This window comes from Crotalus tigris, unplaced genomic scaffold, assembly GCF_016545835.1.
Source record: "Crotalus tigris isolate CLP2741 ecotype Arizona unplaced genomic scaffold, ASM1654583v1 scf7180000017571.3126492, whole genome shotgun sequence".
Classification (NCBI taxonomy): Eukaryota; Metazoa; Chordata; class Lepidosauria; order Squamata; family Viperidae; genus Crotalus; species Crotalus tigris.
The window spans coordinates 1890186-1962274 of NW_024096482.1; the positions used below are offsets into that span (position 1 = coordinate 1890186).

The window sequence follows — 72089 nt, forward strand, 5'->3', positions numbered from 1 at the left end:
CATATTCTTCTCCAATGAGAATGCAGTTTGCTGTTTATACCATGTAGGAACTTATCCTGGACTGAGCTTTATCTCTTTTCCTGATAATTTGGTATAATTAGGGTAGAACATCAGGAATTGACATGGGTCAGGGCAGCAAAGAGATGGAGAGACTGTATCTCAGACTATAACTTCAAGAATGCCTCATCAATTTCTCCTTTAAACTCAGTGGTGGGATTCAGCCGGTTCGCACCACTTCGGCAGACCTGGTAGCTAATTTTTTATTGCCCAGGCCCAGAATGGACTTCTGGAAGCAGCATCCACACAGAGAACTGGTTGTTCACATATTTGAATCCCACCACTGTTTAAACTCATTAACAAAATAGGTGAATATGCAGAGGACTCAGTATTAAGTTAACGTGTTCCAAAAAGGCCTGCTTTCTTAAACACTTTTTCTGGGTGAAGATATACTTTTCCTAGCTAGAATCAAGCTTTTATATAGAGTTTCCTCTGTATTTGTGCAGAGAACCTCAATGTCTTTTCAGAGTGTGCATTGCTCGTGGCTGATATGTGTGCATAGGTTTAGTATGGTCACAAATATTTCAGACATCCTAATGCACTGATTGGTGTCTTCCCTTCATGACCCGTGTGGTGGCCTTCTCAATGCATAACGTTTGCTTGGTTGGCAACAGCACTTTTAGAGTCACATGAAGGAATTTATTTGTGCAGCTATTGCTATGCTGTTGATTCGGATTTGGTTGACCAAAATATTCATCTGGCTGTGCCACTTCCAAAGAACATAGTTCTAGGTTGGTGCAGCAATGTTTACAACCAAAGCACTCCCAGAGGCTTTACTGCAGCTACTCCAACAATGTAATTTGAACTAATAATATTCTTTTTAAAAAATTGCTAGTTTATTTTTAAACCTTGACATAATATAGTATGGAATCCATTGCCCAGAATTTAAAGTATTTTGTTAGACACCCAACTATGTTCTCCAGTGTTGTGATTAATGGAATGTGCTGCTTTATTTTTCCCTTGGGAATCTGAAAGGCTAAAAGTAAGATCACAACTAAACAAAGGCATATCAATAACAGGAAGCTGTTGGTGAGAAATACCCTGATCTTCCTGTAAATTCACGTCACCGCTCTCCTCAGGGACAAAGGTGCACGAACAGCCCAGTAAATAATTATGATTTAACATGGGCCTTGCAATGCTGTTTACCGTACAACAACAAAAAAGAATTGTTTCTCAGGGTGCAAAAAAAAGCAAATAACAGAAACCCGTGTCAATCTAATCAGGAAATACTGATGTTATGTCTGGGTCAGCTGCTGAAAACAGGTTGTAACCCATCAGCGTATTGACTAGATAGCTGGACATGCACCCAAAGAGAAAGATCGATCGTACAAAGCCCAAACGTTTAGAAGAGAATAAACTGGAAATAAAAGCCAATCAACTACTTGTATGCATTTTTTTCCTCCTGCACAAAGCACAAACAGTTCAGAATGAGATTGCAACATTCTTCTCAAGATGTTTACTGTCTTTGTTTGGAATTTACACACATAAAAAAGAAGCATCTTGTACTTTTTCCTTGCTTGTGTTTTTTTGTGCGTTGCAATGTGGGAATCTTGTGGCTTGGCTGCCAGAGAAAATGGTATAGGAAGAGCAAATGCTTATAATGGCCTCTAGAATAAATAGCTCTCAAGTGGGTCTCCAAGCATTTCCTAACAGGAGAGCTCCTTTTGGGGGTTCTGGACAACCACTCTTCCAGCAAAGCATTCCATTCTGCCCCCATTCCATAGTCTCCTTTTCTTTTCCGACTGTGTCTTTATCTGGGGTTACTGAGTGATACCATTACATGCTGGCTTTTTGGTTTTCTCCTTAGTAATTTTGGGACTTCTGCAAATCTTGTGGTTCTATTCAACTGGTTGATGCCTCCCTCTGGTATGCAGATGGTGCCATTTTGTCTGCAATCAGATTGGCACTTACTATATGTTCATTGTTAGGAATGAGGCATTGACTGGCAAATTTTGAACTTGGAAACTCTGTGACCTGAACTCCTATTTGACCTCAGGAGCAGATTCATTGGAAGATTTCAAAACTGACAGCGGCAGATGTGTTTGTTCAACTACACTTGATTACACCCATCTGTTCAGTGACCATTTGAAGTCACAACAGTACTGGAAAAGTGACTTACCACTAGTCTTTGTACTTATGACCATCACAGTATCCCCAGAGTCACATGATCAAAATTTAGGCACTTGACAACTAGCATGTATTTATGATGGTTGCAGTGTCCCAGAGTCTTATGATTGCTTGTGACTTTCCCAGAGAGCTTCAGACAAAGCAAAGTTAATGGGAGAACTGGTTCACTTAACAACCATATGATTCATTTAACAACTACAATGATTCATTTAACAACCATGGCAAAAAGGTCATAAAATCAAGTGCAAAGCACTTAACTGCTATGCTTAGCAATGGAAATTCTGAACCCAGTGTTAGTCATAAGCTGAAGACTACCTACAGCTATGCTTTCTAATTGTATATCATACTGTGTATTTTTCAGTTGAAAGGGCTCCATGGCTGAAGATGCTAAACATTCCCCATCTTTCATGGATTATCTGTCAATATCACTCTTCAGCTCAATTGCGAAAGTATTAGTACAACTCTAGTGACGTTTATTTAATAAGATGACATGGCTCTTTATCTCCTCTGCATGACTCTGGGAAGTTAAATAGTTTTCTTCAAACAGCAGGGTTTTGTGTGTGTGTTTTTTTAAAAAAAATACAACCAGGCCTACTTTTTTGCACCACTAAAGTTTTTATGTTTGTGTTTTGGGTATGACATATGGCCATCCAATCTTGACTGACCTTGAAAGTTAGATATAATCATGCTTGATTGGCATTTGGATAGATTTCCAGGGAATACTAGACCCTAATTAAAATGAGAAATTGAAAAACATCAGGGAAGACAGAGATAAATCACACTAGGCTAGGAAACCCTAGATAAAATGATGGAGCTCTTCAACAAGGAAAACTTGTTTTAATCAATGTACTAATTAAAGACAAGTTCAAAGATTTTTTCTCTTTTATTTTGCTCCCATAAAGTTTGTGTACAAAAAAAAAGCATTAAAATATCTGCGGAATCTTGCATCACCACTTTATCCAGCTTCTCTCCCAAAATATTTTGGAGATAATCAGGCAAGCAGTTACATAAAAGCCATTTAGAACAATTCAGTCTTTGTAAAAGAAGTCTGGGAAAAACACAATTTGCAAAAGGAAAAAACCAGCATCCTCATTTTGGCTTATTAGATTTTAAAGCTAAGTTCAAGTCAGGGCAGTGGTTTAATGCAAAAGTTTAGTAAAAACAAATAATAAATAGTAATAAAATAACTAAGAAGTCCACAGTAAATTCTATCACTCAAGCTTCTAAATATGTACTGAAGCACTATTGAAAAAGATGCCAACTGTCATTTTTTTGAGAAACATACAACAAAGATTCTCTAAAGAAATTTCAAATTATTTTTCAAATCATATTTATATTTTCTTACCCATCTAAACTATGCTTCCAAAGAATCATTAAAATATTGCTGAGTGTCCTTTGAACTTTTCATCATACTTCCAGATGCCCTGTGAACATTGGCTACATATGAATATCTGGATTTAGTAGAACAAACACAGAAAGTTCAAGTTTCAGAGGAAATCTCAATGCGCCCTGTCAGAGGTGACAGGAAACTAAAAAGGCCCTTAGTATGGTCTTTAATACAAAACTTCCTTTAACATTAAGACTTTGAATAAATCCCCAGCTTGGTGACCTCAAATCATGTTCTAACTGGAAATTCTTGGAACTGTAGTTGTAAGACCTCTGGATGAGCAAGCTAATATAATGATCATGAAATTGATGTTCTAATACGATTTGTGGAAATTTATAATTGTTCATCAAGTCTGCCATTCAAATTTCCAATGTTCTTCATCATTACAGTATGTTCACATCCTTTGGACATCTGTGCAGCTCTATTTGCTTCACAATGCAGCTTTTGGACTAAAAGGTAAAGATGCTCTTAAATCAAGCTCAGATCCTGGGAATTGCATTTATGCAGTTTTCTCAGTAGTATTTTAGAAGTGGTTTGACAGCCTTCCTATATTTTTTTTTTTAATTTCCCTATCTAGAAAATAGCCCTAGGTTCCTCTCTCCAAATACAAGCCAGGACCAAGATGTTCTTAGCATCTAAGAACAGACAAATTATCTACTGTAGATATAGCCATTTGCTTAAGCAGAAGATACATATAGGAAAAAAATGGATATGCCATTTGCTGAGCACAAGATGAATGTGCACATGTAGTTGGGATGAAGCATGTATGCATGAGATATAGGGCAACAGTATCATGAAGGCTACTTTAATAGATTGGTCTCCTTTTCTCATCTAATACCATCAGAAGTATTGTCGTTCAGTAAACATCTGCAAATGAGCACTAAGGACTCCATGGAAGACCTATAATCTTCTCTTGAGTCAACAAGCTGTAAGCCTCAATCAATCACCTGAAGCAGACAAGGGAGACCATGGAGAAAATGAGCAGGATTGGTGAGGGACAACTAAGATAATAAGGAGATAAACTCTGGCTGGCCATCTACTCTAGGATAAGGTACTTATCTACTTGGAATAATCTTTAATTAAGCCATGCCCATAGCAGAAGCTACTCAGGAGCCACAAAGACCTCAATGACTTCAGGAAACAGTTCTATAAAATTGGGCATATATTTTGGTATTCTTGCTCTGCTTTGAGACTTGGATCTTGTTGACTCAAGAGGAGACTATAGTTTTTTCCTTGGTTGTTTGCTTGCAGATGTTTAATGAATAGCAACACCTCTGGTGGTGTTAGATTATTTTAGTGGTATTAGATTATCATTATTTCTTGGATGGTTGTGGAATTCTCTGGCATTTGAATTCTAGACCAACACAGACCACTCTTATCTACAGCTGCCTCACTCTCCTTTCTTATACCTGACATCTAACTCTGCTTCTTGCCCCTTACAGCTATGACTCTGGACTGAATTTTATGTACTTCTGTCTTGAGATCCTTGAATTCCCAGCTTCAACTCACACTGGAATTGCTGGCACTGCACCCTTGCTACTAGGTAATATCTGATCTTTCCTGACCATTTGAACTGCAGTCTTATCATTAAAACTGTTGCAACTTGCTAGGGTGATTATTCAGTCTGGAACATAACAGAAAAGGACAGAAGACCAGCCCATTTTTTTTTGTCTTAGCAAGACCATTAATACTTTCAATAATTTTCCCTCTTTTTTTAAGCAAGACTGCTGAGCCATTTTTGTCTCACCTCCAAAAAGCAATTTCAAATAGATGAAATTCTGATTCCATCTTCTGAAACCTAATGGTTTGATTTTTGGCTCAGTGTTTGCTTGTAACTCTTCTGTCTTTGGCTGCTGCCCATAATCTTGATCTCAGTCTGCTCTCAATGTGTACTTACATATTACTACTTTCAAGAGATTGCTACAACCACAAAAAAGTGATTGGGTTCCCTACAGAGAAACTTGATGTGTATAGATAAGCACCCTTTGTATCTTCATATATCTTTTACTTAGCCAAACACTCTTCTCAATTTTTGAATTGCTCACCAGTTATTTTCTCAAAGTCACCCAGAACCTTTGGGGGAACAATGGGCCTGAAAAACATCTGTGAGATGTTATGCAGTGTTTGCAGTGCATCTGGAAGATAAAATCACTTGGATTCTTTTAGGGTTAGATAGTTTGGGGCAAGTCCAGTAAAGAAGGCTTCATCTTGAGATGTTAACTGGGGTGACTCTGAGACTAGTAGATCAGGGGAAGTGAACAGGAGTTTTTGAGACATGCTAGAAGGCATAAACATAAAGAATCGCCAGGACAGTGGAAAGATCCAATACAAAAGCAATGATCAGATATGCATGGCTTAAATCTATTCCAAGAAACTAACTTGAGAAAGCATCTCAGGCTCCACCCAAAGAAAAAGCAAGGGAGGAAAAAACCACATCCAGACTTTCAAGATTGTATTACTATAGGCATTATAATAAAAGAAGTTTTAGACCTTTATGTTACTGGGGGTCTATTCTATAGTCCAGTGATCGTGAACCTTTTAGAGACCGAGTGCCCAAAAACCACCTCGCCCCAGCCCCGCCCCCACCTCTCCTGCCCGCAGGGCCACCCACCTCCACGGCCTGTCCCAACAGATTGCCCAGGCAGCCCAGCAGCGTCATGGTGGCCATGCCCTCTGTCTGCGCCCCGTAGCAGCATCTGTACATGATGGGGCGCAAGGGCGGAGTCTTGTCCCTGCTGCCTGGCTGCCATGTCCTTTGTTGCGCTGCTGTGCACAGGCTGTGCCTGGGGCAACTCTCCTGTGGGGGAGCTGCTGGTGAGGAAGGGGCCATGGGGGGTGGGGGCTGGGGCAATGGTGTGCATGCCCACAGAGAGGGCTCTGAGTGCTGCCTCTGGCACCTGTACCATAGGTTTGCCACCACTGCTATAGTCTATAGTCCATGGTCTATATGTAACCTACTCCATAGATCTACTCTACACACTATGGCTAGATTCCCTAGCTTTTCTGGTTGCAAAATCTCCCAGGGAAATAACAGTAGGTTGGGTTACAGCAGTGGTAAATATATTCTTGAGGAAAAGTTAGTATATCCTTAAATCCAAATTAGTTTATTTATTATTTGAGCAATTTTCTGATAAGTACAATTTATTTATTATAACAAAATCACCTTGAATAGGATGAAACACAAATCCCTATTTTAATTAAATAAAGGCTAAACACTTGTTATAATGAAATCTGTTCCAATCTGATTCAGGAAAAAACAGCTATTAGTTTTGATATTTCCCATTAGAGACAAGCACGAAACAAAAATAACAGTGACGTTTATGTGCAAAATAAACAGAGAACACAAAAGTGTTATAAGCGTTAAAAACCTCATATGAGTCTATCAGAAATGTCCCAGCAGAAAATACATGACTATTTGCCACACTGAACTTTGTATATGTTTGTAAAACGCCAGTATAGTGTTGAACCCGAGGCACTAATATTTCTAATCTAAGAACATGCTTCGTAAGGCCACTGTGATTTATTTGGAAGAGAAACAAATTTATATTTATTTCTGTATTAAGAAAGTATACTAAAATGAGCAGGCAAGAAAAATGGCAGAATCTACAGGCTTGGATAGGGCAAAAAAGTTAGACAGTGGTATCAGTGCAATTGAAGGCAACTCTTTTGTACTTGCATACAACACTGACACACATACAGATAACCCTTGACTTCTAACCATTCATATACCGTAGCAACTAAACAACACTGAAAAAAGTGACTTATGACCCATTCTTGCACTTATCACTGTTGCAGCATCCCCATGCAACCAGCATGTATTTTTTACAATGGCAGTGTCTCAGAGTCATGTGATTGCCATATGGAACCTTCCTAGCCAGCAGTGGGGATTCACTTAATGACATGGTTCACTTAACAGCTGGGCCTTGTATTATATTTATTTATTATATCACCTTTATTATTTTTTATAAATAACTCAAAGGGGAAAACATATTTAATACTCCCTCTTCCTCCTATTTTCCCCGCAGAAATAACCCTATGAGATGAGTTGGGCTAAGAGACTGAGCAACTGGCCCAAAATCAACCTGCTCACATTGATACCTAAGGTGGGACTAGAATTCACTGTCTCCTGGTTTCTAGTTTGGTGCCTTAACTACTAGACCAAACTGGTTCTCTATATTGGGTTTTAGAGGTAGTTTCTAGCATCTTGAACTGCACTCAGAAACCTAGTGATTGGAATATATAAGTGAAAGAGGGAAGGCCCAGAGATAAAGCTGTAGGATAAAACTGGAAAAGCACAAGACAATATTTCAGGTTTACTGTAGAAATGCTTATGTAGTTTTCTTGACATGGAACATGGAATATCTTGCTAATGCGCTTTCCTGAGATGTTTTCCCAACTTCCCAGTCTTGCCTACTACACTTTGAGATTTCCTACTAGCCTTTTTACCAGTTCTAATCAGGACTGACTTTGCTTTGCTTTAAGATCACCAGAGTAGGCCAGTTGCTTCCCCCTGCTGTGGACAGTTGGTAAAACCAAGACCTTAATGGCATAATAATAGTAATAAAATAAGGGTAAAAGGAAATTTAACATGAATGATATTAAAATATTTTATCTAAAAGAGAGGATAGGGAAATATTAGAAAATAAACTTAGAAATGTATCAATTTAAGAGGAAATATACAGACTGCATTTCTTTTTGGAAATTGTTTAATTGTATCATTGTAATTACATTGTAATTACATTGTATCTTTATCACTGTAATTACAGAGGAATATAGGTAGTCCTTGACTTATGACCACGATTGAGCCCAAAATTTCTGGTGCTAAATGAAACATTTGTTAAGTGATTTTTTATCCCATTTTCTGACTTTTCTTGCAGTTAAGTGAATCACTGCAGTTGTCAAGTTAGTAACACAATTATTAAATGAAACTGGCTTTCCCACTGACTTTATGAGATAGTTTCAAAAAGTGATCACATGATCCTAGAATGCTGCAACCGTCATCAATATGAGTCAGTTGCCAATGTACAAATTTTGATCACATAACCATGCTGCAATGGTTATAAGTGCGAAAAACAGTCATAAGTCACTTTTTCAGTGCTATTGTAACTTTGAATGGTCACTAAATGAACTATTGTAAGTCGAGGACTACCTATAGTGTGACATGGAGCTTCATGAACACAGGAGCATTCATATAAATGATGTAACATGGGATTGGATTAGTATATCTCATTGTTTCACAGCCTGGCCAACTTTAAGTTGTATGGACGTCAATTCCCAGAATTCCCCAGCCAGCATACACTGTTATGTATTATGTGATTAAGATTAAGGAGTTGAGATCAGTAACACATTCTTTATATTTAATACATTTATTATACTGCTTACATTTAATATATTTTAAGTAGACATTTGTGTTTTATTTTAATTGTTTGGTTTATTTGATCACTGTGAAAGTTACTTTTTTAAAAAAAGGCTTCCTCAATACACTTTCAACAAATTAGGAGGAACACAACTGCACATGCATTCATTGATGTTTGTGTGTTTATAAACAATGCTATATACTGAAATTTCATCATTGCTGTTAAAGATACATGCGGGTTTTAAAAGAGCACATTATTATCCTAATTTGGATTTTGGATTTGTTCTAATAAATAAAGCCAGTTTGAAATAATGGTTAATGTGCTTGGTTTCTAGGAGACTGTGTGTTCTGGTCCTGCCTTAGGCATAAAAACGAAGGGTGGGTGACCTTAGACCAATTACTTTCTCTCAACCCAACCCACCTAACAGGGTTGTTGTTAAGGGAAAAAGAGGAGGAGAAAAGACTATTACATATATTGGCTACCTCAGGTTATTTGTAAAAAATAATAAAGGAGAGGTAAAAATATTGAAAAGAAATTAACAGACACTATTTTTTGCTTTTTATAGTTGATGTCCTCTTTCTCCTCAGCCTTACATTGCCCTCCAGTGGCCATATTGCTCTCTTTTGTTGGGTGTATTTTATCTTTTGATCCATATAGACGTGTACTACATGCAAAGGTGAAAATATATATCATAGTGAAGTTTTTCTAAATATAAAGATTTTTGCAACTATTGATAAGGCCGATTTTTACACTTAGAAGAGTGTCAGAGATAGTAAGTGAGCTGTGAAAGTAATTACAGGTAGTTCTCGACTTACAACTGTTTGCCTAGTGACTGAAGTTACAACGGCACTAAAAAAATGACTTATGACAATTGCAGCATCCCCATGGTCACATGATTTATATTTGGATGCTTGACAATTGACTTATGATGGTTGCAATGTCCCAGGGTCATGTAATCATCTTTTGCAACCTTCTGACGAACAAAGTCAATGGGGAAATCAGATTCACTTAACAACTGTGTTACTAATTTAACAACTGCAGTGATTCACTTAACAAATGTAGCAAGAAAAGTCATAAAATGGGGTAAAACTCACTTAACAAATTTTTCACTTAGCAACATAAATTTTGGGCTCAATTGTGATTGTAAGTTGAGGACAATCTGCAATAATAATTTGCTATGGAGAAGGAAAATGTTAGTTGACCTCGACTTGCATTTTAAAAAAGCCTTTTCCAAAGAGCTTTCTTTGAGCCTGGCTGCTTTAACCTAAGCCCAATTTTATCATTGGGATTTCCAGTGGAAATATTTAATTAAATCTTAATTCAAGTATATTAAATTTCAGTTTTGAATAATCTCCAAATATTATAGTTTTTGCTTTGTTTCTGCTCTGAATGATTGGAAAAATCATCTGGAATAATAGAAGAGATAATTTCCAGATAATTAGAGACTGTATGAGTAAAACCTTTTTTAAAATGGGAGTATTTTAAGTGGAACTCTATTTGAAAATCTTCCTAACAATTGAATAAAAATGATAGCATACAATTCCTGTATTCTTGGGGGGAAAAGGTCTTTTTTCTTTCATGGAAAATTTACAATTTGGTAACCACCTTTTAAAAGGTGTGCCAGTGGGGAAGATGACATACTGCAATTCTGTCATTGTTATCAATAATATATCGCTGTGTTCGTGGATGCCGGATCAGACATCTGGGGGGGGGGGCAATTTTGCCACTGAAAAAGTGTCAGAATGAGCCCACAGCTTCTCCGGACAGGCAACTGCAGCATCTAGAAAGAGGACGACTATGAGCCAGGCCTGCTCTCCTCCTAGCTCTCCCCCTTCCTGCCAGCCTCTCCCCCTTTCTCGCCCCTCGGTGTAACCTGACCCGAACTGCAAGCGCGCCAGCAAGGGCACCAGTTGTTGGCGGGCGGAGCCCCGCCGTTCAGGCCCCGAAAGCGGCCTCTTGTTACCCTGGGCCGCCGGTGGCTCGCCCTCCGACCCCCGGAGAAGTCGGCATGGCCCCCGGCTGGTGTTCAAGAACCTTCTTGCTGCTCCTTCTGGTGCTCGCCAAGTGTCGTGAGACGCTCGCAGGTAGGGCTCGACTTCCGCCTGCGGGCGGGCGGGCAGGTGAGCGAGCGCGCGGCGAATGGAAGCGCAGCGGATCCCTGCAGACGGGCTCAAGAGCCCCCGGATACGTCCTCGAGTGGCTTCCCCTTCGAGCTCCTTCCTGCTGGGCCGGCTGCCTCTGCAAAGGATGGGCCAGGCTACCAGAGTGGGCGCCTGAGGCGCGGCTTTGAGTGGCTGGATTCCGCGGCCCCACGTGCGTGCCGGCAGCAGCGCTTGAAGCGGGAAGGCAGGCTGGGCGAGAGCGGAGGCAGAAACAAACTCGCCCAAGGGGCCGGAGGGGCGGGGGAGAGCTTCATTCCTCAGCCAAACAAAATCTAAAAAAAAAAAGGGGGGGGGAAACCCTACTGGTTCTTTTGGACAAATGTCAGCACAAATCATTAAATTATGCTGTCCAAATGAATACACATCTGTGTAGACTGAACTTCCATGTTGTGCTGAGCATGCATCCCTGAATATTGGATCCATCACCAGAGAGCATTTGGCGCCGCCTACTTAGCCAGAAAATAACTCCTTTTTACTCTAATGACCTATGCTGAATTCTTGGTTTATGGTTTGTGGGAATCCAGGAAATTGGACTGAGCAAGCCAGAGCAAGTTAACTGTGGGCAAATGTGTGTTGTGAAACAGCCTCCTACGCCTAAATCATGGTTTGGAGATCAGAATGGCAACACCCACACAACATGCTGAACCAAAACCAGACAAACACTGTGGCTTAGGTCAATATATCAATATATCAGCCTAGCTATATGTGTCATCTTCCAATTACCACAAATCTTTGTCTTTAATGCTTCAATGGCTTCAGTTAGCATAACCAGTTAGGAGGAATGGTGGCAATTATACTATTATTATCTTCTCAGTTGCGCTGTATTTCCTCACTTTGGCAACTCAAGATATGTGACATTTAAGATAGCTTATAGCAGTGATTGCGAACCTTTTAGAGACCGAGTGCCCAAACTGCAACCCAGAACCTACTTATGCATCATTGGGTGCCAGGTGGGTGTGACCCATTGGGTGGGTGTGGCCCATTGGGTGGGTGTGCCCATTGGGTGGGCGTGGCTGCAGTGGTAACAGCAGACTTGGTGGGACTAAAAAGTTCAATCAATTCCAACTTTGTAAGATCTTTTTTTTCCCTTGAGAAGTTGAAATTGACTGATTGATTGAACCTTTGTTTTTTGTACACAGCGGCGGAGGCCTAAAGTGAAAAGGTTTTATAAAACCCAGCTGAAGGCCTAAGACTGGGGCAACAGCGTGCGTGCCCACAGAGAGGGCTCTGAGTGCCACCTCTGCCGCCCGTGCCATAGGTTCCCCACCACTGTCTTATAGTCACTCATGCCTCAGTCACCTGTTCAGATTATTATAAAGTCCTTTACATAAGGCTGCCCTTGAAGACCATTTGAAAGCTACAATTGGTCCAGAATGCTGCAGTGCGGACAGTGTTGGATGCTCCTGGGTTTTTCCATGTTATACCTCTGTTGCACAAATTGTAGTGGTTCACAGATTTCTTCCACCTTCAAAGTGTTGGCTATTACCTTTAAAGCTTTATATAGGATGGGACTAGGTTATCTGCAGGACCATCTCACCCGGAGAGTATCTGCCTGTCCCAGCAGTTCAATCACACTCCAGGTCCCTTCTCTGAAATCTTGCCGTCTATTGGCACATTGGAAGTGTGTCTTTTCCATGGATGCCATTCACCTTATGGAACACTCATCTCCTAGTGATACAGTAAACCTTTACTCTTTTAGTCTTCTGAGAGGCTATTAAAACCTGGGTTTTAGCTCAAGTGTTGTTATTGCATCCCAAAGGGATGACTGAGGCACAGGGTTGTGTTTTATATTTTATGGCTTGGTTTTATAGTTGTGGGGGGCGGGAGGTAGATAAGTTTTTTTTAAGATGGATAGCCATACAAATGTTACAAATAAAATAAAAGCCCAGAATTCCCTAGCTGGAATCCCAATTTCTGAGAATTTTGGGAATTGCAAAGCAAGCTAACTCCAAATACATGCTTCATTTATAGGAAAGGCTAAAAGAGCATTAAAAAGAGAGCTCAACAAGGCAGCACTATACAGTATAACACTTTACAAACTGTGTAATTTTTTTGAGCCCCTCCAACTGTAATTTTTTTGAGCCCCTCCAACTGTGAACCCAGGGAAAGGCATGATTCCTTTAAGACCCAAAGAGAGTGTCAGTGCTGGCTTTGAAGAATTTTCCCTTCAGATCCAAATAACTTCATGACTCTAGTGGAGAAGTACAGTGAGTGATGTTAATATTATCTAGATTTAGCTATATTTTCTTTTCTGATAACATTAATTTCTTTGGCTTTTATTTCTTATTCCTTTTTTGCACTTCTTATAACAACCACACAATTGGTTAATTTTTCCATGGCTATCTGTTCTTCATCTGGTCTTTCAGATCTTCCAAAGGTTGCACCCATGGCTGCTTTGGCTTAGTCCAGGGGTGTCAAACTGCCGGCCTGTGGGCCAGATGCGTCATGCCGAAACTGCGCTCACCCCAGCTCCGGCAATGGGGAAAAAGTCGTAATACGTCACAACGCGTCATGTGATGTTGTGAATTTGATACCCCTGGCTTAGTCCATCCAATTTGGTGCTGGTAGTCTTATTCTTTCCTTTAACATTTCCCAGCATGAGAGCCTTCTCTAGGGAGCTATGACTTTGCATAATATGTCCAAAGTAGAATAATTTGAGCCTGGTCATTTATGCCTCTAGTGAGAACTCGGTTGATTTGTTTGATGATCATAACATTATTTACCTGCAAAAAGAATAATCTGATTGATATGTATGTAAGACTTGGGGGTGGGAGTTGTTGCTAGATCTGTGAAAAAGTTTGATATTTGTTTAATGCATGTGAACTGGTTTATAGGCCACTTTAGTTTTTCATTCAGGAAAAATTGCATTGTAAGGACAGATTTCTGAGTTAGAGTCTGAATTAAACCATTTTAAACTTTACAATATTAAAGTCATGACTCAAAACTGTTGGCCTGTAGAAGATAGAAAATTTATTGCCACTTTTGAAAATGAACCGTAGAATGTAAATTAGTGTTTATGTTATGCATGTGTGTTTTCAAATCATATTTCATCAGAAGGTTCTGGAAACAAACCAGAACCATGGAAATCAATAATTGGTTTTTTCACTTGACTCTAATAGGATTTGGATTATTCTCCTTGTGCCTGATTTATAACTACATGCCTGTAATATGCTGAAAATGTTTTCACAGTATATCTGTTGACAGCCTTTTGTCCCTCTCACCCCTAAACACATTCCAGATCTGCTTCTTAAAAATTCCTGAGTTCAAACAAGAGCAAAGCACTGTGGAGTTGCATATAGGAGCGGGTCCTAGGAAAACTAATCAACATGTAACTGCAAAGCCTATAGCAGTGTTTCTTAACATTGGCAAATTTAAGATGGGTGGACTTCAACTCCTAAAATAGCTGGCTGCAGAATTCTGGGAGTTTAAGTCCACCTATTTTAAAATTGCCAAGATTAAAAAACAGTGGGCTATAAATTGAATGGCTAGGCTAGGCCTGTTCGATCAGGCCTGTGTCTATCTTTATCCAGTATTTTGTTTCTTATCAGGTCCAACTGTTGCCTCTAGAGCACTTACAAAAAAGAAAGGATCTCTCTCCAACTGTCGTTTGGAGATATGCTGCCCTTAACTGGGCAGTAGCATTGTAGCTTAACATTAATAACCCTTGAGAAATGTGCTCTCCATGAATTTCTCCTCTTCTTTAAAACCTTCCAACTCAGTGACCATCACACATCTTGAAATGAATGCCACAGGATACTTAGGTCTGAAGAATAAATGTCTAAATTTCTTACAATTTGTTTCAGTGGATGATCTCTAGTTTTAATAGTTAAAAAAAGGAAACATTTTCTTTTGGTCCACTTTTTCCAGTCCATGTATGTGTATACAGATAGTCCTCAAATTATGATCACAATAGGAAATTTCTGTTGCTAAGCAAAGCAGTTGTTAAGTGAATTTTGACCCATTTTATGACTTTTCCTACAATGAATAAGCAAATCACTGCAGTTGTTAAGTGAATCCAGCTTCTCCCATTGACTTTGTTGTCTGAAGCCAGCTGGGAAAGTTGTAAATGACAATCATATGATCCCAGAAAAATTCATGCTGGTTGCCAGGTGCCTGGATTTTGATCACTTAACCGTGAGGATGCTACAATGATTTTAAGTGGGAGCATGTCATAAATCACTTTTTTCATTGTCATTGTAGCTTCAAATGGTCGCTAAACAAATGGTTATAAATCAAGAACTACTTATACATCTCAGTCATGCTTCCCTTCCATCAGTTTTTCCCAAGCCAACATGCTCCATTCTTTTTTCATAGAGAAGGTATTGAAGATTATTTGGTTGCCCTTTTCCTTGCTCTATAATATCCTTTTTCATATTTATTAACAGAAATGTGCCTGTAATCCAGGTGTGAATATGACCATTTATTTGGAAGGACATTGCAATGTTCCTGTTTTCAGTTTCATTCCCTAATGATCCCTAATATAGAGAATGCCTCATTTTCATAGCTGGTTCACATTAAGTTTCCTTCACCAAGCTATCTTCTATGAGCTCAAGGTTTTTTTCTGGTCTGTTATGAACAGCTGCATGTTATGTTGGTTGAATTAACATATCCACCAAGCCAATATGTGGTGTGTAAAACAAGCTTTACAACTTGGTGTGTTTATGGACCCAACTGATTGTGGTTTATTCAGCCAGCCACAGTTATACACATTGTGACTTTGGAGATCAAGAGCTGCAATTAGCAGCTTCGGAGGAGCTAAAAGCTGCAGTGGTAGTAAAAGAAAATAAGCAAATCATATGTCATAAAAATGGCTAGGGCTGGAATTTTCGCTCTTCTCCCTAGTTCAGGGGTAGGCAACCTTGGCTCCTTTATGACTGGCTCAGAAATTCTGGGAGTTGAAGTCCACAAGTCATAAAAAAGCCAAGGTTGTCTACCCCTGCCCTAGTTTTGGGGAAACAATTGTGTTTTTTCTTTTTCATCAAAATCCTGGCAAACTATCAAGAGTTTAGTGGTCACAAAAAGGCATCAGGAAGCCACAAGTGATCTCAGATCTGCAAGGTATTCTTTTTTAGTTTGATGAGACTTCAATCACTTCATCTGATTGTTTTCCAAGCATTTGAATTCTGCAGATCTTTATCTATATTCTTTTTGCATTTTTGGCATTATTGATAGTTTTGGTAATAGAGCATCATAGAGTTTCTATATTTAGCAAGGTTTAAGAGGCTGTTTCAGAAGCGTTCACTTGGTACAAAAAGGGTTATTGGCAATGTCTTCTGGATCAGAATAAACATTTAGAATTTTGAGAAAATGCCATCATCTAATATATATCATTCAGAACAGATAAAAAAATAGTGGACCAGAGGAATGCTGTGGATATAATTTACTTGGACTTCAGTAAAGCATTTGATAAAGTAGACCACAATCTACTACTTGATAAGATAGAAAAATGTGGGTTATACAGCATCACCACCAGATGGATTCGGCTGACCGGTCGTACTCAGTGTGTGGTCCTTAATGGAACTGCATCTACATGGAGGGAAGTGGGTAGTGGGGTGCCCCAGGGCTCTGTTCTGGTCCCAGTGCTCTTCAACATCTTCATCAATGATTTGGATGAGGGGATAGATGGGGAACTCATCAAATTTGAAGACGACACTAAGCTGGCAGGAATAGCCAACACTCCAGAAGATAGGCTTAAGATACAGAAGGATCTTGACAGACTTGAACATTGGGCGCTGTCTAATAAAATACATTTAGGCAAGAAAAACCGAATGCTCACGTGTAGTATAGGTGGTACCTTGCTTAATAGTAGCAACTGTGAGAGGGATCTTGGAGTCCTAGTAGACAATCACTTAAATATGAGTCAGCAGTGTGCTGCAGCTGCCAAAAAAGTCAACACAGTGCTAGGCTGCATTAATAGAGGGATAGACTCAAGATCACGTGAAGTGTTAATACCACTTTACAATGCCTTGGTAAGGTCACACTTGGAATACTGCATCCAGTTTTGCCTGGAGGGCCATGACCTACAAATAGGATGGCATGCCATATTATGGGATCATAAATATAAAGTACATAAATATTTTCGAAGACACTATATTAGGCAAGCTCTTATTGATGTATGGACAAAAATTTGGCAACCAAATTATACCCAAGTACCTAGTTGGATCTCACCGTTAGAAATATATGTACACCCCAAATTTACCCAATTAGACAAGACCATAACATATAAAAACATCTTAGATGAAAGAGGGGAATTGAAATCCAGGAAAACCCTCCAGGATGAAGGGATAGAATTAGAATGGTGGGCATACCTGTAACTGCAGGTGAGATATCGGAAAGACAAAAAAGAGTTAGGCATTAAATTAGAACCAATAGAATTGGATAAAATAATTTTGGGGTCGGAGGATAAAATGATTAAAAAATTATACTACTATTTGTTAGATCAGGCAATGTACGAGGAACAAGTAAAAGGGACTATGTTGAATTGGAGCAAGAACTTTGGTCTTAATTTTGATCTGCACATTTGGCAAGAACTATGGGCAAGAAACAAAAAGCTTACTTTGGCCACCTCTTACAAAGAGAACCTTTACAAAATGTTTTATAGATGGCATCTCCCACCCACAAGATTGGCTAAAATGTGTACCAATGTCTCCCCTAAATGTTGGAAATGTAATTTGACAAGTGGAACTTACTATCATATGTGGTGGGAATGCACGTGAGCTCGTGATTTTTGGAACAGGATTAAAGTATGGTTGGAAGAAATATTAGAGCAAGCGGTAGAACCAAAACCAGAACTCTTTCTATTAGGTTTAACTATGCAAAAGCATGACAAAGGCGTACTTTATTTAATGCTACACATTTTAACGGCTTCCAGACTGGTTTTTGCTCAAAATTGGAGGAATAAGGGAACCCCAACGGAAGAAGAGATCCTGCATAAAATTCTATCATGTGCTGAGATGGACAGGCTTACAATGATTATGAAAGACAAGACAGAACATGAATACTTCGAAATCTGGGGCAAATTTTACCATTGGTATGAATTAAGAACTGCTCGGACTTCAAGTTAATGGTAGAATTAAAAGATATACATAACTGTACATATAATTGTATATATAATTGTATTGTATAGAAGATGAGGCTTATATAGAGGTTAAGAACGATGGATTAAACTTTTGTACCATGATAGGAACTGATAGGAAAATTCATTCTGGAATGTCATGTTTGTCCACTGTTGTTTTAATTGTATTATGAATAAAAATTAATTAAAAAAAAATTGAAGACGACACTAAGCTGGCAGGAATAGCCAACACTCCAGAAGATAGGCTTAAGATACAGAAGGATCTTGACAGACTTGAACATTGGGCGCTGTCTAATAAAATACATTTAGGCAAGAAAAACCGAATGCACACGTGTAGTATAGGTGGTACCTTGCTTAATAGTAGCAACCGTGAGAGGGATCTTGGAGTCCTAGTAGACAATCACTTAAATATGGGTCAGCAGTGTGCTGCAGCTGCCAAAAAAGTCAACACAGTGCTAGGCTGCATTAACAGAGGGATAGACTCAAGATCACGTGAAGTGTTAATACCACTTTACAATGCCTTGGTAAGGTCACACTTGGAATACTGCATCCAGTTTTGATCACCATAATGTAAAAAAGATGTTGAGACTCTAGAAAGAGTACAGAGAAGAGCAACAAAGATGATAGGGGACTGGAGGCTAAAACATATAAGGAATGGTTGCTGGAATTGGGTATGTCTAGTTTAATGAAGAGAAGGACGAGGGGTGACATGATAGCAGTGTTCCAAGGGGTTGCCACAAAGAAGAGAGAGTCAAACTATTCTCCAAAGTGCCTGAAGGCAGAACAAGAAGTAACAGATAGAAACTAACCAAAGAGAGAAGCAACCTTCAGTAGTGGCCAAAATTGTGGAAACCTTTTGGGAAAAGTGTACAGTAGAAATGTCACCTTTGGTTAAGTTTCCACCATTTTTTTTCTAATTTCTTTATAACTGTAGCCCTGTTCACTTAATAATATTATTTTACATTGCTTTCTGGGCAACCAGTCAATTCTTTGCACCATTACTTTAATTTTATTATGTTTTACAAACTCACTAAATGTAAGGAAAACAAAAACCCAACCAACTTGATAGTGATCACATAATACGCTGACAAATGTCTTCTCAGCTTCAATACATGACATCAATAACTGAATCCTACTGTGATCTGATTGACTCATTGCCAAAACAAGATGACACCTGATTGGCTCTCTAAACACTCATACTCATTGGCTACAATCAGATGAAGGAAAGCTACCTGATATCAACCTAAGCAAGTTGTGCTTCCTTTTTCTGGTTATTTGGCTATAACTTTTCATAGAATACAGTACAGATAATTGAACAAACTTTGTTGCATCACATTCTTGATTAAATTATCTTTCCATTGATATATAATTTTATGGTACTACTCCAAATAAAAAGTGTTATTAGCTATCAAACCTCAAAAATACACTTTTCCCAAAAGGTTTCCACAATTTTGGCCACTACGGTAGAACTAAGGAGAAATTTTCTGACAATTAGAACAATTAACCAGTGGAACAACCTGCCTCCAGAAGTGGTGAATGCTCCAACACTGGAAGTTTTTAAGAAGACACTGGACAGCCATTTGTCTGAAATGGTATAGGATTTCCTGCCTGAGCAGGGGCTTGGACTAGATGACCTCCAAGGTCCCTTCCAACTTTTTATTATTATTATTATTATTATTATTATTATTATTATTATTATTATTATTTGCATAAAAACCATTACTTGTGCTGGAACTCAATGGAGGAATGGCAATATAAGGATTGTGAAATATTTAGTTTATGACCTCTATTTTATATGCATAGACAGATATACTTTACAAATCTCATAACAAGATCAATTTTTTTTAGCATATTTCTGTTCTCACTTCAAAGAGTTTTTTCATTCCTAAATCTTGTTTTGGTACATTCTCTTCCTTTTTCAAGATAAAGCATTGTCGTAGTTTTTTCAAGATAAAGCATTGTCGTAGATCTTCAGATACATAATGTCATTGTCAGCACTGTCACCACCACCCACAACTACTCATTCAATCTTTTCTACAGTCTCACAGATTCTGAAAACTGATGCTCGTGTTTAGAAAAAGGTTGAACATTATTTTATTTCAGAATGAAAGTAATTGGCAGCCTTTTAGGGGAGGGTTAGAGCTATACTTTTCAAAAATCTTTGTTGAACCATATGGATACAAAAGTTTTCATCAGGCTAAAAGAGCCTAAAGGAGAGAATGTATGAAGGTTTTTTTGGGGGGGGGTGTTAGGGTGGTGTGTCCATTTTTAGTATTAAAATGACCCAGTTGTTTGGCAGCACCTAGCTATCTTTGTCTGATCTCCAAAAAACAAAAATCCTAATCAGGATTAAATTTGGATGTAGACTAACTGCGGGGTGGGGGTGGGAAGGTAAACAGGCAAATCAGAATAGCATCCCAGGAAGATACTTCAGCATTACCAAGAAAGCTACATGAATATCTCCATAAAGTCACAGGATTTGAACCTTACTTTGAGGCTCTGTCTTTGTCCCTTAAGCTTTAAAGTGATCCCACCCCCACATTTAAAAATGCAGTGCAGTGCTCCACAATAGGTGTTTTGGTGCAGCAATCTCATGGTATGTTGTAGATTTCCTGAACAAAAGACAGCCCGGTATTACTTGGACAAAAATCCTTGATGATGTATGTTCAGACAAAAAACTCTATTATATGTTTCATTTTTTTCTTCTAATGGCCAGACTGATTCTGTTAAAAAGAAATAAAAGGAAAATAAGAGCAGCCTTCCCTTATCTCTCAGCAGACCAAGTGATGGTCTGAAAAACACATTTAGGTCTTATGGCTGGTAACATTGTAACCTATTTAGCCCAATTTATATGTTTGCCTTCTCATGAATAGGACTGAAACGTGGGATGTAGGTGCACATGCAAGTGGGTAAATTGGGCTGCTTGAAAACAGTGTCATGAGTTAAGTATGAAATGTGCAGGGGAAATATTTATTTGACTTGAACAGTACCTAATTCCTATTGACTCTGGTCAGCTCACAGAATAAAAACAAACAATGTACAATCCAGATAAAAAACATTGAGCAAGATGGCGAATCTGGCCAACAGCAACATACATAATGGCTCCCACCACTCTAGCCTAAAGCCTGGAAAAACAGCCAGGTCTTTCAGGTTTCTGGAATGCTATCAGTCAGATCTCGGGAGGAACCTCATTCCAGAGGCAGGCAATGTGACAGAGAAGCCATGCATATGGGGGCTTTGCAGGATTTTATAGATCATAATCAGCATTTTGAATCACATCCAGAAGCAAAGTGGCAAGTGGCAACCCAGCTTACAGAACAGAGGTGTTGCATAGGCATATTGAGGAATACCTACTGCTGTATTCACTGCTCCATGCATACTGTGTTGTAGTAGTTGAGCCACAAGTTAATTATGGCATAAGTGTCTGTCTGAAAGATCTCCTGATCTAAGAAACGTTGCATCTGGTGCACCAGATGAAGCTATGCAAAGGCTTTCCTGGCCACAACTGTTTCCTACTCAAGAGCAAGAATTGTGAGTCCAGGAAGAGTCCAGGTTATTTACTGTTCTTCAGTGGGGAAATGCTATCCCATCCAAGGTTAAATGTTCAAATCCAGATGGTCTTTGTAGGTCTGAGGCAGAGATGACTTCTCCCATCCAAACCCACAAACCCTGCATCCTCTAGGAAATCTCATTAGCCTCACTTGGCCATCCTGAGACCATACTCATAATACTGAACCCCAAATTGGTAGTCCTCATCCAGAAGATTCAGGTAGATGTTGATAAAAGGGGAGAAAGATTTAACCTCTGTGACATCCCACAGAAGAGGGGACTAAAGTGTGACATCTCTCCCATCAATCAATACTGACTGAAACTGGCCCTGCAGAAAAGAAGACAATCACTTTAAAACCCTATCTCCAAGGCCCAGAGCCAGCTCTGAAGAATACTGTGGTTGATAGTATCAAAAGCTACTAAGAGGTCAAGAAGCACCACATCCATCCTAGCTGTGCCACAGGTAATCTACAAACATAAGCAAGACTGTCTCCATACTAAATTTTGGCCAGAAAACTGATTGAGATGAGTCTGCATAATCCATAACTTCCAAGATTCTTATCATTTGCAGTCTGACCACCTTTTCTACAGTCTTCCCTAAAAAGGAATGTTAGAGACAGGAGGATAATTATCTAAAATTATAGGGTCCAAGGATGACTTCTTGAGGAGATGCAACATTATCTCCTTAAGCAGGAGTACCACTTTCTCCCTCAAAGAGGCCACACTTACAGGATGGACTCAACTGCAAGTCACTTCTCTGGCTACTTTAATGATCCAGAGGGGTCTGGCTGTCCACTTCCTGAGGAATCATGGTTCAAACTGATAATCACACCACAAGTCCTAATTACAGGCACCTTGGCTAGGCTTTTCCAGTCAGCATCCAGGTCAGCAAGTCTGAGTGACTTTATCTTCCAGATAGCCTGAACATTCCTCACAAAAGCCTTGGGGGCCCTCTCTGTTCAACAAGGATTAGAATATCCTAAACAAGGCTGCTGAACAGCTATTGACAGATCAGTAAGGGCAGAGAAAAATTAATGTTTTGCCACTCTTATCACTACAAGGTAATCCCTGGTATAATACTCACCTGAATTGATCAGACTCATTTCTAGTCTTCCTCCAAAGATGTTTCAGGCATGTCTTGTGATGCTTCTCATCTCCTGGAGCTCTTCAATAAACCAATGGATCTCAATCACAAGGCTTTGAATTGTAATATAAGAGCCAATCCAGGTAGCTATAAGAACCTCATATAAGACACAAGAGGGTTGAAAGTATTTTCTATGGTTGCCTCTGTCACCAAATCCTTTATTTATGTAATGCTGATGAACTATTTTGTATCATGAAGTTACAATAACTTTTTTTGCCTTTTAGCATCATTTTATGGCGAAAGCTACATACAATTAAATGTTGCTGAAGCAGTGTATGAAATATCACTGAGATTACGTTTTCAGACAAATAGACCTGATGGATTGCTTTTTCTTGCTTCTGGAAAGGAAGATTATTTTTTGGTGGAATTAAATTCTGGAAATATACAGGTAAGATTATAAAATATGCACATGTAATTTATGCTAGATCTGATCCTTCTCCTACTCTCTTTTTAACAGCTAAATATATTTATGGTTCATGCAAGCCTCATTTTGTTTAACTTTGCTATGTTGTCCCCATAAACCAGGAGATTACATCATTGCCCTGCTGCTATGCACAGATGACCCTGTAGTTCTTTTCGGAACACTAATAAGCTTTAAAAAAGCTCTGAGAACTTTGGTCCAATACTGCAACAATGATCATCAGAAAATCAAGATTATGGCTTTTCCCAAAAACCCTGAAGCTCTGCTTATGGAGCATTAATGCCCATAGAATAGAACAAATGACTAGATTTATGTGTTTAAGATTAGTCATGCATTCCATTGTCTTGAGAAAAGCCCATTTTGAATACACTGCTGCTACTGGACAAAGATCTGCCAATGCTATCTTCAAATTTTTGGGATTTAAGGTAGGGTATTATATACAAGCTGTGCTTAAGTTTTTTCAGATTTAAGCTGTTAACCCAGCTTTTCTGTTGGACTGTGGTTGACTCCCCAGTTTCTTGCTTCAATTGGAGAGGGTACAACCTAATTCATTGGAATAGCCCTCCAGGTATCTTGCTGTGTCTCAAACACATATCTAGAACTGGAGACAGGCATGATAAAAGTTGAATCATGAATGTGTCTAGCTTCTATAAACCTTTGGTTAAAGCTTAAATTCTGTCTTCAAGGACTAGCACCTTTAGTTCTTCAGGATAATTTTCAATCTACGTGGGCCAAGGCTGTTGTATCTATTTTTTTAAAATCTAGGCTACTCTCCCTCTTCAGGTCTTAAAATGGAATATATTCAGGTGAAACAAATCTGGTAGCAAAGGATAAAGGACAGGGACTGGCAAGCAGATCTAGGAAAGGCTCCTGTCGTCTTGTACCAGTACACATTAAATATATTTGCACAATTGCTAACTAGAAATATCCAGCTTTCTCTCTTGCCCAATACCATGCTCTGCCCTCTGCAGTATTGGGTGGTAAATATTTAAAAAGTATCATTGCCTGAAAGGGTCTGTCCTTGTGATTCCAGAGAGATGGAAACTACAGAACATTTTCTTCTTCATTGCTGCTTTTATAGAGACATTTGAACCAGATTCATCCTACCTTTGATTAGTAGATAACCTGGTTTCCCAGATTTAGCCCATGCCTGGATGCTGTTCATGAACTGCCTTTTTTTACAGTGCAAAAAGTTTTGTGCAGCTGCCCAGAACATCCATCAGACCCTGATAAGTAAATTTTCCACAATGTTTTCTATTTAACTGTAATTCATTTAAATTTTATATATTACTTTGTTGTAATTTTAGATATTATCATATTAATATAACTTTAGTGTTCACATTATAATTTAGTATGGCTGCATTAGTTAGACCTAACTAACTAATGGTTAGACACGTCTTCCATTTTGGTTTTGAACAAACTAAAATCACACCTGAACTAAGTGATTGTTGCACAGATTACCTATCTGGAGTACATATGATTATGGATCTGATCATTTTGCTTACTGCCTATTTGTTTTATTATTGGGAGTTTACTTTGATGTATCAACCTTGCTATAATGGTTTAGTATTATGTATGAATAAGAAAATTGTGACTTATTTGACAAACCATGGTTTAAAATCCTCAAACTGGGGTTTGGTCCTAGTTTTTTTAAACTAACATTATACCACTTTTTGAGTTTGGGTGAAATGGAAAATAATAGTTTATTCTGCATTCAGAGTTTTATTTTACGTTTTCTCTGTTCTCTGTTCAATTTGGTTGAAGAAATGTATATGCAATTATTTTGAACAACTTTGAACATATTGTCATTGTTTTTCTTGGATGATTCAAACTCAGTTCTCTTTTACAGGTGAGGATCAACTTTCACACAAATGAACAGATCCTTCATTCCCAATTACACTCACAAGTTGATGATTTAGATTGGCATCTTCTTGAAATTCATCATGAAAGAGAAAATATTACTCTAGTGATCGATAAAAATTATCAGACTAGTGCAATAGTGCCAGATTTCTTAGTATTTGAACTAAACATTGAATATGGTCTCTATATAGGTGGGAGAGGTAACCTTAATGTCTACTATCTTAACAATACACCAGTTAATTTCCGAGGATGTATTAACGATGTGATATTTAACAACCATGATATCTTAACGTCCCTGAGATCGTCTGCAAGAAATAAAAATATTCATGAAGTATCACTGAGCTGCAGCAATGAATTTTTTGCAGGGGAAGAAGAACCCATAAATTTTTTTAATTCCAAATCCTATGTTTCATTTCCTCTTTGGAATGTCCAAGCAGGAGGCATCTTGGAATATTCAGTGCAAACTACAGCTCAGAGGGGATTGCTGCTCTACAGTTCTGGTCCCTTGGGAGACTTTGTTGCAATGGAAATTGAAAATGGTCTCATTAAAGCTCACATTAGAATGGGTAAAAATAGACTTGAACTTTCTTCTCTTAGTCCCGTCAATGACAACCAGTGGCATGTTGTCAGACTAAAATTTTCCATAAAATATGTCGAACTCACTCTAGAAAAGAAAACTGTGCAAACTCCATTGCCTTCTCATAGTAGGCTTCCTGTTCTTAAAGGGGCCTTATATGTCGGTGGAATAAATGATGCACTCCGTGCAGAAGTGCTAAAACAAGGGTTAGCTTCAGTTTCTGGGAGATATGGAGAAGGCGGATCTTTTAGAGGCTGCTTGAAAGATTTGATAATCGATTCCCAAAAAAAATCCTTGAAAAATGTTCTAGTGACTAAGGATATTTCAGTAGGATGCACAACACCTACCGAAAAGCAGGCTGTTGTTGGTACTGTGACTCCTAAACTACTGAAGAAAGAAAGTCATGACCATTTTTTGTTTGTCAACAACTTAATTGTGCCAGAAGGTGGGCAAGCATTTCTTGGATCTAAGCACATTAAAGTCAGCGTGGACTTCAAAGCACTGGGGATTCGTCAGTCGCAAATTATTTTTAGAATTAAACATCCCCCTTCTTATGGCCAGTTGAGGTTGAATGTTGTGTCAAAGCAAGAAGACTTCACATTTACTATGCTAGATTTGTGGCAAGGCAAAGTTTTATATGTTCATGATGGTTCTGAAGAAAACTATGATTATTTCACTTTCTCTGTTTCTACAAGCAGTAAAAGGAAGATGCCTCCATATTTCCAAGGAAATGATGAACATATGTTTACTATTACAGTGAGACCAATAAATGATGCTCCAGAACTTATATTTCCAAATGGAAACTTATTTCCTCTCTTAGAATACTCCAAGAAATGCCTGAGTATAGATTCCATAAATATTGTGGACAACGACACAAGTGCTGCAGATCTTAGTATTACAGTCCTTGGAAATTCAAATGCAGATGCAGGTTTTCTAGAAAATTCCAAAACTCCTGGAAAAACAATTACTACCTTTTCCTATGAGGATTTACAGCACGGTAATGTTTTCTTTGTCCACACTGGAATTCAGAATTCCAGGATTGTTCTGCGAGCAAGCGATGGGGAGAAAGTTAGCAACACAGTCGTGTTGCGTGTCATGGCTGTACCCCTGGATTATAAATTAGTCAACAACACAGGAGTTGATGTGATACAAGGCACCACAGTGTTGATAACACTCAGCCATTTGGCCACAGAAATAATTGCTTTTCAACAAGAGTTGGAAATAAAATATGAAATCACAGAAGAACCTTTTTTTGGAGAAATTCAGAGAAGGCATACTGGTGGAGAATGGAAAAAAACAAATTCTTTTTCTCAACGATCCATTGAACGTGGTCGTGTGAGATATCTTTCTACCTTCAAAGCAATTCAGCAAGATAATGTCCATGAACATTTTAAATTTAAAATTATCATTGGTAGCAATATAAGCCAAGAGTTTCTGTTTGCTGTTAGAGTAAAATGGCTGACTTATAATTTACTGAAATATGCGCCATTAGTTATTGATAAATCAGAGAGAGAGCATCTTAATTCTAGTAATCTTCTTGTGATGATACCACAGATGGATCTGTCAGAAAATGAATTTCTTTACAAGCTGCAATCCTTACCTGAGAAAGGAAGAATTCTGCTTGATAATGTCCCATTGCAAATAAATTCCAGCTTCAGCCAACAGAATATTTCTGATTGTAAAGTAGAGTATCAATTATACAGGAAGTCCCATGAAGAAAGTCTGGATTCATTTCGATTCTTCATTAGTACTCAGTATGTGGTATCAAATATCTATGATTTCAAAATTAAAATCAAAACAAACCCACAAAACATCATTTTGATAAACAATGGTCTTACTGTTACTGAAGGTGAAGGATCACTGATAACAAAATCAGAATTATTTGTGCAGACCTTCAGTAATATGACTTTTGAGTATAAGGTTACAAAAAGTCCTCAACATGGGAAATTAATGCTTATTAATTTTTCTGATTCCCCAGAAAGTAACAACAATCTTAGTAGTTTCACTAATCAGGATATATATGGAGAACGTCTTATGTATATACATGATAACTCAGAGACACAGTATGATGAAATTCATATCGCTGCAACTGCCATAAAATTTGGAGAAGAGGCTTTAGAAAAAGAGTTCCCATTATCAGTAGGGATCAAATTTAATATTTCTATCCATCTGAAAAATGATGAAAAACCAGTACGAGTGGTAGATAAGATATTTCATGTTGTTAAGAATGGAAGGAAACTGTTGACTTTGGATGATCTTTGCTATCATGATCCTGATACAGATTTTGATGATAATCAGTTGTTATACACCAGGCGTGGCATTCCTAATGGAGACTTGGTTCTTGTCAATGAAACATCACATAGACTGTATCAGTTCAAGCAAGAGGACCTTATGCAAAAGCAAGTCCTCTTTGTTCATCAAGGTGCCAGTTATGGTCGTTTTGTGCTATTTGTAACTGATGGAAAACATTATACGTCATCACTGTTAGAAGTAAGTGCTTCTGAACCATATGTCCTCCTAGCAAACAATACAGGATTATTGATCCAAAAAGGAAAAGAAGCAGTGATTACCACCACTAACTTGAGTGCTACCACAAATCAGGATATTAGAAGTGATCATGAAATTAGATTTGAGATATTTTTCTCCCCGAAGTATGGACAAATCTTTGTTAATAATTTAGCGCTGGCCACTTTTACTCAGCATGATCTCAAAATGGAACATGTGACTTATAAACATGATGATAGCAATAATTTGATTGACACATTGAATTTCACTGTTTATGCTAAAGGCCTCCGTTTGGATGTTGAAATGAACATTCAGATATATTTGGAAAATCATCAGCATCCACCAGTGGTCCTGCATAACCACAGCCTTTTGGTTGAAGAAGGGAATCCTGTTCAAATCAGTAATGGAAAATTGCTGGTAAGATGAAGTTATCTAGTAATTTATAGCAAATGTTTTAAATATTTTTTGTACAGAATTATGTTTCCTTGATTTCAGTAAATTTCTTCATCCAAGCCTTCTGAACATTGGAAGAGTGTCTGTGTATTATCTTTTCCTTAACCTGTTTAATGAATATCTTTTACTATACTGAAATTATTTTATGTTGTTTAATGTATTAATGTATTATTTACTTTACTGCTGATTTTATTGAAAGCTATTTTTGAGATTCTTCAATCTAAGGAGTTGCATATAAATATATTTATGTGTTTGATTAATAAGGCAGAAACAATCAGACAGAAAACAATGCTTTAATTAATCAACTTCCAATGAGGAAATAAGCAGGAAACTTCATACTCACTTGCTCTTATCATATTACTTAATTGGGTAATGAAATATTTGTAAGCAAACTCAGAGAAAATCAAGAATTCTTTTAAATTTATTTAAAAATCCTTATTTAATAGTAAAGGTTTTGTGTGCTTCCCATCTCAAGATAACAAACCATGCTGCTAATTTTTGGTAATTGTGTCACAGAATGCAAGGTGGGACATGCAAAAAAGACACATGGGCAGATAGACAGAGAGATTGAAAGAATTTGGAAAGCATCTATACCCATAGGGACACAGATAAACCATCAGAATATTCATTGCGTTGTTATTACAGATTAAATATAAAAAGCTATACAGTATTTAAAAAAACTGCACTCATCTTTATGTTACCAATGACCTGATCTTATATATTTTTTTAAGGCTGTGCATGAAAACAGCTTGCCATCAGAGATAGAATTCAAAGTAAGATCATCTCCAGTCTATGGCTATCTTTGGAAGTTTACATCAAAAGAAAACTACCTTGGAGCAGAAGAAAATCCAGTTTTGTCATTTACTCAACAAGACATCAATGATGGCATTATCCAATACATACAGACCATCTCCAACCAACTCCAAGACCACTTTTCCTTGGATGTAACCAATGGCATCCAGACAGTCAGTGGAATAGGAATGACTGTGGCCATCATTCCAAAGCTGATCCCACTAGAAGTACACAACTTCACAGTTGCTGAAGGCGGTTCAAAAGTCCTTAAAGAAGATATTCTAAAAATTTCCAATAGCCACTTTGAAGAAGTTAATTGTGACTTTGATCTAGTTGAGCCACCAAAACATGGGCAAATTGCAAACTCTCATTTTTTTGGAATGGTATTGACTAAATTTACCAGAAAACAGGTAAAGTTATTCTAGATACATTTCTGGCTTTGATTTTATAATTAGATCTTGAAATCATATATCAGAGAACAATTAAAACTTCTTGAGCGTTCCTATTTTTGGACTTCAGACATCAAGAACCTCTCTATTTTTAGAAAACTATATAGTCCCCATTATTATATATAATATAGCAGGTAATTCAAGGAGAAAATGTGTTGAGATTAAGTAACGCTAGTTCAACAACTGGAGAGACTACATGCTTATGGTTTAATTTTTAAAGTGGATGCATTTTTAATTTTGTGACTTTCCTGTTTCAGGTAGAACACGGGTTGATCTTCTATGTTCATGATGACAGTGAACAGATGCTTGATAATTTTACCATTGTTGCAAACTGCACACAACTATGGAAGCAAAGCTTGCCTCAGATCATATTTGTGACTATTACACCAGTAAATGATGAAGCACCCATCATAAAGAGAAATATAGCACTCCGGGTACGTCCTGAGGAATTTGAGATCTAAATGTTTAACTGGTTATACATGACAGTCTTCTGTTTGTAACAGGTGAAGTGCAAATAGAAGCACAAAGATAATCAGCACATTACTAGAAGTATCTCATATATATGAAAAAAAGTACTTGTCTCTGGGTTATCTGTACTATATGAATAGCCATCTAGAACAGCAGTTCTCAAACATTTTAATCTCAGGACCCCTTCATTTTTAAAAATGATTGAGGGGTTCCAAAGTACTGGAAGAAGATATTCTAAAATGGGAGGAGTTAATTGGGATTATAGTTGAGTTATCGTAATATGGGTGAATTACAAACTGTTATTTTCTTGGAGTGGCATTGACTAAATTTATCAGAAAACAGGTAAAGGTACTTTAAATTCATAGAACTTTGCTTTACATCTATCAATATTAACTATATTAGAAATGGAAACTGAGAATTTTAAAAATATTTGAGTTTGTAGACCCCTTGAAAGCTTCTCAGGGACTCCGAAGGATCCAGAGATCACATTGTGAGAACTGCTGTTCTAGGGTATATTTTTTTCCATTCAGTTATGCATGCCCAAATCTCAGAGACTACCTGGACAAATTCCTGCAGTTTTCTTGGCAAGTTTTTTCAGAAGTGGTTTTGCCATTGCCTCCTTCCTAGGGCTGAAAGAGTGTGAGTGGTCCAAGGCCAGATGAATTTGTCCCTAAAGGTGGTACTACCAGTAGAAATCACAGTATCCTGGTTTCTGGCCTGATGCCACTGCAACAAATGTGCTCCCTCTAGAGGTTATACCAGTGTTTAAAACTTCTGGACAGTTTTTCACTTTTACTACTGTTGAATTTAAAAGAAATCCCGAGGACAGCAGACAGCAATGCATCTTCATTGTATCCTTGATTTATTTTTAATGCTCACATCCCAATTCTGTGCTGTTTATTGCTAGCATGTAATTGGTCTTGTTTAAAACAATTTAATAACAGGATTAAATGATGAAAAATTATTAATTTGAACAAGGCAAAGGGGCAGAATTATCTCTCCATTTCTACACTAGAATGTTTGAAAGTTGATTTTTCTGGGAATGTTGCATCCCCTAATTATATTCAAGAACTGCCCCTTGATTGGTAATTCAATCAATTCATAGAATGATAGGGCTGAAAAAGACCTTGGAGGCCTTCTAGTCCAATCTCCTGCCCAAGGCAGGAGACTTTATTGCATCCTGAACAAATGGTTGTCCAATCTTTTCTTGAAGACCTCCAGCAATGGAGTGTTCATTACCTCTCTTTAAAAAAAAACCCAGGTGCATAAAATTTAGAGCCTATTTGGAACTTTCAAACATTTGCAAATAACTTCAATCAAATAGATTCCTTGAATGAGTTCTGAATGAGAAGGTACAAATGGAATGAGAGCAGATTTCCACATTGCTATGTCATCTCCACATCACCTATACATAAACCACAGTAACTAAAATTGCACATCAATTTTTAACGTAAATGTTCTTTTCCCTCTCCCCTTTTTTAAATTGCAAAGTCCTTAGCACTACTTTTTTCATTCTTTTTTACACTGCTCTCTTTCCCTTCTAATTGTCATAGGAGTTTTTGATCCATTTTGTATAACTTTCCTCTGGAATTCTTTCCAAATTCCACTGATTGCTTTCTGATAGCTTGAAGTGTCTATGGCTCAGCCAAATCCCATAATCCTTGTCCTTACTAGATGGGACTAATAGAGGACAATATTAACAGTCATTAAGTTCGTTTTTTATGGGTTATAGCAGTGATGGTGAACCTTTTAGAGACCGAGTGCCCAAACTGCAACCCAAATCCCACTTATGTATCACCGGGTGGGCATGGCCCACTGGGTGTGGCTACGGTGGGCATGGCAGATGGGTGGGTGTGGCCAGGGTGGGCATGGCCAGCTCAATGTTGCTCCTAGGGAGGGATGCCTGTGGGGGCCACGCAGGGTTGGGGGAGATGCAGGGGGTCTCTGGCGGGTGGGGCGGTGGACAGGAGGCTCATCCTGCAGAGTAAGGCAAGGCAAGGCGAAACAGGGAGGGGGTGCTATTGTCGCAGGGCAAAGCGAGGTAGGGGCTGGGGCAGCTGCTGCCTGACACCATCAGTCCCCACACACAGAGGCCAGCAAGTGCATGGTTGCTGGGATGCATCCGGCCACCTGGGACCTCAGCAAGTTAGCAGGCAGCTGGTTGAAGAGGATGGTTGCCATCTCTGGGGCATGACGTGTGTGCCCACAGAGAGGGCTCTGAGTGCCGCCTCTGGCACGCGTGCCATAGGTTCGCCACCACTGGGTAATAGGATTAACTAGCTCATTGGTGATTTTGGGTTTGTATGTAGGAAACAAATTCTTACTGGCTTTTTCTTTTTATATCTATTTACCTGATGGGTAGGTATTTTGAAGTTACTTTTCAGAAAATATCTTCAGGCATTAAATTGTTAAGGCGATAACTATCCAATGTCTTTTAGTCACAAACAGTGCTTTTTTTCTTTAAAAAAAAAAAAAAAGGTGCCTTGCCTACCCTACAAGTTTTCATCCAAAAAAGGTGCCAGAACTCCGTTCTCTGTTCTATGAGAAAAAAAGCCCTGGTCACAGATATACTAACATTAGTTATCTCTTATTTTCTTAGTAAAGATCCTCTTTTACCCGAAATTTTAAAATGAGCAAAAGTAGTTGTATTTTTAGGTGGCATGATTTTTTAGCGTAAGTACTGCAGTATAACCAGAAGGGGGGGATCAGTTTTCAATTTTATGGAAGTTTCCCCATTTATCAAAAACAACTCTTACTAAGAGCTCTTTTTAGTAATGAAGACCAGAGTGTGATCCTTAGAAACATGCATAAAAGGAAAAGAAATCTCAGAGCTGTGGATTTGCTAATATTAATATTTTAAAATGAAAATATGAAATGGAAAAGCTAAATAAAAAGTGTATACATCTGGGCCAAATATGTGGTGTTCTCAAACCTTATCAAGAAACCCTGAAATAATGGTGAATATGCGAGACAAAATTAGGATAAATGAAAATAAAATGTGTTCTTAAACAGATAATAAAGATAGCATACAATGTGAATATCTTCACTATTTTGGTGATGCTAAATCATTTTTTTCTTTTCCAAGCTGCTTCCTGAGATCTTCTGTTGGCAAAGTAAGCTCTGTTTTTATTTTGTAAGGATTCAGTATATAAAGTTTTCTTCTACTCACTAATATTCTTTTTTTTTCAATTTTATTTGATTATCAGCTTCTGAAGTCGTAATATTCCAATTTGAATCTCTTTGATTCATCTGTTGAAACAATGCACTGAAGTAACATTTGCAGGTAGTCCTTGACGTTTGCCCACAATTGAGCCCAAAATTAATGCTGCTAAGTGGGTTAGTTGTTAAGTGAATTTTGCCCCATATTATTACCTTTCTTGCCACAGTTGCTAAGTGAATCATTGCAGTTGTTAAGTTAGTAACATGATTGTTAAGTGAATCTGGCTTCCCCACTGACTTTACTACAACCGTCATAAATATGAGATCAGAGGCCAAGCATCTGATTTTTGATCAGGTGACTATGGAGATGCAGCAATGATCATAAGAGTGGAAAACAGTCATAGGTCACTCTTTTCAGTGCTGTTGTAACTTTGAATGGTCATTAAATGATCTGTTGTAAGTGAAGGACTACCTGTATATGATATTGCGGTAATCCATAAAAGAGCACGGCTGTATAACTTGTGCTGATTTTGAAAGAGTCAGTCAATACTCTAAGCATGTGTGCTCCATTGGACCAGCTTAACTGAAGCTCAGGGCTGGAGGAGTATGCTTTACCTCACCATCATTTTCAGAAAATGTATGGTCTGGGCTGGGTTGAAGTTACTCATTGCAGTTGGAATTTAGTCATCTCAGATCTTGGTTTCAGAGAGACCAAAGCATGACTCATTTCTTCTAGAAGCAGCCTTCCATGAGGATTGGGGGGGGGGGGAGAAATCAGTACTTCCTTTATTCCTTAAAGCATTGTTAAATGTTGTGGGATGGATTGCACAGATATAATTATTTTGATTTATAATTTAACTTTGTTTAGAACATGTATATGTCATTTTTTTCATGGCTCTTTGAAAAACTTTGAAGTGAAATCTTTAGGAAGGGCAACATCCTGTAGCATCTGATTTAAAGAAAAAATATTCAATAAGAGAATAACATTTGTTAAGCATCCTTTTCCATATATGCATTACATGAAACATTTTTGCAGTTTCAAATCTGACATAATTTAACGGCAAGGAAATGATGGAAACCTAGCATGTGAGTCATCTTTCTAAAGAACAAGCATGTGTGGGATCCACAGTGTTGACATATTGCTCTGTCTGAGTAACATGACTGGGACAGAGCAGTCAAACTACAATATGCAGCCTATAGGACCTTGATTCAATACTTTCAGTGGTTCTTATGATCATCGTAATTGGCAATAAGCTATTTTTCTGTAATGTGCTTCATTTATTCTCTACTACAATGTATGTTCTCATTCAGAAAAAAAAATGCAAACAGAACCCCTAAAAAGGCAAACATTTTTTTTCTGCTTCATTTAGTAATCTCATTCTGTCACAAGACTCCATTATGGATAGCCGTTTTAAAAGCATTTTTGGTTAAAACGTGTTGTTAAATGATTTATAATATAGCCAAAAACCACTACAATGGGCTTGGAATTCTTCATTCCCTCCTATCTTTTCTATTAATGTTCAGATTACTGTAATAGAGTTTTGTTGATCAATTGTAGATACAAGTATGGACACCCATCACGTTATTACCTTTCTGGGCAAACAACATGGTGTGAAGGAAGTGAGAAAAAGTCAAAGAAATTAAAGCCAAGATATAAGGAAAGAAACATAGTTAAACCTAGTTTATACCAAAACCTTTCACTATAATTCTCCATATCTTTCTGTACTTGCAAATCACCCTTTTCCCATCTTGTTCATATATTGCCTTTTGTTTTTTAAAATTCTGACAGTTCCATTTTAGAGGAACTATTCCTAACCTGATGGTTTGGGAATAACCATCAGGTCCATCTAACTATGTCTTTTTCAGGCTTGCCCTTGACATACATACATACTTACATTTCGATTTTGATTTTGATTTCTATAGCTGACTATCTCAGCAAACAACTCTGGACTGCTTACAATTCAAATGTGATGAATTTAGGATGCAAAATTCATGTGTGTGTTTTGCATCCAATCCTTGGTCTTGTTTTCAGTCTACATTCATTTCACACTCATTCATTCATGACATTAACTTTTCATGTTTTACCATACACATTTCTTAAGTGCCCTGTTTGCAGTGCAATCTTCTTCTATGTTTTTCCTCATATACCAATCTCTCACTGTCAATGGTTTACATAACCATTTTTGCTTCTTCTACAAATATTTGTTTCTCATCCAAGGCCACATACAACTCATTATTTTTCTGTCAGTGTTTATAATTCTTAAACCATCTATATACGTTTCTTCACCTAACAGCATTCAGTAAAGTTACAAAAATTTCACTTTTATTACAATTTAACTCCTTATTTGCATAAACAAGCTCCTCCCCATTTTGATCACAGTTGTGCTCAATACTTTCCAGGTGTACTTACAAACTAATCCTCAGTAGCTTTTGCATTCACTCTTACTATCTTTCTGTTTGTAGAGTAAAACAGTAATATATTTCTTCTAATTTCTAATACAGTCATCACATACACATTGAACAAGTCATTTGGCATTTGTCAATGCCTGAATTTCAATCTCATGACCATGGGAATGGTGTGATGGTCATAAGTGTAAGAACAAGATTTAAATCCCTTTTTTGAGGCCATCATAACTTTGAACCATCATTAAATGAACAGCACAGACTACCTGTGCATGTTTTTTCCTTATTTATAGCTTCATTTTCACCATACTTTGTTCCACTTAACCTCCAAATCTCTGTATCTACTTGTTCTGTTGGGAAAATATATTTTTTATCATACATTCCGTAGTAGCAGTAATTATTTTTTCATGCTTTTAGATATATTTCCTTATCTTGTATGTATGAACAGATTTAAATATATACCATACTCTGTATGTGTGAGTAGATTTAGATGTAAACTAAGCTCCTCAGGAATCCAAATAAGCAATGTTGAGGATATGAGATCTAGTTATATGCATAAAGCATATATTGGAAAAGAACAAGGCTTTTAGCAGTCACCTAAATTTGTTCACAAATTTGTTCCAGCCAACAAACCAATGTTTGGCAAATAGATGAGTATCAGGAAATATAGAAATTTAGATAGCTTAATGCGTATCTATTCAGATCTTACCCAACTGAATTGTCTATGAATTTGTAAATAAATGGCATAAGCATGGAATATAAACATAGGAAGGAAACCTTGCTGAATTGTCCTGAAATTCAGATACAGAGGAAGAATTCTGTTACAGCAAAAACATTAGAGAAACTTGGAAAGTTACTTTAGTGTGTATGTGTGTGTGTCTTTCTCTCTCCCTCCCTCCCCCCCCCTCTCTCTGTGTGTGTATGTATGCAAGCAAACGTGCATGCTTAGTATGTACAATATCCAGTGGCTATCTGAAAGTTGCAATGGGATGTCCAAGATATTATGATTTTGGGCACCCTTCCAGTTTCTTTTAGCCTGGCGTTTGTCTCTCTTTTGAGTCAGGTCAGCAAAATGCAGCTAAGTGTTGACATCAGTTTAGCCCAGTTATTTCCCCATTTGTTTTAATTTTAGATCCATCTGTACATGCAAGGAAGTACTGATACTATTGAGACAGATAAATGAGACAATAAAGATATTTCAGTGATCTCAGATACTTTCATTAATATTTGTATGCTCACAGGCTATGCAATTCCATGCTGTGTTTCTTTAGATATGAATTTATGCAGGACGTGGTTTGATATTTAGTTGAAGTCTTTTGAAATGAATTTTATGGTCGATTCTACAGTGGGATGGGTAGATTTCAGTCTTGTCAGATTTTTTTTTAAAATTTATCCATTGATGTATTAATCATAGTCAGATGTAAACTTAACATCAAAGAACAAGGTGCCTCTGAAATGAGAGATTTATTCTGCGTGCCAGAACTGAACTATGTTCATGAGCTTTTCACACAAGGGCCCAGTCGTTGTTTGCTTGTTTGCTTTATTTTAATAATCTAATTTAGTTGGAAACTATTGTTACTACAGTAATATGGTACTCTTGTTGATTAGCTCCAGGGCAGGCAACTTGTTTCCTCTAAGTCCTGGATCCAGTTCCCAATACTTAGAGTCAGCAAGTTGCTTTTATACTCCAAAATATCCAATGGACCCTATGTTGTATATCTTAACCTACAGGAAATCCTTGAGAAATATATCAGCAAAGTTTTTTTTTATTTCTTTCCTTTCCCTTTCCTTTCCTTTCCTTTCCTTTCCTTTCCTTTCCTTTCCTTCCCCTCCCCTCCCCTCCCCTTCCCTTCTCCCTCCTCTATTCCTATTCTGTTTCAAACTTTTTGATTATTTTTCTTTAATCTTCTTTAATTCAAAATGTGTACTGTTTTTAACTCTTTTGAAAAACTTCTACAATAAAATTTATTTAAAAAGATATATCAGCAAAGCTCATATATTGTTTACAAAACTATATATTTTAACAGCAAAGCCAGAATCTGAGTAACATTTGTTTTTTCTTCTTTTTCTTTAAGGTGTGGGTAGGCTCAGTCACTGAAATAACAACGAATGAACTCTTGGCAGAAGATAAAGATTCTTCTCCAGCAGAATTATTGTATTCTGTTTCTCCTCCCAATAATGGCCACTTGGCACTCAAATCTTCTCCAAGCAAGAGTATCCTTAATTTTACCCAAGCTCATATTGAAGAAGGACAAGTGGTATTGGTCCATAGAGGTATTTTGCACTGATGGAATTTCATGCCAGAGTTAATGATGTTTTTGCTTCTATTAAAAATAGCCCAGCTAAGAATTAAGCACAGTATGAGAACTACATTTTTTAATATTTTGGGGATCTTTAATAAATCAGCTGAATAGAGATAGAATTGAATGGTATTTGTGGTAATTCCATGACTTAGCATATAACATATTAGCTGCAAGAAGAATCCTTTTATGTTTTATGTTCAGAAAGCAAACTTCATAAATATTAGGCTTTGTGAAAGCAGAGTTTAGATTTGGATTGGACTTTGGGTAGGAGCAGAGACATAAAGGCATGTAAATAAAGTTTCCTTCCTTTGTACCCCATTGCTCTTATATCCATGACTATTTTTTTTTGTGTGTGGATGGGATAGGAAGAAAGCTATTTTAATAGAAATTCCTATTCATTAATCCAGAGAATATCAAATGACTTAATGTAGTCTGAAATCTTTCCTACATATATTCCTACCACGCTCAATAAAACAAATAGATGAAAGTCCATACCAGAAACTCAGGAGCAAGACAGATAAACACCAAGATAAAAAATATGCATAAGTATTTTTCTTTCTGCTAAAATGCAAATGAAATGAAGTGATTACTGTACAAGTAAGAGCTATGGCTAATACTAGAATATATTTTCCCCTGCACAATATTTGCATATGCACACACATAGGTATGCAACGATAGTAATTCCAGAAGAATAATTTGGGTGAATTAGTGCAAACAGTGAACCACACATAGGCGAACTGTGGCCATACAAATCAAGTCACAATTTCCAACTGCCCATGGTTTTTTTGACAATGTCTATTACTTTTCCGAGGGATTTATCTGGCTCACTGAAACATTGTCTGAATGCAAGAAACAAATGCAATCAAATTCAAATACTGAACCACAAATACCGTAACCTGAATTACTAATCCAAGCAGGCAGCACAATTGTCAGCTTGACCAGTGCATACAGATACCATAACATATTGATTGAAAATGTTGCTGTTCAACAGGAACAATGTTTTATTTCAATCTACATTCAGAAAGAATTCCTTGACTCAGAGTTGTTTATCAGTACAAAAAGACTGCGTTGAAGACCTAATTATTCCTGATTTAAATAATTTAAATAATCATTCTTGATTTAAATTTAATTAAATCTATTTATTTTGTTGCATGCTAATTGCTAAATGTTTCTTAATTATTATTATTGCTGCTGTTGTTATATGAATATATCCCTACTTTTCTCTAGGATCAATGTCTGGAGGTTTCAGTTTTCAAGTTACAGATGGCATAAACTTTGCACCTCGTCAAATATTTAGCATCACAGCTCGAAATTTGGTTATTCGTCTTGAAAATAATAACGGATTAGAAGTTTTTCCAGGTAAGGCTTTGTATTTTTAATTTATTTCAAATGAACTAAGATAAACAACAAGGTGATTGGTCAATATTTAACTTACTTTTTTTTGAAAAAGAAAACAATAATGGGAATTCCAAAATGCAATTATGTTCAACTTGATCCTAAGTCAGGATAAGGTAGTGTTCATGTCCTGCTTATTTCTTAAAATTATGTGAACCTATTTTATGTGGTTTCTTGACTAAAACTGGTAGGAAACTATACTATTTCAGCAATACAGGTGTGCTGGAAAAACATGTTTAGAAATTGCAGTGGCAAATTGCAATTTGTGATTCATATTTGACACGTGGCTTAATGCTTTTGATTCTCATTTTGACGTTTGGTCACAAAAATGCCTCAAGGCATATTCTTTTGAAAGAATGTTCATAGGAAGTGAAAATAATTATAAGCAAGCTAGGCCTGGTACATTTTTAAAGGCTGAGTCTTGCTCCTTTATGCGAACATTTTCCCCAAAGTTCACATTCATAATCGAGAACTGGTATTTTTAAACAGTGTTTTAAAACATGCAAACATTCTGTCATGCATAATCTTCTGACCTCTACCTTACAATTTGTTTATAATTGCCTGCTTATCTTACTCAAGCTGGTATGTGTGATTTCCTTCCTTTTAGTCTCATAACATGTTTATGAGGTTAAATTAAGAGAAAGTAATTGGCCCAAATAAAAATGTATGATTTAGCTGTCTAGATGGCCAGAACCTTGAATATTGCTTACTGTCAGAAATGGGCTGAATGAGAGAGAGAACAAGCTGAAATTAAGTATAGATGACACTGTAACAAAAATGTCGACTTTGCTGGCTTTATTTCATGAGCAGACGGTTCCAACCTATAAAGAAAGGTCGAACTCTATGATACTGTTATAAGAGCTACTACAAAGTTTGACTTTCATCCATGTGGACCTGCTGTTGGTGGTCATTCAGTGTGTTGAGATACAGGGCAATAAGTAAATAAATACACCTGTACCTTCCACCATTTGAGAGAACCAGTGGAAGTTTTGTAGTTGGAACGACGCCAACTTTAACTCTTGATGGGTTTATGCTCCCTGAGAAAACTCAGGTTTTATAGAAAGTAAGGGAGATGGTTTTGAAAAGAGGGTTGAAAAATTCTTTTAAGACCCAGGAAATATTTGGAAGCAGCTTAGGCAACATCTCCCTATTTCACTGAGAAGAACAGGGAGGAACAGCACAATCACATTTGCAAGTTTATAAACAATCTCTATAAAATATAGGTCTAGTATTCCTGAGGAGTTGATTTTCTCATCTAGAGCAGGGGTCTCCAAACTTGGCCACTTTTAAGACTTGTGGATTTCAAGTCCCAGAATTCCTCAGGTGGTCTAGAGGGTCTGACAAGTATGCACCTCTTGTTGGAACAGCAAGTGAAGGCTGACCATTTTTGGCTGATGTGCCCCTTGTGGCCATTTCTAGAGTAGACGGCAATAGTGACTCATCCTCTCATTAACTTAAAGTTGGATTACTACAAAATGCTATAGATGGAATTGAACTGAAGTTCATCTGGAAAATAGAGCTTCCCGTGGGGCAATCTAGAACTATTTAAGATGGCTATTTAGCATCAATACTATAGGAACTGCACTGAATGCTAATTCATTTCCGGGTGCAATTCAAGATGCTACTTTAACATCTTTCATAACTTGGGGTTAGTTATAGATTCAAATAGAATCTCTCCCCCACCTCCAAGAAATACAGCAGAAGAGGACAGAGCCATGTAATTTCTGCAAAAACTCCCTTCTCCTATGAAATTCCTTCCTCCCAGAGATAAAATTGGTATATTTACTGTTCACATTTGGAAACTATTAAAAAACGTATAACACTTGAGACAGCACTTGGGACAGAATTAATGTAATCTTATTTATAATATTCCGGTATAGTATTTGAGTTCTGTTGGTTATTATTGTTTTATTGCTTCATTGTTATGCCACTTAAAGCCATATTGATCAAAGTGCCCTAAAAGTCTGTAAAATAAAGGAATCCAATAACAAATAAATAAATATAGACATAAATAACATGGACCAGTCAGCCAATACTATTGCTGGCACTGCAACAATTACTAGCCAGAGACTCAGAAACTGTCTATTTGGAGAAGTCTGCTATGCCTGTTCCACCATTTTCCCTATAAAAGCAAAACTAAATGACCAGGATTTGTAGACAATGTAATAATTGCTGATTTGTTTTTAAAAAAATTCTTGCCAAATGTCCTTGTTAGGAAATTGGGTTTTTACCTTCTTTGTTTGTACTGTCTTTTCTCCAAGCTTAGATGAGTTCCTTTTTGACCGTTTTGATCCATTCCATTATTGCTACCTGCTGAGCATACAGTTCAGAACATTTACTTTTTATTCAAATAGATACAAATGTAAATGTTAGCTGCATACATAATTATGCATTATGACTCATAGTTTCTTTGAACTGTATTGTTATTTGATTTTAGATCATATTTGATTTCACACTTTGCATTCAGTGAAAGAATGTAAGAACATTGCTTAAAAACACTCCTCTTGATCTAATTCCTTTAAACTCTGGCCTATTTGATCTTTGTAAAATAATGGAGAGTTGTTTTGATCATTCATAAAGAGCTGGATCAAATGTGCAGAAACTGCATATTATATGATTTCAAATTGTAGGGCACAACCTCTGTCAACATGAGGCCTACATTAGAATAGCATGTTGCATAGCATGTCAATATCTACACTGAGAACGGAGAGAAACAGCCTTTGGAAGAGAATTTCAGGTGCCCCTTAATTCATTAGTAAAACTTCAGGTGTTCATTCTTTGTGTGTATGTGTATAGATACACACACACACACACACACACACACAGAGAGAGAGAGAGAGAGAGAGAGTGTTATATACAGTATAAACATAATATACTGTATATTCTCATTCTCTCTGGTATACTAGATATCTGGGTGCAAAGAGCTCTCTGTACAGGATAATATTTAGATATGAAATCCCTCATTTGAAATTATACATTTGGTTGAAAATACCTCTAGATGAATGTTTACAGGATTGCACCGCTTCTGAATGAATCAACTGCTCAAGAGCAGACAGAATTTAAGATTGGAGAAGATCATAAACTGTATTGACAATATTATTACCCTTCTGCAAATTATTCAGGTTCCAGGAAACCAATTACATCCCACAATCTGAAGGCTGTCACCAATGAAGTGGTTGAGGTGGAAAACAGAACAATTACTTTTACAGTTGCAAATTCCCCCAAACTTGGAAGACTCATTCGTATATTTTCTGAAAATAACATACAGGATATTTCAAGTTTTACACAATCTATGGTAAGTGTTCATTTACTTAGGAAACTGGAAGCATGCCTTAGTTACAAATATTTCTTAATTGCCTAAACTTTTTAGAATAATATTCAGATGGAATGTGAAACTGTTTGGAGATATTTCTTTTAGCTTTCAAAATAGTCAGTAGTTGAACACAGTACTATGAAAAGCCTCCTTACTATGGAGTGGGAGTTGGCAGATTAATGCTTGAAAAGTCAGCTGAGTGAACCAATTCTTCTCTCTCAGCCCAACTCACCTAATAGGGTTGTTGTTGTGGGAAAAATAGGAGGAGGAAGATGTGTTGGATACGTTTGCCTCCTTGAGTTAGTTGCAAAAATAATGAAGGTGGGATACAAACAAACAAATGTATTAAACTTTTGGAAAGGGAGTGAAAGATTTAGGAGAAGTAAGCGAATGATTTAGAAATATTTGTATTTGTTGTTATTTATTATTATTGTTGTTGTTGTTGTTGTATCTGCCTATCCTAGGTCCTGGGTAAGGACTCGCTAGGTAGACAAAATGCCAAATCCAGTCTGAACATCTGACTGACTGTGCGATGATCAATAATAATAATAATTGAATGTTGTCAATCCAGGAAGTGCTGGAGAAAACATTTGTGACTATAATAATAATACCCCCACACTCCAATTATTCCCAGAAGATGCAGTTAAATAACTGCTTTCCACACCAAATTTTACATCCTCTAAACCAGGGATGTCAAACTGGTGGCCTGCGGGCCAGATGAATCACAGGCCATGCCCACCCCAGTTCTGCAAAAGCAAAAAAGTCACAATACATCACAATACATCACGTGATGTGATCAAGTTTGACAGCCGTACTCTAAACCTCAAAAACATTCCTTCTCAGATTCTTGCCTTCTCTAACTATGATCATAATTGGTGAATACGTTTTTGCTGTGATCGTTTAACAAAATTTTAGATTAATCTCTGAGCTCTGTTAGCACACATCTCTTAGATTAAATCTGTTTCAAGATAATTGTGATTGCAGTCTTACAATTAACCACAAAATTAAGGTTTTTATAGTTCCGGGGTTCTTACAACACTTGTACGGGGTTACAGATTCAACTACCAAGTTTTGATTCAGATATGAAACATTCATTCTTACTAAACAAAAGCTTTAAATAAAAATGTATTTGTAACTGTTTTCACTGCCAGCAAGTTCACCATTTTTTCTCTTTACAGGTGGATGAAGGATTGATCATCTATGAGCATTCAGACAAACAATCAACTGATTGGAACATACAAGATTATTTTACATTTACGGTCTCTTTTCCACCAGCCACTCTGGGACCTCAGGTGTTCCATATTAATATATCCTATGAAATTAGAGCACATGATCAGAGCAGTCAGCTATTTGCCAACACAGGTAAGTTATGTGCAATTACATATTATCTGATCTTTGCAGAAACTCGTTAGATTTTATGGAATTATCTCAAAGTTCTATATTTTGGAGAAACCTCACCAACTTATCGACAACTTCCATATTTTGGTCTGATAAAAGATACATAATTTGTACTTTCTGTGTTCTTTTTCCTGGATTTTATATAAAGGGAGCTCTATAAAAAATCGAATATGATGCAGAATAAACATAAAAGTAATATATGATCTACTGATTCAACTTCTTCTAACACAGAATGACATGCACATTAATAATAAGGATACTATTTTTCGAGTAGGCCAAATAGAGTAAAATTGTGCTAAAGCAAATTCAGACTGTACATAGGAGACTAGGATGATAATAAACCTAGCTTAGCTACCCTTATTCTAAGACAGCGGTTCTCAACCTATGGGTCGTGACCCCATTTGGGGTCGATCGACCATTTTTCGGGGGTCGCCAAAGAAGGCGATCCGCCATTTTCTCCCCTCAGGGGGTGCCGCTGCGCATACGTGCCGCGCATGGCGCCGCGGCGCATGCGTGCCACGCCGCACATGCGCAGAACGTTTGTGTGACGGGGGTCGCCGTCACACAAACGTTGAGAACCACTGTTCTAAGATGATAAGTAGTTATGCTCATATCTCCAAAGTGTTCATCCTTAACAACAATTTAAACTCAATCTCAAAGGCTGAGAAGAGGCCTCACATTTTTGTGCATATCCTCTTCAACTGCTTCCCCCCCCCCCCCAAGGATGAATTAAACCACCTGGAAGAGATAGAAATGATAATCTGGAAAGTATTAGTTTAGGCAAGTAACTGTAACCTGTAACTGAAATTTGGCCTTAATGGATGAACATCCTTGTTTCATTGTGCATGGCAGAGTTTGAAACATAACATGTACATTTTACAGTGATCTATAATCCTTATGATAAAATTGATGGCAGGTCAAAAAAGATTAATAGTATTTTCTTGGAAGAGTTATGGATTATCATTGGAGACAGATTGAGAGAGTGACTCTACCCATATAGTCACCAGTACTGGACTCAACTCAATGGCACTTAAATAATGCTAATCTTTATAACTGTACATAAGGGAACCATAACACATTTGCTGAGTTATGTTTTTAGTGTTTTTTATACTAGAGCTAAAAGAAAAGAATAAAATGTAATTCTCCAGAGATATAAACGATTTGAACTTTTCCACTTGCATTCCATTTATATACCACATATGTTTCTTTCTTATTTTTTTTAATAATATTAATAGGCTTCTCTATCATTCAGATTCTGGGTAGGGTACATTAACTGAAAATGGAATCTATTCATAAAAGCAAAATAATAATATACTCAACTTTGATGGTCACTTACACGAAGCTTCAGGCCAAAAACGTGCTGGAACTTGCTTCCTTCACAGCTCTCAAATCTCTGGAATTAATGTCTCCTGAACCATTTTGGTAAATGGAGTTCTCTTGTGTTTTCTGCTCTGGCTTCCCTCGCTGTAGAAGTTTTATTGCCAGGTTAGAGAACATGCACTTTCTTCAATATGGCCCTTACTATCATAAAACTAAATGGTCCACAGCTTGCAAGATAACTTAAAGGCATGGCATTCTCAATAGAGAGCTACCATGCCATTTATATATATAAAAAAATTAAATAGAATGAGAGGTATACATCACTTGGCTCAATCCCTTTGGAGATTGGGATCTGATTGAATAGTATGCATAGATGTTCCATCCAAATTGGCTTGAGGTATTTTCATGTAATATATTAATTAATTAATAAGAACAACCCATTGAGGACTACCTGATTTTTTTTCATAGCTTTTTCAATAGACAGATTTCAAACTGATTTTAACTCCACAAATACTATGCAGATTGCCTCTTGCAGGCTACTTAATCAGAAAGGCATTGATATTTTCTTGAGCTCCGACGTTCCACTGCCAAAACACTTACTCCCGCAATCCTGTTTTTTCTAAAGAGGTTCCTTAGATAGTTTAATCTGCAATATTTAGCAACTCAGTAGACTGTAGAAACCAGTTTTCTCATCTTTCAATTCTTTTTATCCATGGGATATAGTATTGAAAAGAAATGTTTGTTAAAAGAATTCAGAACACTGTCCATCTATGTTAAGGATAACTCTCTCAAAATTGAATAGAATATAGCCAAATTTGGTACAAGGCAAAAAGCTGGAAAAGAAAGACTGAGATTGAAAATGGGCTGGACCCTGCAGGGGAATGTGTAGAAAAAAAACACCTAGGAAAAAATTCTGAAGGCATTTTAAGGGAGGATCTGGCAAGTTATAGCTCAGAAAGATGGTGACTCTTCTAAACTTCCCTCTCTTCTCCTCCTCATTTACACAACCCAAAGCAGAGCTCCTATTAAGGATTCCCAAAGCCATGTCCTACATGCATTCTCTACCTTGTTTGTAGAATGGGACTATGATAGTTCATTCCTGTCTCCTGGAATCTGCATTACCTGGTCTGCATGGGTGAAAATGATTGTCAGAACCAACCCAGCTTTGTATACTTTAAATAGTCCAGCTGGCACTGAAATGCCACCATTTGCATTCCCGTTTTGATTTACTCAATTTACTTTTCTACTGCAGTGGGAAGGAAAAGGGCTGCTTTAATGGTAAGACTTGTCTATCTGCTACAAGACTGTCTTTGCATATATTCCTTTCACATCTGATTCCTGTGTGCCAATTGCAAAACAGAGCAGCTTTTTTTTCTTCCATTCAAACGGTAATTTTCCAACATCTGTCAGAACTAATTCTGCTCATACTCAGGAAAAAATGTATTGCAATATTTTCTGTCCACTGGAATTGCTCACAAGTATCAGTGGATGGTCTTGCCCTTAGAATTCCAGTAGGGTTGCTTGATGTCTCAACACAATGTTATGTTTAAGATGTGTTCTCCAAATCTTCTACTGAAAGAGGGTTTTTCTTTTTGCAGGTGCTGTTGTCCAGGAAGGTGGCAAAGTTTTAATTGACAAAACTAAGCTAGATGGCTCAAACCTACTCTCTAAATTACCCCAGACACAACGTTCTGCATTTGAAGTGTGGTATGAAGTTGTAGCATTGCCCCAGCATGGCAGAATTGTTGTGGGAGAACGAAATATTACTAGAGACAAGCCCCATTTCTCCCAGTATATCATTAACAAATTTGGAATCACCTATGTGCACGATGATTCTGAATCACTCACTGATCATTTTATCTTCGCTGTTTGGCTAAATGAGAAAAGCAAGTCTGCTGTGAAACCCAATATTGATGTTTTAGAAGAGGCATTTAATATTACTGTTGTACCAGTGAATGACCAAGTTCCGAAACTAAAGTCAAAACTGCTGTGTTTGAATGTTTTACAAGGAGATAGAACAGTTCTAGGACAAGATAGCCTAAACGTTGAAGATTTGGATAACTCACCAGAAGAGATTAAATATACCATTATAACTGATCCCCAAAATGGACATTTAGCACTGTGGTCTCGTTTGAATGAATCAATCAAAGATTTCACGCAAGCTGATATTAATGATGGTAGTGTTTGGTTTGTACAAGATGGGAGCCCTCTCTCAGGGGCTTTCTATTTCAGTGTGACTGACGGGCAGCACCGTCCACAGTATAAACTCTTTCGGCTTGATGTGATACCGCTGTCCATCACATTGATTAACTTAACAGAAGTGGTTCTTCTGCAGGGACAGGACAGAGTTGTTATTACAAATGTCCACCTTTCGGCAACAACAAATGGGAAGAACCCTGAAATCATGTTTGAAGTAACAAAGCCTTTTAGATATGGGAATCTTCTGATTGAGAATGAACAGGTGATTAGATTTCACCAAAGAGATTTATATGCAGCAAGACTGTTGTACTGTATGACAGACTTCACTGCCTTCGGTGATATGTTAGAATTTGCAGTGTTCACACCAGACAGTAATCTAACAGGACAGGTTCTGAAGATCTTAGTACAACCTCTTTTGCAAATGGCCCTAAATGTGACCATTCTCAACGGGATGTCTTATCAGCTCAATGCAAGTTATTTGGATGCTACACAGTTAGCCAACTTGACAAAAAGCAATCCCCAGTTTGAAGTCATAATGTCACCAGTTTATGGGAGTCTTTCAAGGAGGTCACTGAGTAACACTGAAAGCAAGAGCCTGGTTCTCTTCACAAAAAGAGACATTGACATGGGTGTCATTTTCCTTGAAACCAGTGCTAATATGACAAATGCTGATGTATTAAATGATTCCTTTTCCTTTATACTTAGAGCAGACAATATTCAGCCTGCTATTGGTGAGTTCCACTTTGTCATAATGCGACATGATCCTTCACTGGTTCAGGTTTTTACTCCAAAAATGCCTTTCTTAACTACTGCTGACATTTTAGAAAGTTACATTACAGAAAATGAATATCTGTTTATCCCAAATCGTGGCGCACACACAGATGTACCAGCACAGACTTTCAGGCCTGACCAAAACCATTGGGAGCATCAGAAAGATAGACAGTTTGATGAAGATAATACTAGAGGCATATCTGTTTGGGCTGTGACCACAATAAAAACACAGTCTGAGAGCTCCTGGCTTCAGACACCAAGCACCAGGAACTGGTTGATCATCATCATACCCCTTTCTTCTATGACTGCTTTATTCATTATAATTGCCATTGTTCTTTGTATTTTCCTAATGTGCCACAGATCAAAGAAGGCAAAACCTCTTATTTTAGAACAGCCACCAGTAATTCTCAACAGTTCAAGCTTTTCTCCAGAGAGAAGCTTAACAATACCTACTGTCACAGTAACACCTCTCTTAAAAAGCACAGACAAAACATCTGTTTTACCATTCATGTCCCTCCAGCGTGAACAGCGTCATCCAGTGCCAGCTACTCCAGCTCCAGCTGTCAGTCTTTTGCAAAACACCTGGTCCAGCCTTGATCCAGAAATTATTCAGTACTGTCGAAAAACCCACCCAACATTAAAATGCAATCAGTACTGGGTATAATACTGTATACCATTGAAACCAGTAAAGAATGTTCAGTCTTGTACTCTGCTTATTTAATTCTTTGGTTGTCGTAAAAGTCAACCCACTTTTGAAACCTTGCCAAGAAAACTGTAGGAACTTACCAAGGCAGTTGCCAGGAGTCAACTCTTGATTTGGAGACAGCTAAAAAAGGAAAGAGGGAGAGGAAATGAAAGGAAAAGGAAAGAAAGGAGAGGGAAAGGGAAAGGACAATAGTAAGCTTCATAGGGTTCCAATTAAATAATACAGGTCCAATTATGTTGGTCACAGTGGAAGTAAGAGAAGTGGTAAGAATGAAATTTAGAGCATGTGCCCCATTAGTATTTCTTTGGATTTCTGTAAAGTTGTTGCCCAATTGAAAATTGTAATGTGATGGAATGGTAAAATCAATGGTAAATTTGAGCCATCATGGTGCAATGATTAGAGTGCAGTATTGCAGACTAACTCTGCCCACTGCTAGAGATCTATCCTGATCAGCTCAAGCTTGACTCAGCCTTCCATCCTTCCAAGGTCAGTAAAATGAGGACCCAGATTGCTGGGGGCAGTATGCTGACTCTAAACTGCTTAGATGCAGTGTTTCTCAACCTTGACAATTTTAAGGCATGTGGACTTCAACTCCCAGAATTCCACAGCCAGCAATGCTGGCTGTGGAATTCTGGGAGTTGAAGTCCATATGCCTTAAAATTGTCACGGTTGAGAAACACTGGAGGGTGTTGTAAAGCATTATGAAGTGGTATATAAATCTAAGTGCTAATGTTTTTGCTATTAATCACTATGTCACTGGAGATTAATATTGGAAGGTAGTTGTACAAAGAAAAGAAAGTTGTAGAAAGCAGAGTTTGGTTCCATATGGGACTAGGGGAGCTTGTTTATTTATTTTCTTTTTGCAAACAGAATGCTCTTGACCAAGTTTTATTTAATTGGGACTGTAGTAGCAAACACCGCTAGCATCATACATGCACAAATGTATATTTCCTTTGTTCTATATAGCTGGAAATCAGCAAACTCAAAACATGAAATATTTTGATTTTATTGGTTCAAAACACCGCACATTGCTATTTTGTACACAATTTCTATATGGAAATACTATTACTTTATATATTTAGGAATTTAAACCATATTAAGGATTTGCCATAAAATAGAAAGTCAGTTAAGCTTATAGTCTGTGGCATAACATAGGGACAGAACCTAAGCAGTGCCCAGCTGGATCAGACTTCATTTAGTCATCATTCAGTCCAGCAGACTTCTAATAGTGACCAACCAATTGCATGAGGAAGGTCACTTGTCTCCCCAGTGGATGGCCTTCAGAGGCAACCCCACTGCCATCAAAGCTAGTAGCCATTGATCTCCATAACTTCCATAAATTGGCCTGACCTTTTTTTGAAGCTGGCCAAGCTGGTAGCCAGCACTATGTCTCATGGTTTACTTGTATGTTTTAAACCTTGGCTTTTATTTGGTGATTAATAGCTCAAAACATTATTTTTACAGTTTTTATTAGTGTTCTTTAAAAAGTAAAACTTAATACCAGTGATATATGTCCTCTCACATTCTGAGTCTACTTGCTTTTTTAAAAAAATGTTCTTTTTCTCAGACAAAGGGCAAGCTGCTAATTTTACCAGGTCCTTTGGACCTTTCTATAATTTGAAAATAAATGTTAAAGCAAATCAGGTTTCTGGTACTTTGACTTGTATTTAACTGAGCAAAAAACCCTCTTTAGTCTATTGACTACTTGCTATTAATTGCAAAGCTCTTGGTAATATGAACAATAATGCTATGTTTGTTAAAACTTAATGCTAATGTGAACATTAATTTATTTTCCTATTTATTCTTCTTAACCATAAAATTTGATTGTATATGTTTGTACATTATTTTTAAAATATGTCTTCATCTCATCCTCGTGGCAAATATATGTGGCTGCCAGCCAGTCTTCCAAATTAACTTGTAGGAAATCATATTTTCTGGCATATTACAATGCCAGGGCCAGAAATTCTTACCGGGTTGTACAAATAGTTGCTTGGAAATTAGCAGATGGTATAGTAGAGCCTCAGAAGAAATTCTGTCTTTTAGCTTTATCACTGTTTTTCATGAAAAAATGTTAAGAAATATTGTGCTGTTATATACTTACAGAAGTATTTCATCAAATGCCGCTACTGACTTTGTATAGGGGGCTATTTGCACATCACCATAATAATAGTGTTTTTGAGATATTTACATATTTTGTATTTAAAATAGTTTAACATCAAATTCAACACACTTCTTTAAAAGGAAAACATGCAATCTATACAGTAGTAAATACTTCAGGGGCCCTATTCTTTCTTAAATTATTTTGTAAACTGAATTTGAATTTGGAGAGCTTCTCAAATAGAGGACTTACAAGAGAACCTAAGAGAAACAAGTTTATTGATTTTTCAGGAGACATCCATGTATCAAACAGGGACAAAATGCATCATAGATTCAGAAGTTGCCCAAATACAGATAGCCCTTGACTTAAAACTGTTCATTTGAAATTACAACATCCCTAAAAAAAGTGACTTACAACCAACCACTGCAGCATCCCCATGGTCATGTGATCAAAATTTGGGCATTTGGTAACCAGCATATATTTACAAAGTTTGCAGGCTCATGGGGTCATGTGATCACCATTTGTAGTCTTGACAGCCATCTTCTAACAAGCAACGCCAATGGATTCCACTTAATCATCACCCGATTCACTTAATTACAGGGTTTGCTAAACATCTGTGGCAAAAAAGGTCATAAAATTGTACATGACTCACTTAACAACCACTTTGCTTAGTAATGGAAATTCTGGTCCTAATTGTAGTCGTAGACATGTGACCAGTACTAGTCCAATCCACAGGCACATGCCTTCTCATAACAAAACACCAGAATATGTAAAAAGGCAGACAGTTTTTGGATATCCAATTATTTTGCCAATTAAAGTTCTGAGTTCAGAGATCAATAGAGATTTGCGGTTGAAAAATCATTGTCCAAAGATGCATGAATCTCAATCCTTGCATTAGAGATTTTGTAAAGAAGAGCTGCAAAAAGATGTGGAAAACAACTCTGGCCTGTGAAATGAAAGCAATTTACTTTGTGCTGTTGGGACACTCTAACCAAAGTTAAGCACGTTTGGATTCTATTGATTTCAAGAGGGCAACATGCAATAGATGAAAAAAACGGAAAGCAAAATTGCTTTACTTTGAGTGCATATTGAGTAGTCCCTTTCGTTCTATAACCTGGCATGAGAAGTGTCTGTGATAACATTCTTTAGCAAATTATATACTTTTAAAAAAACTTTCTGTAATGAACAATTTGAATTTAAGTCTGTCGTAAATAAAATCTAATTCTGAGTTTTATATTTTTAAGATTGCATGTTCTGAATTCAGTTTTTTCACCCACGTGCACCTGTAGTTTTAGTTTCCTTTTGTACAAAGGGAAAAACATTTGTATTATGATAAGTACCTTGAACCAATTATAGTTATTCATTGCCAGATATCCATAGCTCATAAGTTTCCTGTTAATTCATTTTTGCATTTTATTCCTGAATCAATGAAGAATAATGAGTTTACATTGTATTGTGCTCTTAGGTACTGGTAAATTCTAAAATACAATTAAATATCACTTCTATATGTACTATTCATCAGTAAATTCAAAATTTAAGCTTCCTTTGAGGAAATAAATTCTGTTGAATTCAATGGCTCATATGTGTAAGTAAATTTGCATTGGGTTGGACTACAAATCAAAATTTGGGTTTGTAGTGGTTATGGTGCTGGCCTAGAAACCAGGACGGTTCTAGTCCTGCTTTAGGAATGAGAATTTCAGCCAGTCACTCTCTCTTAGCCCAACCCATCTCACAGAGTTGTGGTGGGAAAATAGGAGGAAAGAGTATTAGGTATGTTTGTCAACTTGAATTATTTATAAAGTAATAAAGGAGAGATTTAAAAAAAATCTTTAAAAGCTTTAATGTAGCTTTGCATTTGAAAATGCATAATTTTTCCTTGAATGTTTCACCAGTATTCCCAATTTTTCTTAACTGAAATTTAATCAGTGCATATAAATAACATACTAGTCCATACAAAGAAAATAGATTCATCAAAACACATTTCAGGATGAAAATGAAATGTACAGTTCTTGCTCAACTGCCAAGATAGTTCAGTTACATCACAGAGCTTATTTCACTGTAGTCTGTGGAATCTCTGGCTATAAAATGGTTCGTGAAGAATGTTTTGTGGTGAAAGCTTTTTTTCCTTTTGTATTATTCATTTCCCCATTTCGTGAACTTCTTCCTTGTTCTTTTACTGCATTTCACTATAGATAACTTGGGGGGGAAATAGTAACTGCTTATTAAGCTGTTTGCTTGTAAATTGAAAGGTTTAAACTGAATGTTATTTCCTCGACTTCACATTGTCTGGAGAGATCTAAGTCTCATGCAAATCAGGAAAAAAAGATGTGCATGTTTTTAGTACTGGAGTAGAGCTTAATGGATATTTTCAAGAGATTTGTAAAAGAAACACAGTACTAAAAGAAATGTGTGGAATTATATACTTACATATTCATCATACCAAACCCCAGGTGGTCCTCAACTTATGACCACAGTTGGGACCAGAATTTTCATCCCAAGCTATCATTGTCGTAAGTCAAATCAGAATCAATGTTATGATAATTTTTATGGCGATCATTAAACAAATCCAGCTTCCCCAATGGGTGTTTTTTGCTGGAATGACAAAAGAAAGATTGCAAATCAGGTCACATGAATACAGGATGCTGCAACCAGTCATAAATAGAGATAAATAAATATATAAACAAATATATAAATAAATAAATAGTCATAAATAGAGAGCCCAAACTGCGTGACCACAAGGTGGTGCAAATGGTTGTTTGATATGACTGCAGGACTGCTGCAGCTGTTAAGTGTGAGTATAGGTCATGTGTCATTTTTTCTGAAGCCATTGTAACTTTGAACCATTGATAATCATACAGTAGTAAGTTGAGGACTACCTGTACTCTAAAGTGCTTTGCATATATTCTGAGTGTGCATCCACTATATTTATATATTTCACAAATACGTAATTACTGCATCAAACAATGCAGTCATGATTGCTGGACTTCCTGTTGGAAAAGGCAAGGCAAAACCTGGAGGTGGAATCAAAAGAGGAATCAGTCTAGAATCTCTATGTAGTCACAAATGGACCAAGTCCAATCTCCCTTGAATTCCATTAAACCTTATCTAATGCCAAGAGAGCGCTGACCATTTGTTGAGTAGAATTACTGTGCAGAGGTATGATTAGTAATAATTCAATTTAATTAGAACTTCACATGATGTTTCACACCTGACACTTCCATATCATAATTTCCACACAATATGATGTCAAGTTGAAGATGGAAAAATAAAGATTCCTTTGAATTGAACTCTGGTTCAATAAGTCTCTAGGTACATGTAATGTATGTTTGGATTATTGCAATGCATTTTACATGGGGCTGTCCTTGAAGACTATCTGAAAATTTCAACTGATTCAAAATGTAGCAGAGTACTCAATAATCAGGGCCTCCTGGTTTTGCCCATGTAACACCATTATGCTACCTGCACTGGTTTCCAGTTTCTTTCCAGGTGCAGTTCAAGGTTCTGGTCATCACCTTTAAAGATCAATAGCATGGGTGTCAAACTCGCTGTGTCATGTGACGTGTCGTGACTTAGTGTGACTTTTTTTGCATTGCTGGAATGGGTGGGTGTGGCCTCTGTATGACACCCCTGATCTATAGGGTCAGGTAACCTATGGGACTCTTTTTCCCTAAAGACATCTAACTTGGAATGTTCTAGATCCTTCCCTTAAATATTGCCATCTGATGAGATCTAGAAAGCAAGCCTTTTCCGTGGCTGCTCCTGCCCTATGAAACTTCTCCTGAAGTTCAGCAGGCCTCTGCCCTCCCAGCCTTCCATAAAGTTTTGAAGACTGGCTTTTCCTCCAAATGCTGAGATAAGATTGGATAATAGCACATTAGAAATTTGAGTTAGTGCCAGGTCTTTGTTGTTTTTAATGTTTTGATCTGTTAAGTTCTAATTTCAGATATGATTTTGTATATTTTTAGCTTGATTGGGAACCGTCTAGAATTGATTAGAAGATGAGCAGCTATTTGTTTTAAATAAAAAGTAAATAAATATGCAGACTTAATGGCAACGATACTGAAGCAGACTCAAATTGTCTTCTTTCAGGATTTTTTGTTTATTTCTTAATCAAGCCTACAGCCTGGGTAATTCCTGGTGGCCTCGTTTCCAAGAAATAAATCCAGCTAGACTAAGCTTTTGAGATCAATGCCAAGTTAAAAAAGGTGATGCATCATTTATCTTAATAAAGCAATAAATCTAATACCTCTGCAGCTGTTAGGGGCAGAACCATCACTACAGCCCCAGGGATAAACTAATTGGCAAAAACTACTTACATCAAACCTTAAAATCACTTGATTTCTTTTTTTAGTCAAGGAAATGTTTATCAGCAACTTATTTCCTCTTAACCATTAGAGGAGATCAAAGGTTAACAAAAGCAAGTTGAGTATTCTCTTGAATATCCAGGACAAGGGTGAGCTACATTTTTTTCAGCCTTCATGGTTTTATCAGTTACTGAGTCAAAGTTTGTGGGCATCTTACATGCCCCAATCCATTCACACAGTGCGTGCAATATACATAAAATATGATTTCAGTCATTTAAATTGCAGTGCTAAAACAATGCAAAATAGTGCAAATAAAAAGATTTGAGACTAGAGCAGCTCTCATCTGTGGAAAAACTTAGGAAAAGGGTGGATAAGGAATGACATGATAGATTACACCAAATACATTAAATCACCATAGAAAAATACAGCTAAACTTCTTACACATTGGATACGTTTGATTAAAGGACACTTGGAGTGAATAAAAGCAAGAACTTCTTTGCACAGGGTATAATTAACATTTCCATATTAACTTTTCTTTTAACTATCTTGCAGAGATCCATGGACCTGAAGAATGTGCATTTTCTGAGATCAGATTAAATCCCTTTTGATAGCTAGCTTGTTTCCTCTTTTCTCTTCTTCCTTCTGTTCATCCAAATAGCTAAATATTTTTTCTTTATTTTTCCATTAACCTTTTCCTTTTGACTTACAGTGGTACCTTGGTACTCAACTGCTTTGAAGCTCATCAAATTTGCTACTCAGTGCATTTTGATGCAAAATTTTTGTCCTGGTACTCATCATTTGTTTGGTACTCAACACACAAGCTAGAACTTGTCAGTGTCTCACTGCATTATTCCTTATGGGAAAAATTTGTTTGGTGTTCATTGTCCCAAAAGTGCTTTTTAAAGAGACAACTGGATTTTCTTGTTTTTCTTTTGCTTCTCATTCAAAAAGCTTCTTCAGCTCTGACTGGATGGTGGAGAATGGAAGGATTTATATTCCTTGCAGACAGCTGGTTATTTGCATTCTTTTATAGAGTTGTTGAGGCCACTTGGAGGTTTATCTGTGTTCTCAAGGTCACCTGAGTAGTGCAAATGGGTACTCATTGCATCTCCAAGAACCAATTAATGATGAATACCGAGGAACCACTGTATTGTATATGCTTTGTTTTTCAATCTTTTATTCTACTTAGTGGTCTCATTGTGACAATAGAAACATCATTATAAATTTGCAGCCTCTGTAGGAAAGGTAGTGGCATGTTTCTATGGGAGCGTATAATTATGCATTTTGAAATTTAGGAAAAATCTGGGGAGATAATGTTTTTGGTTTGCATCACCTTAAGGAGCAATCAAAACACAAAATAGGCAATCCAAGAATTATTTGAACTACAGGCAGTTAAAAATTGACATTTTGGAAATCAAGACTAATTTAAGTTATTGTCCCATTGCACTCTACTCTTTTAAAACTTTTTTTCTGTATGAATCAGTACAGACATTGAGTCAGCATTAAAAGTTTTTTTGTTAGCAGTTAGATGGCACAAGCATTTTCAAGCTGAAAGACTGTGATATATGCATGGTTGGAAATATACATGTTTTTCAACTAGGGTTTGATGGCATGAAATTACAGACTGTCATGAAATGTAGGAATGCATAGCTGAAATGCAAAGCTGAGAATCTTTGGCTTTCTCTTGATGAAGATTTTTCCTTCAACAAGGGAATAAACAACATGGAGACTGCTTTAGAAAGAAGGTTGTAATTTATTGAAGAGGAGAGCCAGACAGAAACATGGCTCTGGGAAAAAAATACAACCTTCTTTCTAAAGCAGTCTCCATGTTGTTTATTCCTGGCTTGGACTGGACCCTGATGAAGATTTTTCCCTCAACATTCTGATAAAGATTCTCCTCTTTTGTAAAAGAGGGACAATTTCACTTAAGAAAAAAAAAAGAAAGAAAAAGAAAGAAGGGGGAAATACACTTACCTGGCAGAGGAGGTAACTAAAATGCAAATAATTAAAACATTTATCCCTTCTTGAGAAATGGCTGAACAGGACTGTTGTATTTTAGGACCAATTATACTAATTCATGGACAGTCTATTGACAGCAGAAATGGGATCAAGACATTTGGCTGCCTAAAACAAAGGACAAGAGAGCTCCTCCACCATTCTACCTGTAGAAACAACAGGTGTAATAGTTGATAATATTTTCACTGAAATGGAATCCTCCATCATTTCTCAGAAAAGTAGACTCACTAGTATATGGAGAGCTTCTTCTCCAAGAGAATGGAATAGATAGACTGTGATTGCAAAAACCTTGTCTGTTTTGTGTTAATGCAACTATTGAAGATATTTCTACCATAAGCTATCTATCTACAATTTCTTTCTTGTAGATTGATTTAAATGGTTTGGAAATAGAGAATCGCCATTAACATATCTACATCAGTAACTATTTACATAAGGGGATGATGTGCAATCAGAAGGACATGTCTGCCATAGGTTTACATATTTACAATTTTGTAAAAAAATAATTGAAAATTGTACTGTATGGTAATGATGAACATATTATTGCTAAGGTATTTGGATTGTTATTGAATTTGAATTTGGAAAATCAATATGTAAAGCATTGCATGATTTAGTGGGCAAGAAACTTTGGATATAATGTAATGCTTGAATAATGGGAGAATATGTGGACAAAATGTTTAAAATTTACACTAAATTATAATTTAAAAGAAATTTTCTATAAGATGATGTATTGCTGTATTTAATCCAAGACAAGTTGTCGAGAATGTATAAAGATATTTCAAATGAACATTGGAAATTCAAATGTAAAGAAAGGACTTTTTATCATTTATTGTGGACATGTGACAAAGCAAAGAAATATCGGAGTAGGATTCACTTCCTAATACAGAAGATTCTTAAAGTAAATATAAAGATAAAAGGCTTAAACTGGAATTTAATGGAAAAAGACTTGGGAAAAAACCCCAGAACTTTGATGTTATATATGTTGATGACAGCAAGACTACTTTATGCACAAAAATGGAAAAACACTTTGATTCCCACAATGGGCAAATGGCTGCAAAAGTTGATGTAGTTAGCAGAGATGGCTAAACTAACTGTTTTGATTAAAGAAAAAAATATAATTACTTTTGTTTCTAGTTGGAAATCGCTTCTGGACTTTGTGCTTGAGGTGGAAAAAAATAAAACTTTGATTTTGGGCTTTACAGATTACGTAGCTTTGTTGTTATAGGAATGGCTAGTTTATACTATTATGTAAAAGTAAAAAGTTGAGATTTAATATTATCTTATTCTATTGTATCAAAGGGAGTCAGAAATCAATGCCTTTTTTTTCTTTTTCCCCTTTTTCTACACTTTTTCCTTCCTTTTTCCCTCCCCTATTTTTCCTATTATTTTCTTTTGTATTTTTGTATTTTATATTATAAACTAATAAAAATAATAATGGGATGATGTGCATCCCATTGCTGGAGGTCCATGGACTTCTTCTTCTATAAGTGGGCAGGGCACTGCAGCTGTGATTATATTCCATCAGAAGCCTATAACATCACAGTCAGGACCACATGACTGAAAACATTTTAAAGATGTGTTGGAAGTAAAGTCTTCATCCTGGTTCATCCAAGCTGGGGATAAATAAACAACATGGCGACTGCTTTGGGAAGAAGGTTACAGTTTATTGAAGAGGCAGAAAGATGGTTCTTGCAGGAAAGACCAGAGGAAAGACGGACCTGAGCACATGGGCAGTAGGTTTTTATACCTTTTCTAGCCTTTTGTTTGGAATAGTTTCCTGTTCCTGTGGCATGAACTTTGAGGCTATTTCCTGTGTCACGTATTCTGACCTGAGTCTAGGTATGACTCTCTGGTATACTTGATGGTAATGGGTTAGTCCTATTATGTCCCATCTCATGTGGGATATGCAGATTTTAGGTCTTTGTCTTCTGGCTCCAGCTTTCCTGATAGTTTTACATCTGCATTTGTATAGGGCTGGCTCCTGTTCGGGATAGAGAGATTTGGGGGCAGGGTTGGCTTCTGCCTTTTTAAAATCCTTTTTGAGGAAATGTATTTTTCTGCCTTTTTAATATTTCCTTCTCCGGGGCTCTGACTTCCCTCAGATGCATGTTTTCCCAGGTTAAACTCTTTCATCAGAAACAAAAACTGAAAGTCACAATGTCAGGCTTACAAGGTTAAATCAGTTTATTTATACTCCTTACGATAATTGAAGACTTCTCAGTTTAAAAAAGTAGATATTTTATCTAAGGATCAGTTACTCAGAATACATGAGTAAAGTGACAGACAGAGCTGTCAAAACAATTTGCATGCATGAAATCAGCTTTTTGTCTTAAAAACAGGCACAGCTTTTGCCATCTCCAGTCAAGGAGCAATGAATAAAAGGGAGAGTGGCATCCTTCCAAATTTACAGAAAAGCCATTCTCCTCTGAGGAAGACGCCCACGGCTTCAGTTTAGAACAAAGTAAATTAGGCTTTGTTTGAGAACTGGGAATTGATGTCTAAACGATAGGAGTCTGTGTCATTCAGCTTATGGGTATTCACAAGCAATACTAGGTACAAAATAGCCTTAATAGCCATGAAAACTATGGACCTAATAAAGGAAAGATATTCTCCTCAGCAGACTTCTCATGAATATTCAAATCAGCAAAATCAGCTTTTATCAGTGCTATGATAAAACTAGCAATCCGGTCTATAGATTAGAATGGGAGTGATTCATAAATATGGGGCCAGGAAATGTTTGTCTTTCACAAACTCACACATCTTGTATGTAGCATATTTAGGTTTGAAAACTTTCCTGCAGAATGTTGCAGCCCCCAAATAATAGCCTTTTAACCAACAGCTTTCAAAATACATTATTTGGAATTAGCAGTAGCTTAGGAAATCATCTTTCCTTTCAAATACTTGAGCACAAATCCCTCAAAAACAGAACTTCTCTGATAACTGTCAACTCTTCCTTTTTAATAATTTACACTTAGAATCATAGTGGAAGTCAGACTATGAAGCATGATTGTTCTGAACACATAGGAAGGTTTCTATGGGGTAATAACTAGGAGCAAAAGAATTTCTCTACTTTTCAATTTCTTTATAGTAACCATCAACTATAAACCTCTTCCCGTCAGCCCACATAACTCTGATCAGGATAACTGAACTTCTTCAGACTCAGATAACCCACACATAATACTCAATAAAAGAACCACTGCTATGTTTATAGTGCAGAGGTTGACTCTGCAGAGAAGGCTGGAAAGTAAACATGAGCTGTTTCTGTGGTTCTGGGTTATGGCCAATATGATGTCATTTCTGCTAAAGTCAGCAATGGGAATTTAAGAAAAGGATTGATGAACAAGAGCAGCACAACCACAAAAAAGTAGACAATTATGGAGAAATGCACAAAGAAGACAATTATAGGGAAATGCACAAAAAAGTAATCAATTAGGAGGAAATGCACAAAAAGTAGACAGTTATGGGGAAATGGACACAATGTAGACTTTAAGGGTGCTGAATTTTTAACCATCAAAGATCTCATTTATGCTTAGTACATAAGACTATTTATTACTTATGGTATCAGAAGTGGAATTAACATTAAGAGTAGCATCACTTTCTCACTGAAAACAAATGGAATTATTTCAGGATCTTTACCATCTCAATGTCGCATTGCATGCTTTATGATAATATAAATCCAGGGCCAAACTAGATATGACCTACTTTACATCATGTAGACCAGTGATAGCGAACGTTTTAGAGACCGAGTGCCCAAACTGCAACCCAAAACCCACTTATGCATCGTTGGGTGCTGGGTGGGTGTAGCCCATTGGCTGGGTGTGGCCAATTGGGTGGGTGTGACCCATTGGATGGGCATGGCTGCGGTGGTAACGGCAGACTGGGAGGGGACTAAAAAGTTCAATCAATCAATTCCAACTTTGGAAGATCTTTTTTTTTCCTGTAAGAAGTTGAAATTGGCTGATTGATTGAACCTTTTTGTTTTTGCACACGGCGGCAGAGGCCTAAAGCGAAAAGGTTTTATAAAACCCAGCTGAAGGCTTAGGGCTGGGGCGACGGCACGTGCGCCCAAAGAGAGGGCTCTGAGTGCTGCCTCTGGCACCCATTCCATAGGTTCGCCACCACTGATGTAGACTTTTCTTCTATAGTTCTCAACTTAACAACAGTTCATTCAGTGATCATTCAAAGTTACAACGGCACTGAAAATAGTGACTTATGACCATTTTTTACCCTTACGACTGTTGCAACATCCCCATAGTCACGTGATCAAAATTCTGATGCTTGGCAATTGACTCATATTTACGACCGTTGCAGTGTCTCGAGATCATGTGATCACCTTTTACGACCTTCTGACAAGCAAAGTCAATGGGGAAGTTAGATTCCCCTTGTCTACCCTACAAGGTTTCATCCCAAAAAGGTGCTGGAACTCCGTTCTGGGCGTCTATGACAAAAAAAGCACTGCCTCTTGATATCTAAAGCTATGAATGCAGTTAACTATCAGCTCTGTAGCTAAGAGACTTGTAGATAGCCAATCCACAAAATCCCTTGAGTTTCAGTGGGCTTATTTGGCAGCAGTAGCCACAGCAATTCTCCCATCAGAACCAGTTAATCCAGATTGTGGCTTGGAGCTGACAATTTAATTTTCTAAAATCTCTCCAAATTCTCACTCGACCCTATTGTGGGAAACAAATATACTTCTCGATTCCTAAATAATGCAGAATTATAAAAGTTGCTCCCACTGGAATTAGCCAGCACTGATTTGAATCTAATTAAAATATTTAAAGAGCAGTTGAGGACAGGAGTGATAGCATGGATCTTGCTTTATTGTCTGGCTGTTGTCCAAGAATGCCACTGGCTGATGTTGAACTTGTTAGAGAGATGTCTATAAAACAACATATGCTCAGGATCAAAGTTTACTATAGGCATAAAAGAAAACAGGCATTACAATATCAGTTCCAAAGATCAACAAGTACTATGGATTTTTTGTATGTATTGCTTAGTCCTATATAGCTATACTTTTTATTATTTGATAAGCCACAAAATTAAACTTTCTGGTAAGATTGCCAACATTTTTCATAATAAGTTCCCGATTGCTGCTTATATTAATGAGTTATAACAGTGTTATGAAAAATCCCTTTTCTTTTGGTCTGCTTTCTAAAATATATAAAAATACTTGTTCATAATTCACTCTATAAGTGGACTGTGTTCACTTCAGTCATTTCTGCAATTATAGCACCTTTGTGATAGGACTTCAGTTTGAAATAGAAGAGGAATGGCACTTAGATGAATTTAGATATTTTTGCCAAGGGATGATTCAAACATTAATCTCTGAGGTGGTCATCCTTGCCAGCAGTTGTTGAAAGGCAGCATCAGATGGTTGGAAGGATCCACATAGGTTGCCCAAGTTTTCTTCGGGTTCATTAGAAGATCCCCCTATACCATCTCTGCCATTGAAAGAGTAAACAGTTTGTAAACTTGCTTTCATGCACAGAAGGAAATATCTGCCTTGGGCATTAAAATGTCTTGTATTGACTCTATTTTTGACTTATAATAAGGTTGTTTCTCAACCTTGGGAATATAAAGGTATGTAAACTTCAACTCCCAGAATTCCCTAGGCAGCATGAGTTGAAGTTCACATATCTTCAAATTGCTAAGATTGAAGAACACTAGTATCCTGTAGTATCATTTTAGCAAAGATCTCTGCAGAGTCAATATGGAGGTGATAACAGTCATAAAAAACAGAAGAAATCTGGATCACAGCTTTGTGGCCATCATCTTGAGGTTGTTGTTTTTTTTTGACAATGTTCTGCAGATATCCCTGATCTCAAGTCTTGCTGATGGAGTTTGATATGACTTGTGGTCCAAAACATCTGATGGGTCCAAGCTGGGGACACAGGGACAGGATAGGTGATTAATCTGTTGGATCCAACATGGCCATTTTCTGTTGTCTTCTGCCTCTTCTGCAAAAACCTTTGGACCCTGTCTGCAACAGAGCCTATGTAAAGCTAGCAAGCTGCAGATTTTTCCAATTCAAGTTGGCAGAACCAGGAAGAAATATTTGAAACGTTGCCATATTTCATTGACATTTAAATTACACAGCTTGAGAAAACAACATAAAACATTGTTGCAGAATTAAAAATATATTTCCCTTTTTAAAAAGTTTTACAAGGACAGAGTATTAGACAACATACTGCAAGTAAATTGGACAACAAATTGCTCATAGGATCCTCCAACTATTCTTTCCTTTTGGATAACATACTTAGGAACATTAATAAAACATATGTTAAACCAGGTATCTTCCAGAGAGTTGCATGATTGACTGGACTGAATATGTTTCTAGCAGAAAGCTGCCCTTTTCTTTTGAAACGTTCTGTAAGATTCCTCTTTATGGCACAACATTGATAATCTGAACCATATGCTTCTTTTAAAATAGTTGGGGCTGCAAATCCTAGTTGGTTTGGGGAATATTTTAGTCAATTAATGCAAAGTGCAAAACAAAATAATGTCTCTCAAAGGCTCCAGAGATTCAGCTGGTTTTAGAAGAGTTTCCTACATGATTATGTGGAATCAAAAGCAACTTTAATGTTATAATTTGTTTGGAAGAGCACAGGGCTATTATAGCACTGGCTGAATTAACCCAGTTCAGGAGGGAAATAAACCTGGGGAGAATTGGGAAAGGGATTTTTTTCAGAATGAGGTGGAAAAAAGTAACTTCGTGGAGTTCAAGTTGCAGGAGGGCTTGCTTCAAGGAAGGAGAAAGCATTGGGGGATGCCCGGGCCTTTGGAAGCTCTGGAAACTGACTGTGTAATTGGGGGGAAAGAATCATTTTTTGTTAGTACAGGAAGAAATGTAACAGGGAAGCTGTAATTATAGGTTAGGCAAGGCTGAGGTGCTTTGTCAAATGGAACAGCCTGCAGATTTTCTCTTCAGAAATTCTGAAGTTACCATAACGTATTCATGTGAAAAATGACAAATAATGTTCAAAGGATTTTGAAATGCTCTCATTTCTACTATCCAGAAAATACTTGGCATTCCTTCCACATTTTACCAATTTAAAAACAGCATTGATGGAAACATTTGGCTTGTCCCTACTCTTAGGTCTGTTCATCCACCAGTGTGAATTCACAATAGTGCTTCTCTTAGTATCTAGAGCAGTGTTTTTCAACCTTGGTAACTTTAAGATATGGGGATGTCAACTCCCAGAATTCCCTAGCCAGGAGAATTCTTGGAGTTGAAGTCTACACATCTTAAATTGGGCAAGGTTGAGAAACACTGATCTAGCAGGTTTTCTGAGAACTTGTCTAAGGTTTTTCTTTACATAGACTTCACATGCCAAAATCACTCTATCCTTAGGGAATATTAGTAAAAAAAGGCCAGGTTTCACAAGCTGCCATTTCTGAATATATGATTAGGCTGGAAAACAGCTTGCTAAAGAAGGATTGTTGAACAGGGTGCATTTTGAGCAAGTGCATATTTTTACCATCATGAATAATTAAGTTGCATCCTCAGGTCAATGTTGTTTTATTTTGTTTTAAAGCTGGTCATTTCTGGAAGCAATTTTACATGTCATAAATATTAAAACTAACAAAAGGAGGAAGCAAGTAGCATTAAGTGCTAAAATGGGAAAACAAAATATGCATTTAACTATTTGTGGGTGGGAGGGACAAGAGAGCTCCATGGATATCTAGATCAATGAACTTCAAGAGTAAAGTGATAAAATGTTACTTTTGATTTTTGTTTTAAAGTCAGAAAATTAATTGTATTCATCTTATTTAGTTTTATATTTCCAGACCATAGATATGACTGAATGTACTTTTTTAAAAAAATTTGGGATCAGACTGGTGATTACTAATGTTGAGAGAAAAATCATCAGGGTCCAGTCCAAGCTACGAGTAAATAAAATGGAGACTGCTTTAGAAAGAAGGTTGCAGTTTATTGAAGAGGAAAGCCAGACAGAAAGATGGCTCTGGGAAAAACTGACCACATGTAGTAGGGAGTGGTGGGTTTTTATACCTTCTTGAGCTTTGTTTGGAGTTGTTCTGTGGCATGAACCTTGACCTGAGTCTGAGTGTGCCTTTCTGGTATTCTGATAGTGGTGGGTTAATCCTATTATATGCCCAAAGGTGATATCCTGCTTCCCTGGGACTGTGGCTGATGAGTGTTGGATTTTTTTGGTCTGAGGGATTGTTGATTCTAGGGATCTTTATCTTTCTAATCCCAGCTTCCTGGCTCCAATTTCTGACAAGATGATCACATCTGCATTTCTGCAGACCTGGTTTCTGTTTGGGGCAGAGAGACTCAGGAGGGGGGGTCTGCCTTTAAGATCCTTTGGGGAAATATAATATTCTGCCTTTTAATATTACCAAAAATATTTCTTTCTCGGGGGGGGGGGATGTGTGACTTCCCACACTAATATATATTTTATTTCCTCTAAAAATAATTTGGAAGAACTGCTTTAGATTTTGTGCAAGCACAATTCCTCTCTGCTACTAATAAAAGCGCTCCCATCTGTTTTCAGGCTCCTATGTAAGTCTCTAAAAAGATTTAATGACTAGAAGTGCTTGTTTTGTACTTGTATATAGTCTGAAGCAGTTCTGAATCATCTTCTGAGCACACATAGCCTTAATTTTTGTTTTCTTTTGTTCTATGAAGTAGCAGACAGGAAGCTATGATTCAGGCAAGCTTGTTCATCTTGTGACTTCTTGATGGTAAATAAGTTCTGTTTTGGGGTAGAAAGGTTATCTATGTAACTTGTTGAAAAGGGTAAATTTCTCCAATGTAGGAGTACCAGGTCTGGGCTACCAAAGACCAGATAACTACTAAATGTTAGCAAAGAGTTAGTCTTTTCTATAATTGTACTCCAACTAAAAGGTTCAAAGCAAGGAGGAGTAACCTATGGCCCTCAGAGTAATTTCAAAATCTCTTTGTAAATGATCAGATCTGATCATTAGTAAAAAGCAGTTAGTTTCCTTGCTGTGGGAAAAAAGAAATTCACAGAGACTAAAGGAAGAGAATGGGTCATCTCATCAATTCTAGGGTCTATCCTCATCATACAAAGATCCCAGTTATATTTTGCCTAACCCCAGTATCGTTATCCTGTAGTACTATGGTCCTCAACAGGAAAAAATTTGTTCATCCCTTGATTATGTGCCATCAAGTCATATTGAACTCCTAACAAACACATAGATTTTCTCCATGATAATCTACCCTTAACCCGTTCTTTCAAGTCTCCCGTTGGTGCATCCCTCACACTGTCACTGAGTGCATCCATCTTGCTGCTGATTGTCCTTTTCTCTTTCCTTCCACCATTCTTGGCCTTAGAATCTTCCCAGAGAGCTGGGTCTTTGCTTAATCTGTCTAAAGTAGGATAATTGGAGCATGATTCTCTCAAGTGAGATAATTAGAGCATGATCATCTGAAGTGGGAACTCTGGCTTGATTTGTTTGATGACCCATTAGTTTGGGTTTTTTGGGCTGTCCCTGAGTTTCCTTTCTGTTAATTTCAAAGACTCTTCTAACATGCATGCTGCCACAGATGGCAAAGTCTTCTGCTTTGAGCTAGGAAATCTTAAAATATAAGTTCTAAAATAACCCTGTCAAAGATAATCTAAATGCCCTCCAACCTCCTGCTCTGGACAGAAGTGCTATGACTCCACACATTCTCTCAGGCTCTCCATTTCACCTAAAATATTAAATGCAGCCACAAGTCTTCCAAATTTTGTCTACCTCCATTCCAAAACAAAGTAAAGCAAATCTTTGTTGTTGAAAACAGATATTGAAGTGTAATGGCCTCAGGAGAATCTTCCCTAACATAGTGATTTCCAGTTGCAACAGAAATTCTCAGAATTCCCTAGCATTCATTCTACACGAGAATTCTGGAAAGTGAAATCCCAACACTTCTGAAGGATATCAGATTGAGGAGAGTTGCTCCAGGAGATGTTATAAAATATATCTTGTAATGAGGGACAAATCCTTCAGAGCTTCTTGGACTGATTTCAAAGCCAAATGTATGCTTTTATCTTTTAAATTTGTTATTATTTTAAAGGAGAAAAATAAATTGGACCTTAGAAAATAAGTCATCTTCACTAGAAATTACCAAAATTACTTCCTAGAACTTATCACAATCACAGAAAAGAATGAAAGGACTTTAATGAAGAGATTTTTATATATTTCTGGAAATAGAATAATGCATGTGTTGTGTCCTGAGCCTGCAAAGGGAGGCTCCGGGACATTGCAATGGTCCTGGGCAGTTGCAAGCTGCCCGGGACCAGACTGGCTGGCACCGGCTTCGTGCACATGCGCGAGGCGCAGAGCGCACCTAATTGTTACCATTTTGCCCGGGGATGCTGTTAAAAGGAGTCTGAGAGGCCTGCGAGCCTCAGAGCTGTGACGGAGGGAAAAAGACTTCAATAAAAAGCTGTTGGAACTGCAGAATGTGCTGTATTCATTCGCCGTTGACTCAAGGACTCAACACTGGCAACGAAGGTGGGATGGCTTACAACAAACAAAAGAAAAATTGTAAGCTTACCCAGGAGTCCTGAAGAGAGGAAGACGGCATTAAACTCAGTACCTGGCCTGCCAGTACAGTACAGACCCCTTCCTTACAAAGAAGCAAGAATGGCAAAGATAGGGAGACTGTCTGAATTCGATGTCACGCACCCAGAAAGATGGGAGTCTTATGTTGCCAGGGTAGAAAATTACCTTTGAGTAAATCAAGTAAGGGAAGATGGCTTGAAGGCCGCTACTTTGCTGTGTGTCTGTGGTCAAGATGCATTTGAAATTGCTGAAAATTTAGCAGCCCCTGCTCCTCTTGAATCTGTCACTTATACAGATTTAAAAAAATTATTGAAGGAACATTTTCAGCCTAAGTTGTCTGTTATTGCATGGAGACATACTTTTGAACCGAGGGATCAAAGAGCTGGTGAATCAGCTAAAGAATACATTGCAGCCTTAAGAAGAGCAGCTAAGCCTTGTGATTTTAAAGACTTAGAAGAAAGGTTGAGAGACCGATTTGTATGTGGGCTTAGGAACAGAGACTTGCAACAGAGACTCTTTGCAAAGGAGGACATTTCATTCCAAGATGCCTTGAGAGAGGTCAATGCAGAAGAGGCAGCAGGTGGGGCAGTCAAGAACATGAGGCCTATCAGGAACAACCTAGAAGCCGTCTCCGTGCACCATGAGGGAGTCCAGGAGAGCTCGGAAGAAGATCCTGAAGATGAAGTGGATCATCTTTACCCAGCCAAAGAAAGAAAACAGAAGGAAGGCAAAGAAAAGTCTCCAGCTATACCCAAGTGCTTCGGGTGTGGAGGTCGCCACAGGAGGACCGACTGCAGGTTCCGTTCTGCAATCTGTAGAGCATGTGGGAAGCAAGGCCACATAGCAGCTGTGTGTCTGGGCCGTCAGAAGGTACAACCCCGAGAAGAATTGCGCCTGAAAGGCACCAGGATCCCCAGCCAAAATAGGATGGGTTTCTGTGCATCACATAGAAGCATTTATAGGACAGGCACACACAAGCCATTTAAAAAGAAACTGTCACTTAAGGTGAAGTTGCAAGGAGTTCTATTGGTTATGGAACTAGACACGGGGTCTGCACTTTCAATTATTTCCATTCACACATTCAGAAAGATTTGCTCTAGCAGTGGGTTCCAGGCCAAGCTTAGCCCATCCAATATAATCTTAACGGACTTCCAAAATTCCAAGATGTGTGTTAAGGGGGAGGCCACCCTTAATGTACAATACAAGGATTTTGAAGGTCCATTAGATGTATTGGTAGTTGGGGGTGAGTGCACGAGTCTCATTGGACTCGATTGGTTTGAGGCCAGGGCTTCACAGTTTGCAAACATTAGGTTTACAGGAAGTCTGCAAAGAATTTGCACATGTCTTCAGCCCTCAGCTGGGAGCATACAAAGGCCCCCCAGTGTCCTTGAAACTGGACCCCACTGTCACTCCTATCAGAGTAAAAGCAAGGAGAGTACCTTTTGCTTTGAAAGGGAAAATTGATGCTGAACTGGACAAATTGATTCAGCAAGGTGTCTTAGAACCTGTTGACTCAAGTCCTTGGGAAACTCCCATAGTCATGCCTCTAAAGGCTAATGGGGACATTCGCATCTGTGCAGATTACAAATGCACTCTAAACAAAGCATTGCAACAGCATGCATATCCTGTACCTGTAAGCCACATTTTGGGCTCCCTCAAAGGGGGGGGGCGTGTTTTTGCAAAGCTAGATTTAGCACAGGCTTATCAACAGTTACCTGTTGATGAAGCTGTTGCTGAAGCACAAACTATTGTAACTCATAGGGGGGCATTCAAAGTCAAAAGACTACAATTTGGAGTAAATGTAGCTCCTGGAATTTTCCAAAGCGTAATAGAAAACACCCTGAGGGGTATACCAGGGGTTTGCCCCTATTTTAATGATGTCCTAATAGCAGGGGAATCCACTCAAAATTTAGCTGAGAGGTTGAGGGCTGTTCTGCTGCGTTTCAGGAAAACAGGCCTCAAGCTTAAAAAAGACAAATGCAAAATTGGAGTGTCTTCTACAGATTTCCTGGGATTCAGAATAGATGCCAAGGGCATTCACCCTGCGGAGTTTAAATTAAAGGCTATCCTGCAGACTCCTAGGCCTAAATCTAAAGCTGAATTACAAGCTTTTCTGGGCCTCTTGAACTTTTACAATGCATTCATACCTAACAAAGCTAATGTAGCTGAGCCACTTCATCGGCTTTTAGACAAACAGGCAGTGTGGCAGTGGTCACAAGCGCATGAAGAAAGCTTCAATGAGGTTAAGGCCTTACTTACATCAAATGATGTGCTTGCACATTTTAATGAAACTCTTCCTGTGTGCATCGCTTGTGATGCTTCCCCTTATGGGATGGGAGCAGTACTTAGCCATTTAAGACCTGATGGAACTCAGGTTCCTGTTGCATATTACTCCAGAACCTTGTCTTCTGCTGAGCGAAACTATGCTCAGATAGATAGAGAATCCTTGGCCATTGTTGCTGGAATTAAAAAATTCCATGATTTCCTATGTGGCAGACACTTCACGGTCTATACTGACCATAAGCCTCTGTTGGGGTTGTTTACTACGAACAAACAAACCCCCCCCCATATCATCTCCCCCAGAATGCTGAGATGGTCCATCTTTCTGTCAGCCTATGATTTTTCCTTGGTTCACAAACCTGGCAAGGAGATGGGCCATGCTGATGGCCTTAGTAGATTATCTTTACAAATGGTAGAGGCTGACCCTGCACCTGCCATCAACATTCTTTTCATTCAGGCGTTGCCTGAGTCACCCTTAAATGCCAGGGATGTGGCTGCTGAATCAGCCACAGACCTCACACTCACTCATGTATTGTCCCGGGTTTTGTCTGGATGGCCAGAGAGTTGTCCAGGTACTGAGTTTCAGAGTTTCTGGCTTAAGAAACATGAGTTATCCACTTTTCAGGGTTGTCTGCTGTGGGGCAGCAGAGTTGTCATTCCTACCTCAATGAGGCTAGAGTCTTGGCTTCCCTTCATGAGGGCCATCCTGGCATTGTCAGGATGAAGGCGCTTGCACGCAGCCATTTGTGGTGGCCAGGGTTAGACAGGGAAATAGAGGCTCAAGTACACGGATGCCACTTGTGTCAGCGCCGACGCCCAGAAATGCCTCAGGATCCTGTACATAGATGGGAAGAAACACAGTCACCTTGGTCTAGGGTACACATTGATTACACTGGGCCCTTTCAGGGTCAATTCTTCTTGGTCCTTGTTGACAGCTATTCAAAGTGGCTTGAGGTTGTACCTGTCTCTTCCACCACTGCTGCCAAGACCATTCAAGTACTGAGAGGGATTTTTGCTGCACATGGGCTCCCTGATGTCCTGGTGTCTGACAATGGTCTCAATTCACTTCTTTCGAGTTTCAAGCTTTCTTACAGGCCAACATGATTCGTCATGCCACCTCTGCACCATTCCACCCTTCCACCAATGGTACGGCTGAACGGATGGTCTGCATCACCAAGGATGCTTTAAAGAAACTGACCTATGGGGACTGGCACCACAGGTTGGCAGACTTTCTTTTTGCTTACTGCTCCACACCTTCAACTTGCACTGGGAAGAGCCCAGCTGAACTCCGTTGGGGGCGCAAACTGATCACCAAACTTGACAGGTTGCATCCGGACAAACTGCCTCCTAAGGTCACCCAACCCAGGGCACCGGGGTGTCTGCAAGTGGGTGCCCCCGTATGGACCCGGAACTATGGGCCTGGTCACTTGTGGGTTCCTGCCGTAGTATGTAAGGTTACTGGTCCATTGTCATACGAGGTCTCCTTGGACGACGGTCGTGTCCTTCGGTGG

General features: G+C 37.8%; 1 protein-coding gene across 2 annotated transcripts; it reads left to right on the forward strand.

Moving 5' to 3' along the window:
• The first annotated feature begins 9999 nt into the window (after positions 1 to 9999).
• LOC120313656 (chondroitin sulfate proteoglycan 4-like) lies at positions 10000 to 49351 on the forward strand. 2 transcript variants are annotated; one of them, XM_039355771.1, is made up of 10 exons: positions 10000 to 11048; positions 23083 to 23246; positions 25129 to 28638; positions 29406 to 29876; positions 30173 to 30349; positions 38021 to 38219; positions 39476 to 39607; positions 42766 to 42938; positions 44135 to 44318; positions 47273 to 49351. In XM_039355771.1, exons 1-10 carry the CDS (start codon positions 10937 to 10939, stop codon positions 49306 to 49308), a joined length of 7158 nt encoding a protein of 2385 aa, XP_039211705.1. In that variant the 5' UTR covers positions 10000 to 10936; the 3' UTR covers positions 49309 to 49351. The 2 variants fall into 2 exon arrangements, with proteins under 2 accessions (XP_039211705.1, XP_039211715.1); XM_039355781.1 differs by having other exon boundaries at positions 10000 to 11012.
• The last annotated feature ends 22738 nt before the right edge of the window (positions 49352 to 72089 follow it).

Excerpts from the sequence above, each read along its gene's own strand:
- LOC120313656 (XM_039355771.1), top strand. The coding sequence starts at position 10,937 with ATGGCCCCCGGCTGGTGTTCAAGAACCTTCTTGCTGCTCCTTCTGGTG. Across the intron at positions 30,350-38,020 it reads AGAGAAATATAGCACTCCGG|GTGTGGGTAGGCTCAGTCAC; the intron begins GTACGTCCTGAG and ends TTTTTCTTTAAG. Across the intron at positions 44,319-47,272 it reads TCAGCTATTTGCCAACACAG|GTGCTGTTGTCCAGGAAGGT; the intron begins GTAAGTTATGTG and ends TTCTTTTTGCAG.